This window comes from Triticum urartu, chromosome 7A (assembly GCF_056163025.1).
Source record: "Triticum urartu cultivar PI428250 chromosome 7A, HENAU_Tu73, whole genome shotgun sequence".
Classification (NCBI taxonomy): domain Eukaryota; kingdom Viridiplantae; phylum Streptophyta; class Magnoliopsida; order Poales; family Poaceae; genus Triticum; species Triticum urartu.
The window spans coordinates 423886475-423958563 of record NC_141879.1 but is presented as its reverse complement, the minus strand read 5'-3'; the positions used below and the strand labels follow the sequence as shown (position 1 = coordinate 423958563).

General features: G+C 47.8%; 1 protein-coding gene across 1 annotated transcript; it reads left to right on the top strand.

The window, feature by feature from the left end:
* The first annotated feature begins 41483 nt into the window (after positions 1-41483).
* On the top strand, positions 41484-44381 carry LOC147959822 (uncharacterized). The gene is made up of 2 exons (XM_087532935.1): positions 41484-43725; positions 43843-44381. Exons 1-2 carry the CDS (start codon positions 41484-41486, stop codon positions 44379-44381), a joined length of 2781 nt encoding a protein of 926 aa, XP_087389061.1.
* Positions 44382-72089: the final 27708 nt, after the last annotated feature.

The following is a 72089-nucleotide window of genomic DNA, read 5'->3' as shown; positions in this document are numbered from 1 at the left end:
AACACCATCATGTACAAGGCAGTGTACATGACATACGAAGTGTCCCCGAGTCAGCATAAGCAAAGACTCTTTAAGACACAATGAGACCACTGTAAAAACCAACCATGGATAGGCGAACCACTAGATGTCGAACCCCAATCTCATATCATGCATCTATCGGAAAGATATCCTAGAAGCTACTTGAATTCCCACTTATAAACTCCTGAAACTTTCTGGTTATGCAATCAGGTGTTGGGGATACAGGGGAAGCATAATATCTCACCCAAAACTAACAAATCCTACATCCAACTGTATCCATCCTTCAACACGTAACCAAGAAACCTTCGGAAATCATTTACCTCAACCTTCGAAAAGCATCCGTTATACGAGTTATGGAAATACTCCCGAACTCCCGCCCCAGTACTGGGTGGCGTCGAGGTTATCTCACCAACAACTGCATAAAAGAGATTTTCGATGTCGGCGAAACTCAGGTATTCCAGAACTGCAATGATAAAATTGTGACGACAACACCTCGGAGCTCAACTCCCCGGGACACTGCCACAACCCCTAAATGTCAGGAGGCACCAAGAACAATGTTCTCGTCACAAGACTATCGGAACGTTTCCAAGATACCTGCGTGATCCTAAATTTTTTTTTGTGAAATTTGAGAAGAGAAGAGTCAAAACTCTACGCCAGGAGGCCTCACCAGAGTGAAGAACGGACCGAGGAGTAAAAAGAATCCTACTCTCCGATATATATAAACCTAAAAGACTCAAAAAAAAATTTCTAGACTCAACAACGCCAGCGATTCGATCAAGCAGGGGGCTCCTAAGTCGGCGAAGGCTCTGATTACCAACTTGTAACACCCACGATGCGGCTATATCTCCCACGTGTCGGAGCACGACTTAGAGGCATAGCCGCATAGTAGGCATGTCGCAAGAGGGGTAATCTTTACACATCCCATGTACTGAATAAGAAAGGGATAAAGAGTTGGCTTACAATCACCACTTCACACAATACATAAATATAGCATTACATCAACCAGAATACAAACAGGGTCTGACTACGGTACCAAAATAAAAGAAGACAACCCCGAATGCTAGATCCCCGATCGCCCCGACTGGGCTCCACTACTGAACGAAAGGAAACGAAACAACACGACGAACATGATCTTCATCGAGCTCCCACTTGAGTTCAACTGCGTCATCTGCACTGGTATCATCGGCACCTGCAAGCTGGTTTTGGAAGTAATCTGTGAGTCACGGGGACTCAACAATCTCACACCCTCGCGATCAAGACTATTTAAGCTTATGGGTAGGAAAAGGGTAATGAGGAGTAGCTGCGGCAAGCACTAGCATATATGGTGGCTAACTTACGCAAATGAGAGAGAGGAGAGAAGCAAAGCACGGTCGTAAACTAGAAGTGATCAAGAAGCGATCCTGAAACTACTTACGTACAAGCATTACACAAGAACCGTGTTCACTTCCCGGACACCGCCGGAAAGAGACCATCACGGCTACACACGCGGTTGATGCATTTTAATTTAAGTTAAATGTCAAGTTCTCTACAACCGAATATTAACAAATTCCCATCTGCCCATAACCGTGAGCACGGCTTTCGGAAGTTCAAAACCCTGCAGGGGTGTCCCAACTTAGCCCATCACAAGCTCTCACGGTCAATGAAGGATATTACTTCTCCCAGGAAGACCCGATCAGACTCGGAATCCCGGTTACAAGACATCTCGACAATGGTAAAACAAGACCAGCAAGACCACCCGTTGTGCCGACAAATCCCGATAGGAGCTGCACATATCTCGTTCTCAGGGCACACCGGATAAGCTAAGAGTACAGGAGCTGACGTAACCCAAGTTGCCAAGGGATGGCCCTGCACGGTGCTCTAGTTTGGACCAACACTCAGAGGAGCACTGGCCCGGGGGTTTAAATGGAGATGACCCTTGAGTCTGCAGAACCCAAGGGAAAAAGGCTTAGGTGGCAAATGGTAAAACCAAGATTGGGCCTTGCTGGAGGAGTTTTATTCAAAGCGAACTGTCAAGGGGTTCCCATTATAACCCAACCGCGTAAGGAACGCAAAATCAAGGAACATAACACCGGTATGACGGAAACTAGGGCGGCAAGAGTGTAACAAAACACCAGGCATAAGGCTGAGCCTTCCACCCTTTACCAAGTATATAGATGCATTAAGTAAATAAGAGATATTGTTATATCCCAACAATAACCATGTTCCAACAAGGAACAAACTCCATCTTCACCTGCAACTAGCAACGCTATAAGAGGGGCTGAGCAAAGCTGTAACATAGCCAAACAATGGTTTGCTAGGACAAGGTGGGTTAGAGGCTTGACATGGCAATATGGGAGGCATGATAAAGCATGTGGTAGGTATCGCGGCATATGCATAGCAATAGAGCGAGCAACTGGCAAGCAAAGATAGAAGTGATTTCGAGGGTATGGTCATCTTGCCTGCAAAGTTCTCCGAGTTGACGTAAGCTTGATCCTCGTAAGCGTACTCAACAGGTTCCTCGAAAACGTACTCGTCTCTTGGCTCTACCCAAGGCAAGAACACAAGCAAAGGAAAACACAATCAACCACGGTGCAATGCGCAAGAAACATGATGCAAAACATGGCTTGATATGCGGGATGTGATATGCAATGCAAATGCATACTCCGGAAGGGAAAGATTGAACCAGGCCTCAAATTGGCAAACCAAGCGTGCCGCTGGAAAGATGAGTTGATTTCGGTCGAAATCGATATAAAGATCACCGAAATCGGATGCACGGTTTCCAAATGGCAAGCAAAAACAATAATGGCACTATTATGCGATTAACAACATGATGCCATCTAAAATGCAACAAGAAACTAAGATACTGCACTCCAACATAGCAACAAGGCACATGGCAGTGATCTACTCAAGATGCTTGACAAAATATGAACACTGAGCTACGGCTAAATTACACAAGAGCAGGTTCAAACAAGCATGGCAAAAGTGCAAAAGATATTAGCATCACAGACTCAGTGAAAATACTAACATGTCAGGAATTAACATCAGGAAGCAATGTTTAGAGCAAGATAACAACATGCTACAGGAACAGAACATAGCAATACAACGCATGGGACGAATCTACTCTAAGCTTATAACAAAAGTCCCTTACTGACCATAAGCCAAAAATGATCAGAAGATATGATGGTACCTATGTAAACATAGCAAGTTTCGTTAACAGATTCAGACTTAGCAGAAAACTGGACATGGCATAAACAGAATTATGAAGGCATGTTTGCGAGCTCGATGCAGTCAACACAAGGCATTGCATGACAAGCTAAGCATACTACCAGCAAGAAGACATGATCAAGAAGCTAACCATGGCAAGAATAATCTCATAGCATGCATGGATCAACTACAACAACCTTGGCAAAATTGATTAACACGTAAACAATCTGCCAGGAACATTTTATAGCAAAAGTAGAGCAAGATTGAGTCACGCTAGGATACTCCATAACTGCAAACAAGGACATGGATGGATAGAGCATAACAATATCTCAAAATCATCCTTACTGAACATACTCAAAAGAAGCATGGATCACTCTGTAGCAACATGAATACATGGCATAAAAATAACAGCACAGCAAAGACTTAGTGAAATCATATGTCCCTGAAAACAGCAATATCACGAGAGCTACTTTGCATGCTTGTGCTAGTCACCACATTGATCACAAAAATACATGGCATACACCCCTGTAAAGATGGCGTGGCTTATAACAAAACACATGTAGAGATCATGCTCATATGAAGCACACAATAATCATGGCAAAAATGACAAATGCTCATAAACTGATAAGAATCAGGAACTAACATTATGAAGCACTCTTGCAAAAACAATTAGGGCATCAATATGGACCCAAACAAGCATGGTTCAATGGAACAAAATGAAGAGGACATCACAATGAACATTACGATATCTCATATGCGCAAAACGGAGCTACAGATGAAGAGTTATGAAGCGATGAACATGGCCTATAAATAACACAGGAAAGGACTTAGAGAAAAAGGGGAAGTCAACCTTCCGGATCTAGATCTGGCGCGGAGACCGAGGATCGCCGGAGTTGCGTCCTCATGGTGTCCGGGGTCTCCGGAGACGAGGAAGGAGAGGCCGGAGCTCGGCGAGCTTCCCGCGAAGAAGCAAGGCGACGCGGCGGCGAGCGGTTCGAGGGCGCGGCAGAGGCGGCGGCGACCGGAGCGGCAGGGTGCGGCACGCGCGCCGGCGAGGGGCGGAGTCAAGGTGGGGCAGTGGCGCGGCGAGCTCGAGTCAGCGGCGGGGCGAAGGCGGTGGGGCGCACGGGCGAGCGACACGGGAGGCGCGGGCAGTTCGGGCGGCCGGCTGCCGCCCCGCGGGCCGGCGGCGGGCGCGGAGGAGAGAGAGGGCGGCGGCGCGCTGATGTGGCGGCGGGGGATTGGGCGCGGGGCGGCGGAGGCTGAGGTGGCGGCTTCGGATAGGCCGACGGGACGTGTCCGGCGGACATGTCCGGCGCGGTTGGACATGTCCGGCGGCGCGAGAAGGAAGACGGCTAGGGTTAGACTGCGTGAAATTTCGGGGAGGCACACATATATATAGGTAGAGGGAGCTAGGAGAGTCCAAATGGTGTGCGGTTTTCGGCCACGAGATCGTGATCGAAGACCGAGAGGATGGAGGGGGTTTGGATGGGTTTTGGGCCACTTTGGAGGGGTGTTGGGCTGCAACACACACGAGGCCTTTACGGTTCCTCGGTTAACCGTTGGAGTATCAAACAGACTCCAAATGGCATGAAACTTGACAGGCGGTCTACCGGTGGTATACCAAGACCGCTTGCAAATCTCGGTCCAATCCGAGAACATTTAACATCTGCACACGAAGAGAGACAAACGGGGGCACTGGAGGACGTAGGAGTGCCGGAATGCAAAACGGACAACGGGGAAGATGCTCGGATGCATGAGACGAACACGTATGCAAATGCGATGCACCTGATGACATGATATGAAATGCATGACACGCAAGCAAATGACAAGGCAACAACAGCGAATAACTGGAAGACACCTGGCGCAACGGTCTCGGGGCGTTACAGTAGAGTCAATCCAGCCATCCCAATCAGAGGCTGGAAGGGGTTTGATCCAGATTAGAGTGCTGCTCCATGCAGCGGGAGAGCAGAACACAACAGTTTCCCAGTCATGCAATAGGATCCATAGCAGATATGTGGTTGTGGACACTGTCCAGTCGGCTCATAGCCCAAGATTGCCTCCGCAGCGTGAGGGGCGTGGACACCGTCAAGACTAGTTCATGGGTCAGAATTATGAGCAATATATCATCAGGGCGGCCGTGAGGACCGCCATCGAGTGTCAATGCCCCTCCGTGAGGGGGGTCGTATGCACCACGGTGACCCAACGACAGGCGTCCGTATGGTGATGAGCGAAGGCATCCAGTCGACCCTAGAGAACCTGGATTTGATGCAAGATTAATTTTGATACAAGGTTTGGTCGACCGGAACAGAGCTCACAGAGAAGGACAAGACAGAGATCGACCAATGAGTAGTCGAGTGTATGTATCAGGGCCTGAGTGTTTCAGCAGTGCCATTAGAGCCATAGAGATCCCTCCCAACTGAAGATTGGTGACTGGGGTAAGTAAGTTTACCAGTGAATCCAAACCTGACACTTGGTTAGAGGATTACTGAGTGGCTGTGCAGATTGGCGGCGGTAATGATGAGGTAGCCATGAAACACCTTCCTTTGGTGTTGGAAGGGTCAGCCAGAGCTTGGTTGAATCAGTTGGCTCCTGGCAGCATATTCAGTTGGGAAGAGATGGCCTGAGTGTTTGTTAGAACATTTGAAGGCACTTGCAAGCGGCCTGCAGGGCTGACAGAGTTGCAGCATTGTGTTAAGAAGCCAAATGAGACATTGAGGGATTATATTCAGAGGTGGACCACTTTGCATTACACAGTGGAAAACGTGTCACCACACCAAGCAGTCTGCGCCTTCAAGGAGGGTGTTCGGTACTGAGAGCTGAACCTGAAATTTGGTCGGACAAGAGATATGACTCTGACCTGAATGATGAAAATAGCCACTCGGTACACTAACGGTGAAGAAGAAGACCGACTCCGCAGTGGCAAGAGAAAACCAGTCGCCCAAGATGGTGGAGGAGCTAATTCCAATCAGAAATAGAAGCGCAAGGCCGAACCCACCGCTCGTGGTGAAGCCGCAACAGTGACTCAGGGAAAATTCAAGGGAAAATCTAAAGGGCCATGGGTCCCTAAAAAAGTGAAAGATTCAGCAGGAAATGATGTGTTAGATCTGCCATGTCATATACACACCAAAGTGGATGAAGAGGGAAATCTGATTTATCCCAAGCATACCACTCGACAATGTCGACTCCTTATCCAGCAATTCCGAGAAGGCCAGTCCAAGGAGAAAGAGAAAGAGTCTGATAAGGACGAAGACAAAGAGGAATACGATGGTTTCCCCAACGTCAATGCCACTTTGGTGATTTTCGCTGATGTTGAGAGCAAAAATCGATTGAAAGTCATTAACAAAGAAGTGAACATGGTTGCTCCGGCAATGCCAACATATTTGAAGTGGTCAAAGACTCCCATTACATTTGACCAGTCAGATCACCTGGCACGTGTGGCTACCCCAGGGCGGCAAGCGTTGGTGGTCGACCCGGTCGTCGGAGGCACCCGATTGACCAAGGTCCTCATGGATGGTGGCAGTGGTTTGAACATTCTATATGCTGAGACTCTCCGAGAGATGGGCATCCCGATGTCCAAGCTTAGTGAAAGCAATATGCGCTTCCACGGGGCCATTCCTGGGAAAAAAAGCTAATTCACTCGGCCAGATCACTCTTGACGTGGTTTTCGGTGATTCGAAGAACTATCGCAAGGAAAAGTTGACATTTGAAGTTGTGGATTTTCACAGTGCTTATCATGCTATTTTGGGCAGACCTATGTATGCTCGCTTCATGGCTCGACCATGTTATGTAGACCTCAAGATGAAGATGCCTGGGCCCAAAGGCGTGATTACAATCACTGGTAATCGGCAGAAAGCAAAGGAATGTTTCCAAAAAGGCTCAAAGATTGCCGATGAACAGATGGCAGCAATAGAAATGCAAGAGTACCAGAAGAACGCAGATCCGAGTGATCTGTTGCGTGCCAAGAAGTCCGCTTCAGAATCTTCATTTTAGTCGTTCGGTGAAACGAAACAAGTTCATGTTCACCCGACCGATCCTAATGCTACTCCGACTCATATCTCAACAACACTCGACATCAAATAGGAAGAAGCACTCATCCAGTTCCTCCGTGAGAACTGGGACATCTTTGCATGGAAACCTTCTGACATGCCAGGTGTACCCAGGGGACTGGCTGAGCACCGTTTGCGAGTCGACTCGAAAGCAAAACCTGTCAAAGAGCATCTCTGTCGGTCCGCCGTGGAGAAGAGGAAAGCAATTGGTGAGGAGGTGGCTCGGCTTCTGGCAGCTGCGTTCATCCGTGAGATATACCACTCCGAGTGTCTTGCCAATGCTGTCATGGTCCCCAAAAAGGCCGATTCACTTTGCATGTGCATCGGCTTCAATCATATCAATCGGGCCTGCCCGAAAGATCATTTCCCTCTGCCTTGCGTCGATCAACTTGTCGACTCGACCGCGGGATGTGAGCGTTTGTCCTTTCTGGATGCTTATTCCGGGTACCATCAGATCCGACTGTATGGTCCTGATGAAATAAAAACAGCTTTTATCACCCCATTCGGGTGCTTTTGCTATGTTACCATGCCTTTGGTCTCAAGAATGCTGGTGCCACATTCATGCACATGATTCAGAAGTGTCTGCTCACTCAAATTAGTCGGAATGTGGAAGCATACATGGATGACATCGTGGTCAAGTCATGTAAAGGTTCCGACCTACCGACTGACCTCGCCGAAACCTTTGCCAATCTTACGAGGTATGATATTAAGCTTAATCCATCAAAGTACACATTTGGAGTCCCAGGAGGAAAGTTACTTGGTTTACTCGTTTCTGAACGAGGGATCGATGCAAACCCAGAAAAAGTTGGTACAATTCTCCGAATGAAACACCTTGTGCATGTGCATGATGTCCAGAAGCTTACCGGTTGCCTGGCCGCGTTGAGAAGATTCATTTCTCGTCTCGGTGAAAAGGCATTGCCTCTTTACCGACTGATGAAGTAGTCTGACAAGTTTGAGTGAACTCTTGAAGCTGACGCAGCGTTTGCAGAGCTCAAAACCCTGCTTTCCACCCAGCCGGTGCTTGCTGCTCAAATCAGAAAAGAGCCTTTACTGCTTTATATCGCAGCCACTAGACAAGTTGTCAGTACGGTGCTCACGGTCGAGCGGGAAGAAGAAGGCAAAGCCTTCAAAGTTCAGCGCCTAGTGTATTATATTTCTGAAGTCTTAACCCCATCCAAGCAGAGATACCCTCATTATCAGAAGTTGTTCTATGGAATTTATTTGACGACAAAGAATGTTACACATTACTTCTCAGATCACTCGGTTTCAGTTGTCAGTGATGCTCCATTATCAGAAATTCTGAACAACGAAGATGCAACTGGTCGAGTGGCGAAGTGGGCGATTGAACTCCTTCCACTAGATATCAAGTTTGAGGCAAAGAAAGCAATCAAGTCCGAAGCAATAGTAGATTTCCTCGCCGAGTGGAGTGAGCAACAACAACCGACTCAAATTCATTCGGAACATTGGACTATGTTCTTTGATGGGTCCAAGATGCTGAACGTTTCTGGTGCTGGGGTGGTCCTGGTATCCCCACGAGGTGACAAACTCAGTTATGTTCTCCAAATTCACTTTGATTCCTCCAACAATGAGGCTGAATATGCGGCACTTCCGTACGGGTTGCGTATGGCCATTTCACTCGGTGTCCGCCGCCTGATGGTTTAGGTGACTCAGATTTGGTGGTCAATCAAGTGATGAAGGAATGGGATACCAGGAGCCCAGCTATGACTGGCTATTGCAATGTAGTGAGGAAGTTGGAAAAGAAGTTCGAGGGGTTAGAACTCCACCACATACCCTGAGTCAAGAATCAAGCAGCTGATGATCTGGTGAAGATAGGCTCCAAGCGCGAATCTATTCCCAGCAATGTGTTTTTGGAACATCTCCACACTCCGTCAGTTCAATAGGACCCTTTCACGGAAGAGCCCCCGCAACCGAAAAGTTCCACTGACTCGACTGAGGTTGAAATTCCAGCCGTGGTCGACCTGATCATGGAGGTTTTGGTTATCACCCCAAATTGGATGGTGCCATATGTTGCATACATTCTCAGAAAAGAACTTCCAGAGGATGAGGATGAGGCTCGTCAGATCGTTCGTCGATCCAAAGACTTCACTGTGATAGGTGGTCGACTATATAGAGAGAGTGTGACCAGAGTTGCTCAACGATGCATTACCCTAGAGGAAGGTCGAATGATTCTCAATGATATCCACTCGGGGACCTCTGGTCACCATGCGTCCTCTCGGACAATCGTGGCCAAAGCATACCGAGCAGGTTTTTACTGGCCACGTGCAAATGAAATGGCAAAAGAAATAGTCGACAAGTGTGAGGGCTGCCAGTTCTACTCCAACATGTCTCACAAGCCCACTTCAGCCTTGAAGACCATTCCACTCGTCTGGCCATTTGCTGTTTGGGGGTTGGATATGGTTGGACCCCTGAGGACTGGTAGAAGTGGTTTCACTCATTTGCTTGTAGCAGTCGACAAGTTCACTAAGTGGATCGAGGCCAAGCCTATTAAGAATCTCGATTCAGGCATTGCCATCAGTTTCATCAGAGAGCTGACGTTCAGATATGGAATCCCTCACAGTATTATCATGGATAATGGCTCCAACTTTGATTCTGATGAGTTCAGAGCATTCTACGCCTCCCAGGGTACTCGGGTCGACTATGCATCTATCGCGCATCCGCAGTCAAATGGACAGGCAGAGAGAGCAAATGGTTTGATCCTCCAAGGGCTGAAACCCTGGTTGATGCGTGACCTCAAGCATGTAGCAGGCACTTGGGTAGATGAGTTGCCTTCTGTCCTTTGGGGGCTGAGAACAACACCAAACCGGTTGACTGGTCGGACTCCCTTCTTCATGGTCTATGGGGCTGAAGCCGTGCTGCCAAGTGACTTGCTTCACAACGCGCCCCGAGTGGAACTTTTCTCAGAATCTGAAGCAGAGCAAGCTCGAAAGATGCTGTTGACCTCCTAGAAGAAGAGAGAGATGGCTTTGATCCGATCGACCATTTATCAGCAAGACCTCCATCGATTCCATGCCAGAAACGTGAGAGGTCGAGCATTTCAGGAAGGAGACCTAGTGCTCCGAGTGGATCAGCAATGGCCTCACAAGCTTGCTCCTGCTTGGGAAGGTCCCTTCATCATCACCAAGGTGCTCCACAATGGAGCTTATCACCTTTATAATGTGGAACACAAGAAAGACAAGCCACGCGCTTGGAACGCGGATCTGCTCTGCCCTTTTAACACTTAAGCACTCGAGTCGGCGAGTTGTAATAAGAATAATTCATTTTGCTTATCAAAAACAAGATTTTTCTGGTGCCTTAATGATTGTTATCCTGTCAAGTTGTGTGTTCAAATCCCCCAGTGGGTGGCTTAGCCGCGAATCTGATTCGCCTAAGTTTAAAAAATCATACCGAGTGGAGATCAATCCTCCCACTCGGAGGCTTAGCTATAGTCACGTACTCGCCTAAGTTTAAAAATCCTACCGACTGGAGATCAATCCTCCCACTCGGGGGCTTAGTTGCAATCCCGTACTCACCTAAGTTTAAAAAATCCTACCAAGTGGAGAGAAATCCTCCCACTCGGGGGCTTAGTTGAAGTCCGGTACTCGCCTAAGTTTAAAAAATCCTACCGAGTGGAGAGTAATCCTCCCACTCGGGGGCTTAGCTGCAGTCCCGTACTCGCCTAAGCTTAAAAAATCCTACCGAGTGGAGAGGAATCCTCCCACTCGGGGGCTTAGCTGCAGTCCCATACTCGCCTAATTTTAAAAAATCCTACCGAGTGGAGAGCAATCCTTCCAATTGGAGGCTTAGCTGCAGTCCTGTGCTCGCCTAAGTTTAAAAAAAACCTACCGTGTGGAGAGCAATCCTCCCACTTGAAGGCTTAGCTGCAGTCCCGTACATGCCTAAGTTTAAAAAATCCTACCGAGTGGAGAGCAATCCTCCCACTCGGGGGCTTAGCTGCTGTCCCGTACTTGCCTAAGTTTAAAAAATCATACCGAGTGGACAGCAATCCTCCCACTCGGGGGCTTAGCTGTAGTCCCGTACTCGCCTAAGTTTACAAAATCCTACCGAGTGGAGAGCAATACTCCCACTCGGGGGCTTAGCTGCAGTCCCGTACTCGCCTAAGTTCAAAAAATCCTACCGAGTGGAGAGCAATCCTCCCACTCCGGGGATTAGCTGTAGTCTCGTACTCGCCTAAGTTAAAAACTACCCTGATTTGCAAGGATGACGAGGTGCAGGTCGTGCAAACCACCTAGTGCTCTTGCCCATGACCCACTCGACGGAGCTGCGACACAAGTATAACGTCCGCTCCATTTCGATCTGCAAGGACGACGAAGTGCAGGTCGTGGATGACACCAAGTGCCCTTGTCCATGATTCACTCGACAGAGCTGCATCACAGAGTTAGTGACAATTCCGACTGAAGAATCAAGTTCCATTCAGAGTCAAGATATTCAAAAACAGCAAAGGTGAAGACAAATATATTCAAAGAGAAACAAAGTTCAGATAAAAGTGCTCAAGCATCCGGCCCAAAGGAGTTTTAACGGTTACAAAATCACTCAGCATTCCGAGGCCAATTGAATTAAGACTTAAAGTTTGTTCACTCCTCTGGAGGAGGACTGGCTGGCTCAACAAACTCGTCCAAGTCGATTCCGTATGCAATGCGAGTGACCGCTTCAATGAAGGCCTCCATGAAGGACTAAAACTGGCGATGTTTGGTGTTGGCGAATTTGAGCCCCACCAGCTTCTCTTCCTTGGCCTCCTTATAGTGGACACGGACGAGGCACAGAGCCACATCAGCACCACATCGGGCAGAAGACTTCTTCCGTTCTTGCACTTGGCCAGGAATCTCATTAAGTCGAGCCATCAGAGACTCGAGGTCATTCTGGAAGCTCTCCTTCGGCCAGAGCGCCATGTCGACTCGGGAAACCGCCACCTTCAGTCGAGCCAGATAATCCATGACACTGGCGAGACGAGATTCCAGTTAGAGCACGTTCATGGCGGCTTCGTCCTGAATGGGAGATTTGATGGGATCCAAGTTCGTCTCGATTCGTCCAGTCTCTTCTTCAAAGTTCTGGCAAAACTCTGCACAGCAAAATGATGAGTCAAAGAACCGACTGGGAAACCAACAACAAGTTAAGGAAAACCAGTCGACCAGGAGGAAATACCTTCAAGCATGAGGAATAACTTCTTGGCGAGTCCCCCCAGATAACCCTCCAGGTCATTTCTCTTCTGAGAGAGGTCTTCAATCTTGTTGTTCAAGGCTACTTTTTCCTTCTTCAGATGGTTCACTTCTTTGTTAGCTTCAGCAAGAGCAGTCTTCAGCTTGGCATTGTCTTCCTCTAATGCCCCGACTGAAGCCAGCTTCTTGTCGGCAAGTGTTGTTTTCTCCCGAGCCTCCTTCTGTGCTGCAGCAAGATCAAGGTCCTTCTGTGCCAGTGCCCGCCTCATTTTCTCTATAAAAAAATATAAAAAAACAGCACTCGGTTCAGAAATAAGAACGAGGAGATGACTTGAGAGACAGCCCAATCTCACAGTCGACAAGTTTTACCTTTCATACCAGCTGTTTCGTCTTTGGCCTTCTGCAAGTTCTGCTTGGCCAACTCCAAGTCAAGATTGAGCTGGATCTGCTTCCTCTCGAATTCAGCAAATTGGGATATGAGCTCATAGGATTTCTGAAGTCAGTAAATAAGATATATCAGTGGACAAAATCAAAGATTATTTTCTTCCGAGTGTTGAAAAGAATTCTAAGACTACTACAGAATCAAACATTCAAGAGTAGTCTCGGGGACTACACCCAGTGGGTGCACTTGGCGTGCCCCCACTAGTACTCGACTTGGTCAGTCCAGTCACTCAAAAAAATAGGTCTCAGACCACCGTCGGCTGGCTGCAGTCGACCGCAGTCTCGGGGACTGCACCAAGTGGGTGCACTTGGCGTGCCCCCACTGGTTTAAGAATTCACTCGACAGGATCCGTTCAAGACCGAGTCGATTTTTTATCAACAAAGGTTTAAGACCCCCGCCGAATCAAACATTCGATGATGGTCTTGGGGACTACACCCAGTGGGTGCACTCTGCATGCCCCCACTGATTTGAAATTTCACTCGACATTGACTCAAGTGAAGAAGATTCTGAAATAAAAGAATGCACCCAGTGGGTGAACAGATGCGCATGAAGTTTGAAAGTGTGAAAACGATCATCCACAGGCATCTTACGAATGAGAAAACAACAGTTCTCAAGCATCAAGTTAGAGGGTCAGTCGGAAATCAACTAACCTGGACGTTGGCTTGGAGAGTTGCACCGGCGTCATAGGCAGCTTGGCTGGTCTCATGCACCGTCTTCATCCGCTCCATCATCAGGCCTGCTTGATGTATAGCTTCCTTAGCAGTGCTTGCCTGATCCTACGGAACGTGATGGGTGACGAACAGTGGAGAAGGTGGAACAGTCGCAACAACTTGAGTGTCTGAAGCATGAGGTTGAACAGATGAAGCAGGGTCTTGGGTAGTCGACGCTGATGGGCGTTCAGTCGACACAGGATCAACAAAACTGACGGAGGCCCGATTGAGACCTCCAGTCCACTGGACCACTAGTTCAAGCATTGATGTCATTTGAGTTATCTTTCCGGTCGGCGCTTTCCTTCCCGAGCTCCTACCTCTCCTTCCCATAGGCCTCAGTGGCACTTCTTCATCATCGTCTGGAAGTTCAATCACATGTTGTGGTGCTGCAAAACTTTTGACCGCAATTTATTAGTCGACCTGCAAATCAATTGGCAAAGTGGAGGCAAGGTAGCAGTGTCACACCTGCTCTGGAGGTGGCCACATCTTCCATTTCTACATCATCCTCATTCCTGTAAATGTCCACTGAGGTCCCAGAAGTAGCAGCACTGCAAGTTCCTGAATTCACTCGGTCAAGCCAGGAAGCGAGTCGGCATCTGCTTAAAAAGTCCTTGTATCAAGGGAGAAAACAAAACACTTACCCGGAGGCGACAGGGACGTCGATCTTGATCTTGGGAGGAGTCTTCCGAGGCTTAGGGGACACAATCTTGGGCTGCTTCGGTGCCTTCTCAGTCGGAACAGGGGAGGAAGTCCGAGTGTGCTTCGAGGTCTGTGCAACTGCCTTGCCACGTATACTCGCAGGGTCGTGAGTCTGCGTGGAGCGTATTTTAGTGCGAGGCAGAGAGTCGACCTCTTAACCGTCGCTTGAATCCTCACTCTCCTCCTCATCCTCGTCATCGGATCTCCAATCACCTCTTTCACCCCACTCACCGCTCCCTCCTGGTCCTGCTCTCCATTGGGCATTGAGTACGTGTCAATGTAAACCTGCAAGGCAAAGGATAACATAGACATCAGTCGGACTCGAAGACAGTTACGAATCAGAATGAAGAAGCACTCGACAATAAAAGACAGACCTTTTCAGGTTCATGACCAGCGCAGAATGGTTGAATTCTCCTGGACCCTCGGGGGTTATCTTTGTTCCCGGTGATTCCTTGAAACCACATCTCCACCATCTCTTCGTTGACCTCCTCCGGGTGGATCCGAGTGGTGTCCTCAATGCCCGAGTACATCCACATAAGATGATCGCGAGCCTGGAGAGGCTGGATGCGTCGACTGAGAAACACTTCCAGCAGGTCCATACCAGTCACGCCGTCCCGAACTAATTGGACCACTCGCTCCATTAGCATGCTCACCTCTGCCTTTTCTGCTCGAGTTACTTTCAAAGAAGTGGGTTGTTGGACTCTTTCCATGGAGAAGGGAGGGAGACCAGTCGACTGACCAGGAGACAGTTGGTCCTTGCAGTAGAACCAGGTCGACTGCCACCCTCTAACCTACTTGGGAAGGATCATAGCTGGAAAAGCACTCTTGCTTCTCATCTGGATGCCTAGGCCTCCGCACATCTAGATCACATGAGTCTTCTCATCATTCGGGTTAGCTTTTTTCACCGACTGAGAGCGACTGGTGAAGATATGCTTGAAGAGACCCCAATGCGGTCGACAGCCCAAGAAGTTTTCGCACATAGAAATGAACGCAGCAAGATAGGTTATGGTGTTGGGGGAAAAGTGATGAAGTTGGGCACCGAAGAAGTTCAGAAAACCCCGAAAGAAAGGATAGGGAGGCAGAGAGAATCCACGGTCGATGTGGGTCGCAAGGAGGACACACTCACCCTCCTGCGACTGCGGCTCGGTCTCGTTGCCGGGGAGCCTCCAAGATCCGTGGGCAATCAAACCTCTAGAGGCCAGATCCTCTACATCCTCCAGCTAGATAGTGGAGTGGATCCAGTCGCCCTGGATCCAGCCGGGCGGCAAACCAGACCTCCAGGAAGATCCCCCCGACTCGTCTTCTTGCCTTTCGGCTTCCCCGCTGCCGTCGCCTTCTTAGCATGCTCCCGAGCCACTGATCTTGTCCTTCCCCATTGCCGCGGGCAGCTCACAAGGGGTGCGGTGGTGTCGAGAGTGGCGGAGGACAAGGTGTGGAAATAGAGGAAGGAGAACGAGAATGGGGAACTGTGGGGACCCCGACTTATAAGTCGTGATCACCGAATGCACGTGTACAGTGATCCCAGAGATCAATGCTCACCGAACACACAGAAGCTGAATAACAAGAGTCTTACATCCATACATACTGCCTTACATAAATTATGACCGTTATGGTCGAGTCTCGAGTATAACTTCGCAGCGGAAATCTTCGTCGGTAACTTGGACCCATGCCATCTGCCTTAACCCTAGAGGCATTCTGACTGGGAAGCGTCCTAGCTCGCATGTTCGTCACCGAAGTATTCTTCATCATATCATGTTCTTTCATGCCTGGCCAATAAAATAACCAGTGGCAAGCCAATGAGTACTTTGAATGTACTCGCAAGCAACCCATGTTTTGGCTCAAGATACAACAATGCATGACATAGGTAAATTTTTGCAGAAAGCTAATTTTGTTGTGTTATGACATGTTCAATAACTGGTAAATCATGCCTCGTATGAATTCAAGTAACCATAGGGACTGGTTACAAATACCAACATAAAGGGAGTGGGCTCCATCCCAACTCATCCATGTCAAGTCCTTGGACTTGACCCAAGTAGTTCTTCCCACTTATCCAAACACACACACTTGTTTGTAAACATGTGGACGTAGCCCAAGAGCGGTTACCCAACTATCCTTGACCCTGGACACGGCTATTAGAATAGTTTTACACTCTGCAGAGGTTGCACACTTTACCCACAAGATCCGGGGAACTTCCGTGTCATCCACGACCCGCGGTACCTCAAGTACTCGAGGTAAGCACCCGATCACTATCTTTCCCTAGACGACACTAACATAGAGTCCACTCGATTGGTAGTAACCCTCGTGCCCAACATTTCACATCTTAAAATTGAGGAGCCTCGCTCCCATATTCATCACATACCACAAGCACGGGGTACCAACGGTGTGTCCGGTGCCCTGTGAAAAAGTCATGGCCGCCCTACCTAGCACGACCCCGTCCCGAGAGAGCGCAACAACAACTCTCCCATCACTAGTAATGCGGGCTCCAAGCTAGTATCGGCCTAGGTAATCAATAATGCCCTTTCCCATATAACGGTAGAGTGGTTGCGCATGTAAGGTTGGAATAACGGTCACAACTTAAACCAATACGTTTTGAAAACAACACACACACTTGCCTCGGTACACCACTTCATCATCAAGTGGTTACCAAACTCATTATCTTCCTTGGGCATAAGTGGCACCCGGGGGGGTTTTCGAAAAGTCTTTTGAAAATACTTTGTCTCCATCACCATGCATATTCCCGTCCCTTTTTGCGTAGCAACTACTTTAGCATCCTATCTACTCCCACCGGCATAACCCTCATAGGAAGGTAGGGTCATGCACAATGCAAGTATCAACAAGGAAGTAATGAAGGCAACCCACCAAAGTGGTTACCATCTCATCATGATACCGATGCAACAATAATAAAGTGCTATATGACATGCATAAAAAGGGTTTCATAGACATGGTCAAAGGGCTGCTTGCCTGGTTCATCAGATTCTTCAAATCTTCTGGTCCATCTCCAAGTATCTCGTCTACTTCGTCAACTAACGTTGGAAACAATCATAGTAAGCAACACAACAAGGCAGAAAATAAAAGTGCTCTAAAAATATTAATTTGACTTTTCTAGGACATCTCTGGTTATATGAGAAATAACCAGAGTGGTTTCATTGGGATTGGGTCAGTGGATATTCCTAAACATTTCAATATGATGGAATCAAGGGATTTGTGGATTTGCAAGAAGTGGACAGAAATATATTTTTGAAAAATGAGCAAAGGCACCCATTTAACAAACCATGATTTTAGAAGTATCTAGGAGTTGGTTTCACTGGATTTGGAGTTCAAATGATTTTCCTATGAATTTGCAAAGTTGACAAAGATGAAGAATTGGCTCATTATTTTGTATGGTACAGAAAGTATTGAGAAAAATGTTCATAAACTAAGTTATGAACTTAGAAACATCTAGGAATTTGAATCATGGCATTTGGATCAATTTTGAGCTCTCTGTGATTTTCTAAAGTTTATCACAGAAATGGAAAAAGGGGATGTCATAAATATTTGTGAAGGAAATGTTTCTGGAAAAATGTGCTAATTGCGCCATATGATAGATCATGATTTATGGAGTCACTAGAAATTTGAATCACCTAATTTGGACTTGAAATGAATTGATTATGGATTTTACAACATTTCTGGAAAAGAAAAGGAAGAAAAGGAATCAACCTTATAAAGCGCATAGGGCGAAGCCCAGCTAAACAGCGCCTACTGGGCTGCCTAGTGGCTCAGCTGCGTGAGGGAGGTGGTGACGCCGAAGGCGCATTGCGGGAGTGCGCCACCCAGCGGGGCAAGCGGATTCGCGTGGAGCTGTGTCTACTTAACCCGACTGGTGGGCCTGCTCGGTCGCCTTTGTCATTGACAGGAGGGCCCCCTGCCAGCTGGTGGGGTGGTCGTCCCCTACCTCGCGCCTGAGGCAGAGAAGCGACAGGGGAGGCGAGGCCGAGCACACGCCGGCGTTGATCCCCGGCGACTCCGGCCGTCCCCGGTGGCGTCCGGTGCACCGACGGACTCGGGATGCCGAGGCGCTTCCATCTAGGGGCCTCGCGTGGGCTGGGAGGATCTGGGGCGACCCTGGCGACGGCGGGCGGCGTCTGGAGTGGATGGGCCCGACGCCGTGGGCACAAGGGCAGGGGGGGAAGGAGTGGGAGGGCTCCGCTGGCATGCGATGCTTCTCCTGGTGGTCAAAGGAGAGGAGGGGAGGCTCTGGTTCGCCGGAGCCGGGCGGAGGTAGGCGGCGACCATGGCGGCCATGGAGAGGGAAAGAGAGCATGGGAGGGAGAGGGATGTTGTCGGGGAGGTTCGTGGGGGAGAGGGAGAGCGAGGAGAGGCCAGAGAAGAGGTTGGGAGTAGCTTATATGGGCGTGGCCGCGGTGCACCGTGGGCAGTGTGCACGGACCTGCTCGGGTGAGCCTGTAGAGGGGAGAGGAGAGAGGTTCTGGAGGGGGCCGGCAGCGTGCCGTGTCCCGGACGCCGAGGCCACCTTGGGAGACATCACCCCGACGCCCAAGGCTGTCGTATGCCCTTGGCATGGGTGAGCTATAGTGCGGGTGAGTACTGTAGCGTGCACCAGAGCGCGAGCTCTGCATGCACTGGCATTGTCTGTGTGCCATGAGCATGTCCTTCTGTGTCTGGGGGTTTTGAGGTTGAGTAAACAATGTAGGAGTGGCATTGGATGCCCTGGATGGCCAGTAGGAGAAGAGAGAGGTTGAGGGAGGGAGAGAAAGAGGATGTACAGAGAGAAAGTGAGGGTTTCACCCCCAAATAATTGAGCTGTTGAAGGCGGGAAATTACTGGAGGTAGAAGGTGACTAGATTAAGCTCTAGTAAAAAGTTGAGCTCATGGAGAATAGTGGAAGGGGTCAAAACAGTGGTTTTTGTAAAATGTCAGAAGGTGTTTGATGGTGTTTTTGGCAATCAAAAGATTTACATTTGACATGATATTTAACAGGATAAAATGGTATATAGGATTTATGTTCGTCACCAAGTTTGAGTCCATTTCAATGAGGTTGCCAATGTAACTTTGGCAAACCCTAGAAATCAGCATAAATGTACTTGCTTAGATCTAGCTAAGCTAAACTCTTCTCCTTGGTGCACCAATTGGTCTAGTGTCATAATTTGAGTATTTGAACATGTCCACAAAAATCAGATCAAAAGGAGACACTTGGCAATGTAAAGTTGTTAAAACTTGGATCTGGACAGAGAGGGTTTTGGGGCACTTTGATCATGGTATCCTTCTCTCCAACTTGTGCCATTTGGTCTAGATGCATTATTACACCATTTGAGCATGTGCACCAAGTTTGAGAGCATTTGGACATGTTTGGCAATGCAAGGTTGTTCAAACTTGAAACAGGACAGAAATGGTTTTGAGAGGGTTTGGTGGGGCTATATTGTTCTCCATGACATGAGACTTTGTAGGATCCTCAAGTAGGTCATTTTGGATATTATAGAATTATCCTGTATTTAATGGAGAATATTTTCTTTGTAAACATTTCAAAAGCTTGAAATGTCCAGAAATAGTTTTTGAGGGATTTGACCAATAATTTGAACATGACCATGTGTTGAAACTCTTATATATGGACAATATATGTCCACTGAGCTTCCCTAAATTTTCTCAAATATTTTTGAAACATTAAAATAATTTTAACCTATTAAAGACCATTTCTGGCCTTAAGAAAAAGCCTTTAAATAAAATAGGAAATAACTTTTAAAATTATATTTTTGTGGTTTATGGGAGCCATATACCTAATAGGTTTCAAATATACTTTTTGAAAGATTTTTCACACCCTTAATTAAGTACTTGTAGTTCAAGTCTCAATTCAGGGGTTTTTGGAAAACCTAATTTAGAAAATTCTTTTTGGCCAAAATATTTTTGCAAGAAATTGTTTTATGTCCTACACACATGGAATGATCATTGAGCAAGGTTTTGGATCAAGGAGAAGGAGTATAAGAGTTGGAGGATTTATTTGATTTTTAGAGCACTTCCAACCAACACACAAAAATCAAATCAAGCAAAGACCTAAACACTCAAAAGTTTTTGACAAACCACATTTTATCACGATTGATTAGCTTAAGTATTATGGCATGAAAATCAGGGTGTGACAGGAACGCTGTGCAAACGCATCGGCCGTGGAGTCTTTTATTTGCCCGTTTCCGAGTGACTGACATGCGGGCCCAAGGAATCCTATCAAATCCTGCAACAGCCGCGCGCTCGGTACATGGCGAAAAAGGCGGCACGGGGATCGAGGCACCCTTGCCTAATCCGTCCCGATTACTGTGGCGCACTACGCTCCACACGCTTCTCAAAATTTTGAATCCCGTGAGATCCGGAGACGGCACCACAGCCAATCACGCCAAAGATTTCATTTCACTTCAACACTCGAGACATCCCAGAATGAGTTCACTCGACAAATTCTGAATGGATCAAGGCGACTGAAAATAAGGTTGAAGTTTTAAAGTGGTTCGCCATCCCAAGCAAAGTTCTCCTGAAGCATTAAAAATTGAGTCAGAAATATCTCCAACCTTTTCTTCCTTCAGACCTCAGTCCATTCGAGGGCTAATGACGATGACATGTACCTAGGGTAGGGTAATAGGCCTGACCTAGACACCCTCCCCAAGGATACTACTCAAAGATCAACAACATCCAAGGCACATTAATGCCCACGGACTGGAATCTCCTCAGAGTGCAATACACTCGACCAACAACTCCACTCGGATAACCCAATTCCATTCAACCAATATATCACCATTCGACCGTACAAGAAACCACTCGGAAGACAGAAGACTGAAAGTCACTCAGGATGGAAACGGTCAGGCATTCACTCCGTAGTGTTAATGATCACTTATATGACTTTATTGCTAGCGTTACCAGTAACGTCTCACCTTTATGTACATCGAACCCTGTATAACTGAGGGTGGGAGGGGGTCTAGTGCACTCTATATAAGCCACCCCCCTTCTTAGGTACAAGGGTTTGCACCCCTGTAATATCACACATAATCCATTCGACCACCTCAGGGCACCGAGACGTAGAGCTATTACTTCCACCGCGAAGGGCCTGAACTCGTAAATCTTGCATGCACAACCTCATTGTAGCTAGGATCTTGCCTCCTCTTACGTACCCCCTCATCTACTGTCAGACTTAGAACCACGACACCATCTGCATGGAGTTTCTTCATGCGCTTTACACCAATATGACCTAAACGGCAGTGCCACAAGTATGTTGCAGTATCATTATCAACTTTGCAGCTTTTGGCATCATTATTATGAATATGTGTATTACTACGATCAAGATTCAGTAAACCATTTACATTGGGTGTATGACCATAGAAGGTTTTATTCATGTAAACAGAACAACAATTATTCTCTGATTTAAATGAATAACCGCATTGCAATAAACATGGTCCAATCATATTCATGCTCAACACAAACACCAAATAACATTTATTTAGGTTCAACACTAATCCCAAAGGTAGAGGGAATATGCGATGGTGATCTCATCAACATTGGAATCTCACAGATCATCACTTCGCCCTCAACTAGTCTCTGTTCATTTTGTAACTCCTGTTTCGAGTTACTAATCTTAGCAACTGAACCGGTATCAAATACCCAGGGGCTACTATGAACACTAGTATAGTACACATCAATAACATGTATATCAAATATACCTTTGTTCACTTTTCCATCCTTCTTATCCGCCAAATATTTGGGGTAGTTCTGCTTCTAGTGACCATTTACTTTGCAGTAGAAGCACTCAGTTTCAGGCATGGTTCCAGCTTTGGGCTACTTACCGAGAGTGACAACTTGCTTTCCATTCTTCTTGAAGTTCCCTTTCTTTCCCTTGCCCTTTTTCTTGAAACTAGTGGTCTTGTTAACCATCAACACTTGATGCTCTTTCTCGATTTCTACCTTCGCCAATTTCAGCATCGCGAAGAGCTCGGGAATCTCTTTCGTCATCCCTTGCGTATTATAGTTCATCATGAAGTTCTAGTAACTTGGTGATAGTGACTAGAGAACTCTATCAATCACTATATTATCTGTAAGATTAACTCCCACTTGATTCAAGCGATTGTAGTACCCAGACATTCTGAGCACATGCTCACTGGCTGAGCTATTCTCCTCCATCTTGTAGGCAAAGTACTTGTCAGAGGTCTCATACCTCTCGACATGGGATGAGTCTGAAATACTATTTTCAACTCTTGGAACATCTCATATGTTCTGTGGCATTCAAAACATTTTTGAAGTCCTGGTTCTAAGCCGTAAAGCATGGCGCACTAAACTATCAAGAACTCATCATACCGAGCTTGTCAAATATTCACAACGTTTGCATCTGCTCTTGCAATAGGTCTGTCACCTAGCGATGCATTAAGGACATAATTCTTCCATGCAGCAATGAGGATAATCCTTAGATCACAGACCCAATCCACATCATTGCTACTATCATCTTTCAACTTTTCTCTAGGAACATATCAAAAATATATAGGAGCTATATCACGAGCTATTGATCTACAACATAGATATGCAAAAACTATCAGGACTAAGTTCATGATAAATTAAGTTCAATTAATCATATTACTTAAGAATTCCCACTTAGATAGACATCCCTCAAATCATCTAAATGATACGTGATCCAAATCAACTAAACCATGTCCGATCATCACATGAGATGGAGTAGTCATCAATGGTGAACATCTCTATGTTGATCACATCTACTATATGATTCACGTTCGACCTTTCGGTCTCCAGTGTTCCGAGGCCATGTTCGTACATAGCAGGCTCGTCAAGTTTAACCCGAGTATTCCGCATGTGCAAAACTGTCTTGCACCCGTTGTATGTGAACGTAGAGTTAGTCTATCACACCCGATCATCACGTGGTGTCTCAACACGACGAACTGTTGCAACGTTGCATAATTAGGGAGAACACTTATACCTTGAAATTTAGTTAAGGGATCAGCTTATAATGCTACCGCCGTACTAAGCAAAATAAGATGCATAAAAGATAAACATCACATGCAATCAAAATATGTGACATAATATGGCCATCATCATCTTGTACTTTTGATATCCATCTCCAAAGCATCGTCATGATCTCCATCGTCACTGGCTCGACACCTTGATCTCCATCATAGCGTGGTGGTCGTCTCACCAACTATTGTTTCTACAACTATCGCTAACGCATAGAGATAAAGTTTGCTTCTACAACCATTGTAGAGTCATGAGCAATTACATGGAATTTGCATTTCATACAATAAAGAGACAACGATAATCCTCCTGTCGGTTGCCAGTAACTTTTTACAAAACATGATCATCTCATACAATAACATATATCACATCATGTCTTGACCATATCACATCACAACATGCCCTGCAAAAACAAGTTAGACGTCCTCTACTTTGTTGTTGCCAGTTTTACATGGCTGCTACGGGCTTCTAGCAAGAACCGCTCTTACCTACGCATCAAAACCACAACGGTGATTTATCAAGTTTGTTGTTTTAACCTACAATAAGGACCGGCCGCAGTCAAATTTGATTCAACTAAAGTAGGAGAAACAGACACCCGCCAGCCACCTTTATGCAAAACTAGTTGCATGTCTGTCGGTGGAACCGCTCTCATGAACGTGGTCATGTAAGGTTGGTCTGGGCCGCTTCACCCAACAATACCGCCGAATCAAAATAAGACATTGGTGGTAAGCAGTATGATGACCACCGCCCACAACTCTTTGTGTTCTACTCATGCATATCATCTATGCATAGACCTGACTAAGATACCACTGTTGTGAAACATAGCATGCAATTTCAAAAAAATCCTTTGCTCACGCAAGATCTACCTATGAGATGCATAGCAAGGAGAGGGCAAGAGTGTGTCTACGTACCCTCGTAGATCAAAAGCGGAAGCATTGGACAACGCGGTTGATGTAGTCGAACTTCTTCTCATTCCGACCGATCAAGTACCGGACGTACGACACCTCGGAGTCCTGCACACGTTCAGCTCGATGACGTCCCTCGAACTCTCGATCCCTCAAAGTGTCAAGGAAGTAGATGAGTTCCATCAGCACGACGGTGTGGTGACAGTGATGGTGAAGTGATCCACGCAGGGCTTCGCCTAAGCACCGCGAGAATATGACCGAGGGTGTAATATGTCGAGGGGGGCGCCACACACGGCTAACAGATGTTGTTCTGTGTTCTAGGCGCCCCCTCCACTCATATATATAGGTGGGAGGGGATGAGAGGCAGCCATGGGGCACCCGAAGTAGGATCTGAATCCTACTTGGGGTTTCCCAAGTGGTGTGCCCTTCCTTATTTTATGGAGGGGGAAGGAAAGAGGGGGGGAGAGAGAAGGAAGTGGGAATCCTATTCCACACTTGCCTTTCCTCCTTCCCCTTTCCTTCTCCACCTTTGGCCGGCCCATATGGGGGGTGCACGAGCCCCTTGTGGCTTGTGCATTTCCCCTCTTGGCCCATAAGGCCCATATCTTTCGTCGGGGGTGTCCTGAACCCCTTCCGGTGATCCGATATGTACCTGGCACCCTCCGGAACACTTCCGGTGTCCCAATACCATCGTCCTATACATAAATCTTTACCTCTCGACCATTTGAAGACTCCTTGTCATGTCCATGATCTCATCTAGAAATCCGAACAACATTCGGTCACCAAATCACAAAACTCATATAATACTAAATCGTCATCGAGCGTTAAGCGTGCGGACCCTACGGGTTCGAGAACTATGTAGACATGACCGAGACACCTCTCTGGTCAATAACCAATAGCGGAACTAGATGCTCATATTGGCTCCTACATATTCTACGGATATCTTTATCGGTCGAACCGTTATGACAACATACGTTATTCCCTTTGTCGTCGTTATGTTACTTACCCAAGATTCAATCGTCGGTATCTACATACCTAGTTCAATCTCATTACTGGCAAGTCTCTTTACTCATTCCGTAATGCGTCATCTTGTAACTAACTCATTAGTCACTTTGGTTGCAAGGCTTCTGATGATGTGCATTACCGAGAGGATCCAGAGATACCTCTCCGATACTGAGAGTGACAAATCCTAATCTCGATCTATGCCAACCCAACAAACACCTTTGGAGATACCTATAGAGCATCTTTATAATCACCCAGTTACATTGTGACGTCTGATAGCAGACAAGGCATTCCTCTGGAATTCGGGAGTTGCATAATCTCATAGTCAAAGGAATATGTATATGACATGAAGAAAGCAATAGCAATAAAACTGAACGATCAATATGCTAAGCTAACAGATGGGTCTTGTCCATCACATCATTCTCCTAATGACAACACATGTCTATGGTTAGGAAACTTAACCATCTTTGATTAACGAGCTAGTCTTGTAGAGGCTTACTAGGGACATGGTGTTTTGTCTATATATCCACACATGTATCAAAATTCCGGTTAATAAAATTCTAGCTTGAATAATAAACATTGATCATGATATAAGGAAATACAAAATAACAACTTTATTATTGCCTATAGGGCATATTTTTTCAGAAAGAGCCTCCTAAAAATCGGTTTAGCCTGCAAGGCAAGAGTCCTTCTCGGACTCTAGGACCAGACGCCATAGTCCTCGGCGTCCGGCCCAGACGCCATGGGCCTCGGCGTCTGGCCCAGGGCCAGACACTAGGGTCCCTGGCGTGTGGTTCCTGACCTCCGCAAAACTTCCTTTTGCACCAACGTAAAGCCCTGTGGGCCTTACCCCTTGGACTAACCATATCATCCTATATATCAATCTTTACCTCTGGACCATTCCAGAGCTCCTCGTCATGTCCGTGACCTCATTCAGGACTCCAAACAACATCCGATCACCAACATACATAACTCATATAATACTATATCGTCAACGAACGTTAAGCATGCGGACCCTATGGGTTCGAGAATGATGTAGACATGACCAAGACGGTTCTCCGGTCAATAGCCAATAGCGAGATCTGGATGCCCATATTGGTTCCTACATATTCTACAAAGATCTTTATCAGTCAAACTTTATGAAAACATACGTAGTTCCCTTTGTCTGTCAGTATGTTACTTGCTCGAGATTCGATCATCGGTATCTCCAGACCTAGTTCAATCTTGTTACCGGCAAGTCTCTTTACTCGTTCTGTAATACAACATCCTGTAACTAACTCCTTAGTCACTTTGCTTGCAAGCTTCTTGTGATGCTGTATTACCGAGAGGGCCTAGAGATACCTCTCCTTCATACGGAGTGACAAATCCCAGTCTCGATCCATTCCAACTCAACAAACACCTTCGGAGGTACCTATATAGCACCTTTATGATCACCCGGTTACGTTGTGACATTTGATGGCACACAAGGCATTCTGCCGGAGTCCAGGAGTTGCATGATCTCATGGTCAAAGGAACATGTATTTGACATTAAGAAAGCAGTAGCAATAAACTGAACGATCATATGCTATGCTAACAGTTGGGTCTTGTCCATCACATCATTCTCCTAATGATGTAATCCCGTTATCAAATGACAATTCATGTCTATGTTTAGGAAACCTTAACCATATTTTGATCAATGAGCTAGTCTTGTAGAGGCTCACTAGGGACATGGTATTTGTTTATGTATCCACACATGTATTTAAGTTTTCAACCAATTCAATTCTAGCATGAAATAATAAACCTTTATCATGAATAAGGAAATATAATAATAACAACTTTATTGTTGCCTCCAGGGCATGTTTCCATCAATCACAACACAACTCTAGACAAAAATTCAAACATAAAGCTTTATATTACAAGCCAGGGGCATGAAGGCTCGAATAGATAGTTCAGCAGAAGCAACAACATCTGAGTACATGCATAAGATAAACAAGTTTGCCTTAAGAAGGCTATGAAAACAACAACATCTAGATCGAAAAGGTGCATGCCTCCTGCCTAGGGCCTCCTAACTACTCCTGGTCATCCGTGGTCTCCATGTTGTAGTAGGCTCTATTGGGATAGTAGTAGTTTGGTGGGATCAGCTGGCTCCTGGGCTCCATCATCTGATCGAAACAATCGGGTAAAGGGGTAAAAGGTAGCAAAGCAACCATGAGTACTCATCCAAAGTACTCGCAAGACTTACATATGATCTATGCTAAGTACCCATCAGTATCAAAGGGAAGGGGCTGTATCTGTGGACTATACATATATTATAGTAACAGGTATATTTTAAATAATGCCTAGAGATCCTTCCCCGACTCCCCGCGAGAAAGCGACCCCGGAGCGATCATATCCATTTAGTGTCTCCAGTATCGAGTTCTAGTTGTAATAGACCGGGATAGAAATCCGAGCATCTGTTACTGTGGACACGACTATTCGAATAGATATATTTCCCTACAGGGGTGCACTAACTTACCCAACACGCTCGATTAACTCCGGCCAGACACACTTTTCCGGATCATGCCCGGCCTCAGCTGATCAGCACGCCATAGTCCAACCTAGGCTCAACAAAGAGGACATCATGCCGGTCTACATCCTAAATTTGAAGGGGCCATGGGCCAATCGTCCTTTGCAATCCTATGCATTGCGAGGACGGATGGGGTCAGTCCGGGCTACCTCTTTATGCAAATCAGGTGCTTACGCGGACCACAAGGGCACGTGCTGCTCAACTGCTGACGTCTATGAGCTTTAGGAAGAATCACGCCGAGTGCCCATACTTATTCCCACATGGTGGTTAGTGCGAAAAGGCCAGAGGTCTACTCAGATCACATATCCAGACCGTTAGTGCATTGGGAGTGCACAGAGATGATCAGTGATCCTGTCGCCCCGTATCAAGGACTTACGGCAAGGGTCAGGTCCATCTCTCTCTAGGGTGGTCTTCCTACCCGGCCGTGCCTCGTAATTATCTCGCGGGTACCCTCCAGGTCAACCCGACTTCAGTAACTCTCGCGGGTATCCCTCGGGGTCAACCCAACTTCAACAAGTGACTGAGGTAAAGTCAAGGTATCCGTGTGTCCATAACATCAAGGGTGAAATCCAAGGAATCACCCTCAATAGATTCCCACTTGATGTAACCATCAAGGTGAACTTGCAAGAATCACCCTCGATAGGTTCACACTTGAGGGGTTGCGCGACAGAGGCATGATCGGAGGTGGTGAAAGAGGAAACACCCTCGTAACCCACAACTGACTAGCTATGCTATAGAGATATCATCAGGAGTGGTAGGAGGTATCACCTTCGTCACTTGGTAGTAGCTCTGCAGAGTCATACAACTAGGGGGTCTGCGGTGATGTGTTGGTCTCTGCACATCGATCACGTTGATCGAGTCATCGGTATTAAAGTAGGGCAATAAGGACACGGATGAGGGGTCACTAATGGATCACTAACCAACCTATACTAAGCATATAGAATATCAGGTAAAGTAACAACAACAGGTTACAAAAGTAGGCTATGCATTAGAATAGGAGCTATCGAACAACATTTGCAAATTCTAATGCAAGGATGAGAGAGAAAGAATGGGCGATATAGGAATGATCAAGGGGATTTTGCTTGCGTGGAAGCTCTGTAGAGAGATACTGACCGTCGATGGTGAAGTAGTCGATCACCGGATCAACAATGGTCACTGGGTCTACCGGAAAAGAAGTAACTTAGGGTGCACATAATAAATAACAGAGCAATCCAATGCATCACGAAGCATGACATGATGATATGCTATGCTAGGCGTGACCTAATGCAGTACTAGGTGTTGTAGACAAAGCGGGAAAATATACGGGAATATTTTCCCGTATTTAGGCATTTGTCGGTCAGACGATCCGGAGGGGAAGGTTCCTTGTTTGCAGTGTTGGGGGCATGTGACAGGTATGTGGACGGCGTATTCGGATTCATATTATTTTCTGAACAACTTTCATATATAAATTATTTTCAACTAAGATACATTTATTTTCTATTAATCTTCAAAGTTTTAAACAATTTCTGTTTTTTGGATTTAACTTAATTTGAAAAAATGAATAGAAAAGGCTGGGTGCACCTTGTGCAGTGCACCCAGCAGCGCACAGAGGGGATGACAGTGGGCCCCGGGGATGCTCAGTTAGGACGTCAATGTTGACCAGTTAACTAGGTCAGCGGGGGCCCACTGGCAGCGACCATGAGTGGGGGGGGGGCATGCCGCGCAACGTCAGCGACGCGAGCGTGCGAGGAAGGAGGCTCGCGGGCGCAACTGTAGCGGGCGCAAGCGGCTGGAGCCAGGAGCAGGGAGCAACGACCAACAACGAGCAGCGCGCAGACGCAGGCGCGGGGTGTGCGCAGGCAGCAGGGACAACAATGTGTGAGTAGCAGCAGCATTAGCAGTGGAGCATGACAACAAGTTGCAGCGAGCATGGGGGACGCCCATGACGTGGAGCATGCAGGGGGTGGCCAAGGCAGCATCCGTGGAAAGGGGGGTAGTAGCGATGCAGCGGGCGGCATATCTAGGCGGCCAAGCGCATGCGCACGCTCACGACGGCGAGGGCAGGGTCATGCAGCGGGCGGCCTAGGCGCAGCCACGGGTGAAGGGGCCTAGCCAGAGCATGGTCAGGGCATGGGAGCATGGGGCAGGAGCGCAAGGCGCGAGCGTGGCCGTGGGGTGGTGAGCGCATCGACAGTGATGATGTCCGGCAGCGGGCATGGGCGGTGATCGGCGCCAAGGCCTTGTGGGATGCGAGGAACTAGGAAAGATGGGAGGAGGAGCTAAAGCGCACCTCGAACATGCCGGTGTGCTCGGATGAGTCGAGTTGTTGGGACCCCGATCCTAAGTCACACCGATCTAGCATGTAACACATTAGATTACTTTGCGGCCTCACGCATAGTATTGCCATGGCTGCAGCCTTACCTAGGCTGGGACCGTTTGCGCCTTTTGGCTCATGTATATGATTGTGTTGCTAGCATCCATATGACAGAGAACCCAAGCCGACATGACTAGTCATAAACCCAAGGTGGCACAAACTTACAGGGACAAGCATACATAACCCAGCAATGAACGTGTCGGTCATCAACGTATGAACCCAAGTCGTAGCAAGCTATGATGACCCACAAGTATATGGGATCAATTGTAGCTCTTTTCGATAAGTATGAGTGTCAAACCCAACAAGGAGCAGAAGGAAATGACAAGTAGTTTCTAGTAAGGTGATGTCTGCAAGTGTTGAAATTGTAAGCAGCAGGGTAGTTTGATAGCAAGATAATTTGTAACGAGCAAGTAATGATAGTAGTAACAAAAGTGCAGCAAAGTAGCCCAATCCTTTTTAGGCAAAGGACATGCCAAAATGGTCTCTTATAATAAGCAAAGCGTTCTTGAGGGTACATGGGAATTTCATCTAGTCACTTTCATCATGTTGGTTCGATTCGTGTTCGCTAAATTGATAATTTGATATGTGGGTGGACCAGTGCTTAGGTGTTGTTCTTACTTGAACAAACCTCCTACTTATGATTAACCCTCCCGCAAGCATCCGCAACTACGAGAAAAGTACTAAGAATAAATTCTAACCATAACATTAAACTTTGGGATCCAATCGGTCCCTTATGGAATAGCGCATAAATTGGGGTTTACGCTTCTATCACTCTCGCAACCCATCATCTAATTGCTACTCCACAATGCATTCCCTTAGGCCCAAATATGGTGAAGTGTCATTTAGTCGATGTTCACATGACACCACTAAGGGAATCACAACATACATACTATCAAAATATCGAACACATATCAAATTCACATAATTACTTGCAACATGATTTCTCCCGTGACCTCAAGAACAAAGGTAACTACTCACAAACGATAGACATGCTAATGATCAGAGGGGTATTAAATACCATATTGGATCTGAACATATAATCTTCCACCAAATAAACCATATAGTAATCAACTACAAGATGTAATCAGCACTACTAGTCACCCACAAGTACCAACCTATAGTTCCGGTAACTAGACTGAACACAAGAGATGAACTAGGGTTTGAGAGGAGATGGTGCTGTTGAAGATTTTGATGGAGATTTCCCTCCCCAAGATGGAAGAGTTGTTGGTGATGATGACGATGATGATTTCCCCCTCCGGGAGGGAAGTTCCCCCGGCGGAATCGCTCCGCCGGAGGGCAAAAGTGCTCCTGCCAAAGTTCCACCTCGAGGCGGCGGCGCTTCGTCTCGAAAGTGCCCCCCTTATTTTTTCTAGGTTAAAATGACTTATATACCAAAAGATGGGCACCGGAGGTGGGCCGAGTAGGACACAACCGCGAGGGCGCGCCAGGGGGCCCCTGGCACGCCCAGGTGGGTTGTGCCCACCTGGTGGCCCCCTCTGGTAGTTATTAGATCCAATAATTCTTATATATTCCATAAAAAATCCTTGTGAAGTTTCATCTGGTTTGCAGTTGTGCAGAATAGGTAGCCTGACGTAGCTTTTCCAGGTCTAGATTTCCAGCTGCCAGAATTCTCCCCCCTTGGTGTGTACCTTGCATATTATGAGAGAAAAGGCATTAGAATTACTCCAAAAAGCATTATTATGGATAAAAACATTATAAATAATAGTAAGAAAACATGATGCAAAATGGACGTATCAACTCCCACAAGCTTAGACCTCGCTTGTCCTCAAGCGAAAAAACCAAATCGAAAAACATGTCCACATGCTTTGAGAGAGAGGTGTCGATAAAAATAGAATACAGACATAGAAGCATCATGTTGATTATTATAACAGCAACAAAATTAAACATATGACTTTTATCATAGAACTTAGATCATATACTTCTCATGAATAAGTAATAGTTCTTCACACAATCTAAGTATAAAGCAAAAACTCTATTAGAAACCAACAAACTATGTTCTCAGTGAACTTTGCAACTACAATTCATCATCTTTTCAGGAAGAGCCACATGTCAGAGCCTTTAGGCAAGTCCACATACTCAACCATCATATAGTCTTCTATGATTGCTAACACTCACCTCGTACCCATGAGCAAAACGTTTCAACCGGACACATAGAAAGATAGGGGCTTATGATTTTGCCTCCCAACATAGTCACCTCAAGGGTGATGTCAACAATAATAACTCATGCCACCCATATTTAACTGGACATATGTGCCTAGATCTTTCCTCACCACATGATGCTGGCCAAAGGAGAAAAATAAAAGGAATAGAGAGAAAAACTTTCACTCTTTGCATAAAAGTAAAAGATAGGCCCTTCGTAGAGGGAAGCAAAGGTTTCCATGCGCTTATTTGTTTGTATGCTCAATACCTTAGTGCAAAAGAATGTCACGTTACATTGCCCCTTATGATCGCGACCTTTATTATGCAGTCTGTCGCTTTTATTCTTCACCATCACAAGTTTGTGCAACGCTCAATTTTCTCTTACACTAAATTATCTCACACTTTTAGAAGCAATTTTTATTGCCTTTTTGCACCGATGACAACTTACTTGAGGGATCTTGCTCAATCCCTAGGTAGGTATGGTGGACTCTTGAAAATAGATTCGGGTTTAAGGGTTTTGGATGCACAAGTAGTATCTCTACTTAGTGCAGAATTTTTGGCTAGCAAAGATAGGGGGCAAGCACCACATGTTAAAGGGTCTATGACAATATGATTTCTGTGTGAATATGAACAAACATAAATTATTAAGTTGTCTTCCTTATCCAACGTTAACAATTTTGGCATATAATATTTTGATGAGGGCTCACAATCACAAAAGATTTCCAGGATAGTATATTTATATGTGAACCTTCTCTTCCCTTATGTCAGGGTTCAGGAACGACACCTATGGCATCCCTCTGGGAGTCCCTTCTATGGTTGGCGGGGCGTGGGGCTGCGCAAAGAGCGGGTCTAGAAGATCAACGCGAGGGGATTTTTACCCAGGTTCAGGCCGCAAGCGATGCGTAAAACCCTAGTCCTGCTTTTTGTGCATTTAGTGTTCTTGAGATCTTGAACTAGCTGCGGTGTATGGCTAGTCCAAAATGTCTGAATCCTTCCTCAGTACGCCTTGGGCCTCCTTTTATATGTCAAAAGGGGTTGCCACAGTGGCACACATGAGGTGGAAAGTATGTACAGTGTACAAGTCTATCGCCTGGCACCATAGGACAAACGCATTTAATGTGCTGCTGACGTTCCCTCTTGCTTTATTGGGGACGACAAAGAAGCTCGTCCCGTCCGTCGCCGCCTCGCCTCGCTCTGATGCGCGTCCAAGCTGATGAGGCATGCGGTTCCTCGCTGGCTGGCTGCTGAGCTGGTGCGGTGGTAGGGTCTTCACGAAGATCTGCATGCCACCACGCAGGTGCTTGGCTAGTTGGCCTAAAAGCTGCATGCTGCCACGCAGGCGCTCGCCTAGTTGGCGGGCTGGCCGCTACGTCGGAAATGGCGCGAGGCAGCGAAACTCCGGCAAGTGTGAGCGTGGCCTCGGTCCCGCAGACGCTCCCAGCAAGGGCCTTGCCGGGATCCCGTGGGCGTCCCCGGCAAGGGTCTTGCCGGGGGGGGGGGGGGCTTGCGAGCGTCCTCGGCAAGGGTCTTGCCGGGGGTCTTCGATCGTCCCCGGCAAGAGCTTGCCGGGAGTCTTCGTCTTCTGGTTCTCATCTAGGCTTGCAGGACTTTCGTTTTCTCAAAGATCTGCATGCCACCATGCAAGCGCTCCCGATCCTTGGCCTTGACGTTGTCGATGGCATCATAACTCTCAGGCACAAGGGTGGCGGTCTTGCTGGTGTTGGGCAAGTTGTCCCGGCAAGGATCTTGCCGGGGCCATGTAGGCTGTCCCATCTTGCCGCTTTGCTCTTTGCGCCTCTGGCTTGAGTGCTGGCTCGGCAACCTTGTATCTTTCCTTCTTCTGCCCCGCCAAGCCCGGCCGCAGGTGTGGCTACGACTACCCGTGCACAAGTAAAGGGGTACAGAAAGGCCCCTACTTTTGTACATCGATAGGAGCCCCCGGGCCTGGGCCACACATAAGCGCAGAGCGTTGTTGGGCCAGGCGTAGAACGGTGCGTGGGCATGTGAGGCAGAGTGTTAACTGCGGTAACTCCTTCGCCAGTTGCGCTTCCCCATGACCCTCATTGAGTGCGTGATGTGGGGGTCATGCGTGGGGCGGTCATAGTGCGCTTGTGCCACCTCGTGGAGAATAGTAAAGAGGCGGCCCGCGTCTTCCCCATAAAAAATAGGAAACCGCAGGGGCGCTGCTCATTTACCCTCTGCGCCCTTTCCAATCTTGGAACCGCCATTCCCCTCTTCTTCTCCAAGCACAAATGGAAGCTTTCGCCTCTGCTCGCCACCGCCGCCGCGCCCCCATTGCTCTTGATCCCTTACCTCTGCTCAGCCACCATGGCGCCCAAGATAGGCAAGGGCAAGGGAGTGGCCAAGGACGCCGGGGAGAAATTGGCGCCGGAGAGCGAGTTGGTGGGGCTGCGGACGGAATGCGCCCTATTCACCTCGACAGTCGACGCGCTCACCCTCAAGGAGAAGTTCATGCCTCTATGGGGGACAGAGACGTCGGGGCACCCTGCCACGCGTATCATCCCCACCTCCTTTGCCAAGGCCAGTCCAAATCAGTACCCCTTATTTGTCGATCACTTCTCCTGCGGGCTCTGCTCCTTTCTCCGATTTCTTCAACGACATCATGCAAACCTTCGGCTTCCATCTTCTAGATTTTACGCCGAACGCTGTGGCGTGCATAGCCTTCTTTGCCCACCTTTGTGAGGTCTTTCTCGGAGTGCATCCCAACACGGCACTCTTCCGCCACTACTTCACCCCTCGCATCCAGCCAGGGGCGCCATCACTGGCTGCATCACCTGGATCCCGAGGACCCAGAGCAGGGGAACGTACCTGGAGGGCGCCCAGAAGGAGAGGTGGGAAGAGTGGCGGGGCCGGTGGTGCTGGATTGTGGAGGAGGATCCGCAGGAGTTCTGCTGGGTCCATCAAAAGCCACCGGTCCGCAGGAAGGACTAGGGCGATGTCGATGCGACGACAAGAAGCTCACGGTCGCCACCACCAGGATCCATCGCCTCACCTCGGCCGGGCTTACTCTCGAGATGATCGGGGCCGATTTCATCCATCACCGGATTGCCCCGCTGCATAATAAGGGGAGGCCGGCCTGGGATTTCAGGATCACGACCGACATCATGAGGCTCCACGCCGGTCTGAATCACAACTTCACGGTGCTGCAGCATGCCCACCTCTGCCAGAGGCTTTTTCAGCTCAAGGTCGACGAGGGCGGCAGGTCCGATAGGACCAATAAGGCCAAGAAGACCGACAAGGCTGGCAAGGCCGGTAGTCTCTGTCCGGGTTGCCGTCAGAGGTGGTCCCGCTGAGTAACAACTCTTGTTAGACCACCATCATCGCCATGATGCCGGTCCTCAACGCGCACGGCCTCGACCCAACTTGGGCCGAGCCAGAAGCAGAGCTGGTGCAGGAATTCTTCGACATCTTGTTAGTGAGGTAAGTTCGTGATGAGCCGCAGCTCATCCGCGACACCACCGAGGAGGAGCTAGCGTACATCGCCGCCCGGGCGGAGGAGGCAGCGCTTGCCGAGGAGGCCGACAGCCTTGGCACCATGGAAGATGAGGTCGATGTGGCCGTAGAGGAGAGAAAGTTTGCCGAGTGGACGGGAGCTGCCGGGGGGTCCAGCGGCGCCAGCGCTGGGGTCCCCCTCATTGAAGACGTGGTCGAGGAGACGACCGAAGAGGAGACCAAGGCGGATGACCCCCCAGTCCCGAAGAGAAAATGTGTCCTGCGGCGAGCCGGCCCGACTCAGCAGGACCACGCAGCGGCAACAGGCCCAGGCGCATCCCGCCTGCGAGACAAGGGTTGCGACAGCGAAGAAGGCCCTGGCCGCCACTTCTTCCTCATCCAAGCGGCGCAGGACGCCTTCGCCTTCCCCTCCCTCCGCGGATGCTGCCCCGGAGGCCGACTTTGACCTTGGGTCCTTCAGCCCAAAGAGGAAGAGGAGGCCAACAGAGGAGGACGAGTAAGAATCTCGCCCTTTGTCGTATTTCGGGTTCCGGCAAAATCCTTAAGGTTCGAACTCTGTGGTGCGCATAATGATCTCTCCCTCCCCCTAGCTCACTCACTCACCATGATCTCAAGGCTCAACTCGTTGAACCCGAAGAACAAGGGACATAAGAGTTTATACTAGTTTGGGCCACCGATGTGGTGTAATACCCTACTCCAGTGTGGTGTGGAGGATTGCTTGTAGGTTGAGGATGAACAAGTAAGAACTACCTCCTGAGGAGAGGTGTTCTTGAGATCGGTGAGCTTGTGTGGTTTAGGATGATCTGAACGATCCCTCCTCCTATGGTGGTGGCTTGTCCTATTTATAGAGGCCTTGGTCCTCTTCCCAAATATTAGGTGGGAAGGGATCCCACAACGGCCAATTTGAAGGGGGACAACTAGTACAAGCTGTCCTGGCAAAAGGTGGTCTTCGCCTCCCAAAGGCTCTGGTGGTGACGCCATCGTGGGCTCCATGGTGACCTCCGTCCTGCCATCCTGCTGGTCTTGGTCTTTTTGCATCAATATGAAAACCTTTGCCTGATGCCTCGGGACTCCTCGCCTGCGCCTGCTCCTTTACCACCAAAGAGGCAACTGGTGCTCTGCGCCCGCCTGGCGCCTGCCTGGCCTTGGTCGTCATGGCTCACGTCACAGGAACCTCACGAGGTGCCCCTCACCTTGATCTCTCTGCTCCTCGCGAGCCAGCCTAGCGAGGCTTCCCCTGAGGAGGTCTTGTGTCATCCGCCACGCAAGGCTTGGCCCCTCTCGAGGGTCTTGAGCGCTTGCTGGTGAAGATGGGCCATACCGAGCTGCTAGAGGAGCCACGCCATGGGCCGCAGGCAGGAAAGACTGGGGACCCCCATTCCCAGAACGCCGATAGTAGCCCTCAGGCCCAAGGCGCGCTCGGACTTGGCTTCGAGGCGAAGCCATGGGGCAAGTGCAGAGCACCGCGGGCCCCAATAGCCTGCGGCCTTGATTGACGTGTGGCGACTGGCGGGACATGGGCGTCTCCACTTCCCCACGCTGCCTCGGCAACTACCCAACTTGACGAGTCCCTGGTGCATGCAGAAAAGCCATCATTACCTGCGATCATGGGGGTCGTCGGTTGGCCTTCTCCCGCTATAAATGGGGAGGGGGCGGAGTGCCCATCGCCCATCTCTTCCTCCATTCCGCTTGCTTCTTCTTCCTTGCTTCACTGCTTCGCTGCGTCGTCCATGGCGCCGATACGGAGGTTTTCCGCCACCGAGAAGGGAAAGGCCCCCCGTGAAGAGCTTGGGCCTCTCCCGCCGAAGAAGAGGCTTGCCCGCCCTCACGACGTCGTCTTAAGGCCGGAGGTGTCGAGGCCTTGGCACGAACGGCCTCCCCCCGGCTATTCGCTGCCCTTATACGCCCAGGTAGCAGACTCCGGAGGAGGAGGCATGGACCGACGCCCCTCGCGCCACGGCTGCAATGCCCGTGCAGTGGTGGCGCACGCCGCTGCCCCGCGAACCCACGCTGAGGGCTCCTCGCATGGACTTGTGGTGTGGACGGTGATGCCACCGTGTACATGGATCCGGTTCCCGCCGTTCTTCTCCGCTGAAATGCCGCCAAGGGGTCCCCTCGAGCTATGGCTGCAGCACGCTCAGTGCGTTGCCCCGGCGACGGGGGCGGAGGTTGAGGTCGTCTCCCCGGGAAAGATCTTCATGACCCACGGATGGGGTGAGGTCGCCCGGGTTTGCCATGCGGAGGGCGCCCTCACCATCCACTTCGAATATGATGGCGCCTCGACGATGTTCTTCAAGGTCTTTGACGAGGAAGGCCGCCGCCTGGAGTGCTACCCTGGAGGGGGTCATCAGCCCGCAGTTCCTCCAGTAGCAGCGACGGCGCTTGGGAGTCCAGCGACTCTCCCGAGCCTTACGAGACTCCAGAGACGAGCGACGACAGCTATGTGCCCCCGAGCTCTCGTCGTGCCCGGAGCGCGGCTGCGGCATCTGCCCGCCGCCGTCGATGATCTGGATGGGGTTGGCATCGGCCTCCCGTGGCCCAATGTCGATGACGGCGTTGGTGGCGTTGACTCTTGTAGATAGAGCTCCTAGGAACCTTATTCTTTTAATCCATGCGTGGAATCGAGATGAACCCAATGGGGGCGTGTAAAGGATATGCAGTGCCCTTTGGTTAATATTGTCCTTATTATGAAGATGTACGACTGCATGCCCTGCTTTGGCTCAGTCTCCCCTTTCCAACCTCACGGTAGCTTGGTGCTCTACACTGATAGGCTCCAGTCCCCAGGCAGGCTGCAGTCGTCGCTGGTATGCCAGGTTGCGATGCCGTGGTCAAGGCCAGGAGGTGAGCGGCCCAAGGTCCAGTAGGAGCTCCTGAGGCGCGATGCTCAAGAGGTCCCCTTTAGCATGCAAGCAGCTTCCTGATGGTAGGAAAGGAAGGCGGCATTGCCGAAGCAAGGCTGTGAGAGATGGGAATCCTATGCCGCAGCGCTTGGCTGACAAGAGTGTGAAACTTATCTTAGCGGTCCAGAGTCGATTCCTTGTGCTGTGCCAGGCTCATGAGTCAATGGCCATAGTGTAGCGGGGTTAGGTCCATGAGAGCTTTCCCTTCTTTACGATGCTCTTCCGTGTTGTCGGCGTATTGGGAACCAGGGTACCCAGACTTTCTTGTCTGCGGCCCATGTCGCGTTCCTGGTACGGCCCGGTAGGGTCCAGTTGATCGACCACCTGCTCAAGACCCTCGCGAGGGGCCAGCCCTCGCGGGGAGAACGACCAAGACCTCCTCAGGGAGCGGCCTCATCTAGGCTGCTCTGGAGGGGCGACCAAGACCTCTCCCTAGAGTGGCCTCGGCTAGGCTGCTTCGGGAGGGCGGAGATCTCAAGGGAAGGGCTCCTTCAGGAGGAGGCAATGACGCAAGCCATGACGAACCGTGCCAGCGGGCACCAGCGCGCGCCAGCGGGCGCAGTTTCCGTATCGGTGCAAAGGAGACCGCACAGGCGCAGGTTCCTGAGGGGCGAGACAAAGGTTTCCCCTTTGGTGCAACAAGACCGAAGACTGCAAGGACGACAGGAAGGATGTCATTGCCGAGCCCACCACCGCGTCACCGCCTGCCCTCTTTGGAGGCGAAGACCACCTTTTGTCAGGATAGGAGCATCCTTGTGTTCCCGCTAAAATGGCTATTGTGGGATTCCCTTCCCGCCTAAACATTTCGGGGGAAGAGGACTCTGGCTGCCTATATAAGTAGCTGGGGTTCCATCATAGAGGGGGATCAACCCATTGAGACTTAGACTAGAAAAGGAGCAAGAACATCCACCTCCTCACCCTTCTTGAGCTTGCCTCTTGAGCTCAGGAAACCACTGTACTTGTTCATACTCGAGCCCTCGCGAGGCCAATCCACTAAAGAAGGACATAGGGTTTTACACCGCAAGGTGGCCTGAACCTGGGTAAACTCTTGTGTGATCTACTTGTTTGCTTGCTTGCATTCCATTCCCACCACCAGGAGAAGAGCGAGGCGCTAGGTAGACGTGTAGTGGGAGAGATCTTCGTCATGCCCCTGTGTTCGAATCTTAAGGGTTTTTGTGGAGCCCGAAATCTGACATTTAGCGCGCCAGGTAGGGGGCATGTCGAAATCTTGCCTCTCCGATGACCTCGCCTCCCCTCTTCTGCCCTGCGTCGCCATGGTGACACCTGCCGGCGGCATCCGCGTGGAGGCTGGAGCCGTTCCCATCGCCCGGGTGGCGTTGGCGGACCGCATCGCTCACGGGCGCTTCGTCCTCCACGTCGACGACCCCATCACTGGCCCGGCCACTAGGGAGCGGCCCTCTACGCCACTCCTGCTTCCCCTGGCCTCGCTGGCGGCGCTTCTAACGGCCCAGGAGATGCTCCGACACCGGCCGCCTGCGGCGGGGCTTGACGCTTGGGTGGCTCGCCTCGGCGAGCTGCTGGATGCTGCCGGCGGAGCACCACCGTCCCGCGGGGTCGCCTACATCATCGGAGGATCCCAGGCGCCGGCATCGGCCCGTCATGCCAAATCACACCTTCGAAGGCTGGGGGCTGCCGCTTGGCCGTAGGAGGCCCCGCAGGGGCTAGACGCGCAGGGGCACGTCATCATCTTCAGCCCCGGCGACTGCACCAGAGCTACAACCGGCACTTGCTTCCTCCCCATGGTATGTACCCCACCATCCGCGGGGTGGCCGTCACAAGGACCCTCGTCGACGGTGGCGCCGGGCTCAACATCCTCTCTGCAGAGGCCTTTGGTCGTCTGCCGGTGGCCTACGGGCAGCTCCTCCCTACCAAACCCTTCTCGGGGGTCGCGGGCTCGGCCGTCCCGCTCGGGCAGGTCCGCCTCCCCGTCACCTTCGGGACACACGCCAATTACTGGACCGAGCTCATCGACTTTGACGCCGCGCCTGTCCACCTGCCCTACAACGCCATCCTCGGCTTCCCCGGCCCTGGCCAAGTTCATGGCGGTGACTCACCCGGGCTACAACATCGTCAAGATGCCCGAGAGCAGTGGCACCATCACCATCAAAGGAGACACCAAGGACACCCTTCAGGTCCTCGAGCACGCTTATTGAGCCACTGCCGCGGCTCGCCCAAGCGCAGAGGAGGCTCCGGAGGCCGCCGAGGCCGCTCCAGCCCAAAAGAAACAGAATTTCTCTCAGGATCGTGTTGAGACCAAGCAGGTACCCGTCAATGAGGGAGACGCGAGCTCCACTTTCACCATCAGCGCGGGCCTGCTTCCAAAGCAAGAGGAGGCGTTGGTGGCCTTCCTTAGGGCGAACAAGGACGTGTTCGCATGGAAGGCGACCGACCTGGTCAGGGTGCCTAGGCACGTCATTGAACACCACCTTACGGTGTGCCCGAACGCATGACCTATCAAGCAAAAGGCGTGGCGGCAGGCTCCGGAAAAGCAGGCCTTCATCGTCCAAGAGACCCGGAAGCTGGAAGAAGCAGGCGTTATCCGGGAGGTGCGCCACCCTGAATGGTTGGCCAACCCCGTCATCATCCCGAAGAAAGGGGGCAAAGAGCGCATGTGCGTTGACTTCACGAGCTTCAACAAGTTCTGCCCTCAGGACCCATTCCCTCTCCCTCGCATCGACCAGATCGTGGACTCGACGGCCGAGTGCGACCTGCTTTGCTTCCTCGACACCTTCTCAGGCTACCACCAGATCAAAATGGCAGTACAAGACGTAGAGAAGACGTCGTTCCTGACCCCATGCGGTACCTATTGCTACATCTACATGCCCTTCGGGCTGAGGAACGCAGACGCCACCTTCCACGGCTGATGCACATCACCCTCGGCCCTCAGCTCGGGAGGAACGCAGAGACCTACGTCGATGCCATCGTGGTCAAGTTCAAGGAGGCCAAGACCCTTGTCGGGGACTTGGAGGAAATGTTCGCCAACCTGCGCAAGGTGAACTTATGCCTCAACCCGGAAAAATGTGTGTTTGGGGTCCCCTCGGGCAATCTGCTAGGATTCCTGGTCTCGCACCAGGGCATTGAAGCCAACCCAGAGAAGGTAAAATACATCGAGAGAATGAAGCCGCCCACAACCCTGAAGCAAATGCAGAAACTTGCGGGGTGTGTGATGTCCTTGGGGCGTTTCATCTCGAAGCTCGGCGAGCGCACCCTCCCCTTCTTCAAGCTCATGAAGAGGAAGGGGCCTTTTGAGTGGACTCCGGAGGCCGACGCTGCCTTCCAAGATCTCAAGAAGTACCTCACCAGCCCGCCGGTTATGGCGGCGCCAAGGCCTCAGGAGCCCTTGATCCTTTATCTCGCCACTAGGCCTCACTCCGCCAGCGCGGCGTTGGTAGTGGCACGAGAGGAAAGGGTCAGGGGCCAGAGCTCGTGGAACGACCCGATGCCCTCCGGAACTCCGCTGCCCCATGACACGACCTCCGGAGCTGACACGGCCGCAATGTCTGGCGACCCCGCCAGCCTGTGTAGAGTTCCTGAGCCATCAGAAGCACCTGAGGGTCCCGCATCACCAACCCTCATGGAGCATCCCGTGTACTTCGTCAGCACCGTGCTCCGCGACGCTCGTTCGCGCTACCCCATGCCCCAGAAGCTGCTGCTGGCACTCCTTGTTGCTTCCAGGAAGTTGCGCCACTATTTTCAAGGCCATCCCATCAAGGTCGTCTCAGCCTACCCCCTGGAGAAGGTACTCCGGGGCCCGAACGTCGTCGGGAGGGTTGCTGAGTGGAGCATCGAGCTGCAGGCGTTCCAGCTGGAGTTCAGCACCACGCGGGTCATCAAGGGGACAACGCTGGCTGATTTCGTGGCAGAGTGGACCGACGCTCCGGACCAGGGGGCTGGCGAGGACCGCTCGCTGGCCCCGGGCGATGAAACTCCGGATGGATGGGTGGTATATTTTGACGGTGCCCTCTCGTGCCTCGGAGCGGGGGCCGCCGTGCTGGTATCACCCACTCAGGATAAGCTCCGCTACGCTGTGCAACTTTGCTTCCAGCGTGGCGAAAAGGTCTCCAACAACATCGCGGAGTACGAGGGCCTAATAGCTGGGCTCAAGGCCGCGGCCGCACTAGGGGTGAAGCGTCTCACCATCAAAGGCGACTCGCAGCTCCTCGTCAACTTCTCTAACAAAGAGTACAAGCCCAAGGACGAACACATGGAAGCGTATCTGGAGGAGCTGCGCAAGATGGAGAAGCGGTTCCTAGGACTGGAGCTAGAACACGTGCCGAGGGGCACGAATAAGGAAGTAGACGACATCGCCAAGCGGGCCTCCCGACGAGAGCCGCAGGAACCAGGTCTCTTCGAGGAGCGCTTGCTCAGGCCATCGGCGGCACCACCTACTCCGGAGCCGGCATTCACGCATGAGGGGTTGCCAGCGGCTCCCGAAGTCGGCGCACCACCCTGCGGACCGCCCTCCGGAGCCCGCCTGCTGCTCGCCGCTGAACTTGAGGAAGACTGCTGGACTGAGGAACTCAAGGCATACCTACTGAGCGGCACCTTGCCGAAGAAGGAGGAAGGCGTGAAATGTGTGGTTTGGCAGGCCTCGGCCTACTGCATCCAAGACGGTGAGGTCTATAGGAGGCGCCCTAATGGCGTCTCGCTAAAATGCATCTCGAGGAGGCAAGGGCAAGAGCTGGTGGCCGACATCCACGGGGGGGGGGGGGGGGGGGGGGATTGCGGCCATCATTCATCGTCCCGCACCCTCGTGGGCAAGGTCTTTCGAAGCGGCTTCTACTGGCCCACAGTGTTGGACGACGCCACGGAGCTCGTGCGAGCCTGCAAGGCATGCCAGTTCCATGCCAAGCAAATCCATCAGCCAGCGCAAGATCTTCAGACCATCCCGCTCTCCTGGCCCTTCATGGTCTGGGGGCTGGACATCCTGGGACCGTTCCCCCGAGCGGCAGGGGGCTACCGTTTCCTCTATGTCGCCGTCGACAAGTTCACCAAGTGGGCCGAGGTGGAGCCGGTGTGCACGATTCCCGCAGGATCGGCCGTCAAGTTCATCAAGGGCCTCGTGACCCGCTTCGGCATCCCCAACCGCATCATCACGGATAATGGTTTGCAGTTCACGAGCAATCTCTTCAGATCATATTGTCCTAACCTTGGAACGCAGATCTGCTACGCCTCAGTGGCCCACCCCAGGAGCAATGGGAAGGCCGAACGCGCCAACGCAGAGGTCCTGCACGGCCTCAAGACACGCAGCTTCAAGAAAAAGCTCGAGGCCTGCGGCAGGGGCTGGATCGATGAGCTCCAATCCGTGCTGTGGTCAATCCGCACCACCGCAGCCAAACCTACGGGAGAAACCCCGTTTTTTCTCGTTTATGGAGCGGAGGCGGTCCTCCCTCACGAGGTCAAGTGTCGCTCCCCACGGGTCTTGGCTTTCGATGAGGAACACCAGGACGCCGCCTGGCGGATGGACCTCGTGCTCGGCGAGGAGGGCCGTCGCCGAGCTGCGCCCAGGGCAGCGCGATATCAGCAGGCGCTGCGGCGGTATCATTGCCGCAGCGTCCACTCTAGAACATTGGAAGTTGGTGACTTGGCCCTGAGGCGGGTCCTCTCCACGGAAGGGCTACACAAGCTCTCGCCTATGTGGGAGGGCCCGTTCAGAATCGCCCGTGTCTCTAGGCCTGGCGCTGTGCGCCTGGAGACGCAAGATGGGATACTCATCCAGAATTCCTGGAACATTCAGCACCTCAGGAGGTTCTATCCATAATCAAGGCTTCGTGCTCGTGAAGACAATCAAGGCTCCGTGCCCGTGAAGGTCTCCGCTCGTGACACTCTCACGTAATAATGAGTTGGGGTTGTACACGCCTCGGAGTCTCCTGTGCGTTGCCTATGGGCCCTCAGATCGGGCTCCCACCAACGTCCCAGTGGCAGTCCTTAGCTCCGCACTGGGAAGAAGACGTAGCTAGGGGTCGGACGCAACCTTTTTCCTTTTTTTCGCCTTGGTGTTTAGCTGTCAGCCTTTTCTACTTCCTTGGCTGTCAGCCCTTCCTCTACCCCATGCTATGAAGTTTTCCGAGTTTATTGTGGTTTGCTCTGGTTTTGCTCATTTTTCTCGTGCTATTCTCAAGTTCAGTTCTTCGGGCCGGGCTGCGCCACTTGCCCTCCCTCGCGCGCCTCGCGCGTGGGGGTTGGAATACGGCCGGTCTCAGCTCTCGGTCACCGTGACCTCACGAACTCACCTTGCCAAGCCTGCTCAGGCTCTGGCGTTAGGCTCTTCAGCCCTCATGACTTACTTCGCCAAGCCTGCTCGGGCCTTGGCATATCAGTACTCGCTCCGCGCTCTCAAGTGAGCTCAAGGGCACGAGCCCTCCTCAACTCACCAAAGCTCACCTACGCTCGGGGACTCCGAGCCCTGTGGTCCTAATAACTCGCCTGGGGGCTCATGACATCAGGAGGCCACCCGCCTCCGGACTTCGTCTCATGACAAGCGCAGTACACAAGCTAAGTAATTTCATCTAGAATGAAAATAATAGCAGACTTCCATTTCATGCATACATGTCATTGTTCATTACACGCCCACCCGAGGCAGCTTCAACTAAATACAGGAAGGAAATGAAGAAAATCTAAAACAAGAGCCAGGCGGGTTCGGAGCTCGTGGATCGGCGTAGTCAGCACCTCAACCAAGTCGGAGCCCTACTCCTCGTGCTTCACCGAAGAGCGGCGACGCGAGGGCCCCTCCTACTCGGCAAGCCGGGCGCGGCGGAGCGGCCGCCCAGGGTAGCCGCCACTGCTGGAGGAGCTACTGCTGCCACAGAGAGGGGACCCACGGGGCCCGCCGAGGCCGAGCTCGTCTCCAGAGGAAGAGCTGCCCCTCAGGACGCCGTCGCCACCCTCCTCGTCGTCGTCCACCTCTGGGCAACACCCAAGGCGCCTTCCTCCCTCTGAGAAGGCCTTGACGAGCAGCGACGACACCCCGTCGTACTTGAAGTGAGGGTGCACTTTCCCTGCAGCCAGCGCGCACGGGCGAAGGATTGCCAGCCACGACCAAGGAACACGTCGCCTGAAGCAAGGACCTCGACCCCCACCCAGAAGGCTCCGCTACAGCACCCGTCGGCCTGCAGCCAAACACCGTCGGTCCCTTCTTCCGGCAGTTTGGCACAGAACCAGCGAGGAAGCCGGAGCCACATGCTGTCGGGTTTCTCCACCCACATCACAAATTCGGAGGCCGCATCGGAGGAGTGGAGTTGCCGGCGCGGGGGACGGTTGGGGCCGGTCTCCCCCTGCGCCACCGCGTCCACGGCCGCCCCCACCAAGAGGAGAGGCTCCACGCCTCTCGCCGGCGACCCCGTCGGAGGCCAAGAAGCCGCGCCCGCTTCCCCGAGGAACCGTCACGGCCGTGGCGGCATGCTTGCGGGGACGCCCGCGGCCCCTCTTCAGCGGCAGCGAGACCAGCTCCTTCACACCCTTGCCCCTCTCTGCGGTGGAGGACTTCCTCAGCGGTGCCATGGAAATCTTGGGGCGAAGGAGATCAAGGGAAGGAGAGAGGATGGTGGCACTGGCTTGAAGATGGCCCGGGGGCTTCCTCCCCGAGCCTCATTTATAGGGTGAGGAAGGCCAACCATCGCTTGGTCATGGCCATGATGGCCGCATCACCCGCGCCGAGGAGTCGTCTAATCACACGGTTACCAAGGTTGCGTAGGGAGTGGAGTCGCCACATCCCATCCAACCGTCACGCGCCAGCCTGGCCCGCAACCTTTGGGGCTCGCGACGCTTCGTCCTCGACTAGGCTTCGCCCAGAAGCCAACTCCGCACATGCCTTGGTCCCGGGGGCTACTGTCGGCGTACTGGGAACTAGGGTACCCAGACTTGCCTGTCTGCGGCCCACGTCGCGTTCCTAGTACGGCCCGGTAGGGCCCAGTTGATCGACCACCTTCTCAAGACCCTCGCGAGGGGGCGATCCCTCGCGAGGAGAACGACCAAGGCCTCCTCAGGGAGCGGCCTCACCTAGGCTGCTCCAGAGGGGCGACCAAGACCTCTCCCTAGAGTGGCCTCGGCTAGGCTGCATCGGGAGGCCGGAGATCTCAAGGGAAGGGCTGCTTCAGGAGGAGGCAGTGATGCAAGCCATGACGAACCGTGCCAGCGGGCGCAGTTTCCATATCGGTGCAAAGGAGATCGCACAGGCGCAGGTTCCCGAGGGGCGAGACAAAGGTTTCCCCTTTGGTGCAACAAGACCGAAGACCGCAAGGACGGCAGAAAGGATGTCATCGCCGAGCCCACCACCGCGTCACCGCCTGCCCTCTTTGTAGGCGAAGACCACCTTTTGTCAGGATAGGAGCGTCCTTGTGTTCCCGCTCAAATGGCCGTTATGGGATTCCCTTCCCGCCTAAACATTTCGGGGGAAGAGGACCCTGGCCGCCTATATAAGTAGCTAGGGTTCCATCATAGAGGGGGATCGACCCATTGAGACTTAGACTAGAAAAGGAGGAAGAACATCCACCTCCTCACCCTTCTTGAGCTCGTCTCCTGAGATCAGGAAACCACTGTACTTGTTCATACTCGAGCCCTCACGAGGCCAATCCACTAAAGTAGGACGTAGGGTTTTACACCGCAAGGTGGCCTGAACCTGGGTAAACTCTTGTGTGCTCTACTTGTTTGCTTGCTTTCTTGCATTCCATTCCCACCACCAGGAGAAGAGCGAGGCGCTAGGTAGACGTGTAGTGGGAGAGATCTTTGTCACGCCCCTGTGTTCGAATCTTAAGGGTTTTTGCGGAGCCCGAAATCTGATACATGTGCTCTATGTCCTCATGACCCGACCCTCGAGCGAGCTCAGTAGCCGCTGGTATGCCAGGTCACGATGTTGTGGTTAAGGCCAGGGGGTGAGGGCTCCTGAGGCGCGATGCTCAGGTGCCCCCCTTTTAACGCGCAAGTGAATTGCATGGGAAAAGAAGGAGCCCACGGTACCGCCCGCTGTCATCTTCGGGAGGTTCCTGCAGGTTAGTCAGAGAGAGAGCACAACCCATGGTCGCGCTGTTACCCAGCTGCTGATTGCTCCACGAGAAGGTGAAGGCACCGAGGATCTGATGAGGTGACATGTACGGAGCGGGCCGCAAGCCAGAGCTCGATCTCTTAGATTTATCAGCGTTGCAGGAACGGACCCGAGCACAAGCACGGTGCCAGTATGTGGAGTTTTCGCCATGGGGTAAACAGGAGATTGGTCAGCAACGCGGGATGCCGCGAGATGTAATCAAACAAGCGATAGTCGTAAGAGAACCACACAAGGAGATAAGATAGTTCAGATAGATGTAAAAAAGATACATGACAGTAGGACGGACCCGAGCGGCTTGGGGATGATGCAACCCGAGGGGCGCGCCCAGCAGAGGAAGCTAAAGATGCAAAAAGATACATGATGCAGGGGCAAGCCCGTGTGACCTGGGAATGATGCAACCCGAGGGGTGCTCCCAGCTGATTAAACCGGAAAATGTCACCTGGTACCGTTGTTGAAGGAGTCTCAAAGTAGATGAAGGTGCACGCTGAAGGAGTCGCTCCTCATGAGCCTCCAGGGCCCTGAGCCTCAGGAGGCTCTGGGGGCTCGGGTGGTTTCTTGAGGACGGTCGCCATCTCCGCCCGGATTGTGTGATGCCTGGCCTCCTGAGCCGCCAGGATGCTCCGTAGATGATGCTAGTACGCGACAGCCATGCTCGGCAAGCTAAACGGTATGCGAACGTAGCTGTGAGGTGGGCCCTCACACCGGCCAGCGTGCAAAGACCAGAAGCACTCCTGAGATGCGGCCCTATTGAGCCCTGGAATGTCGAGCAGACGCGCAGCCCACCGTCCTCACCAGGATGGGGAGCTTCGCCGGTTGGTGGGCGGCGGTCGCCGCGCATGGTCCTTGCTTCTTGAAGCTCATAGCTGGCCTTGATGATGAACTCCTGAGCACCGGGCGCTCCTTGCCCAGTGCCCTCTTGAGGGAAATGTGCAACAAAGCACACCTCCACGTGGTGCCCGAGCGCCTCCCTCGTGATGCTGGCTAGGTCTGAGGCCCTCCAGAAGAGAACCCCCGAGCCTTGCCTGGGGAGGGCACGCCTTCCTATGCGAGGGAGGGAAGCGCCCCAGGTGCCGGCACTGATCCTGAGGCGGTGCTGCTGGATACGCTGCTCTCGTGATGCCCTGTACGGAGTAGTTGCTTCTTCTTCTTGGGGATGGCCTCAGGAGGATACAGGGTGCCCTCGCTGTCGGGGTCTTCGATCGCTGCGGTTTGGAAGGCGCACTCCAGGGAGCACACTGCATCTCTTTCTTCGCAGGGTACTATGATTATTCCGCCACTTCCTGGCATCTTGCGGACGTTGTAGCCATGGTGGGTCACTGCCATGAACTTGGCCGATGTTGGATACCCAAGGATGGCGTTGTACGGCAGACTGATGTGGGCAACGTCGAAGTTGATGAGCTTGGTGTGGTAGTTGTTGTGCTAGCCAAAGGTGACAGGTAGGCGGGCCCGCTCTATCGGGGTGGTGGAGCCGTCGGTCACTCCTGAGAAGGGTTTGGTAGGCTGCAGCTGGTCATATGGCACTTGAAGGCTGTCGAATGTCTCGATGGGCAGGACATTGAGCCCCGCGCCGCCGTTGATGAGGGTCTTGGTGACTTGGACGTTGCTGATGACAGGTGAACAGAGCAATGGGAGGACGCCGGCGGTTGCCATGCACTTGAGCTGGTCCGCCGAGCTGAAGGTGACAGCGTACTTGGACCACCTGAGCGGGCGCGTGGCCTCGAGCATGGGGAGGGCCGCATTCACCTCATGAGCAAACTGCTTGAAGATTGAAAGGATCGAGAAGAGCTGTCTAGAGGGTGGAGGGTGATTAGACACTAAGTGCTAAAAGTTGCAGTTTTTAATTTCTTTAAGTTGAAGTGGATTTTTTGCACAAGTTTAAGAATCACAATACATATCAAGCAAGCATGCAAAGAGTATATGAGCAGCGGAAAGTAAAGCATGCAACTTGCAAGAATGTAAAGAGAGGGGATTGGAGTGTGCAAACGCAATTTGGAGACATGGAGATTTTTGAGAAGTGGTTCCGATAGGTGGTGCTATCGTACATCCACGTTGATGGAGACTTCAACCCACGAAGGGTAACGGTTGCGCAAGTCCACGGAGGGCTCCACCCACGAAGGGTCCACAAAGAAGCAACCTTGTCTATCCCAACATGTCCGTCACCCACGAAGGACTTGCCTCACTAGCGGTAGATCTTCACGAAGTAGGCGATCTCCTTGCCCTTACAAACTCCTTGGTTCAACTCCACAATCTTGTCAGAGGCTCCCAAGTGACACCTAGCCAATATAGGAGACACCACTCTCCAAGAAGTAACAAATGGTGTGTTGATGATGAACTCCTTGCTCTTGTGCTTCAAATGATAGTCTCCCCAACACTCAACTCTCTCTCACAGGATATGGATTTGGTGGAAAGAAGATTTGAGTGGAAAGCAGCTTGGGGAAGGCTAGAGATCAAGATTCATATGGTAAGAATGGAATATCTTGGCCTCAACACAAGTGTAGGTAGTTCTCTATCAGAAAAAGTAGGTTGGAAGTGTAGGTTTGTTCTGATGGCTCTCTCCACGAATGAAGAGGTGGTGGAGGGGTATATATAGCCTCCACACAAAATCTAACCATTACACAACTTGCCAATCTCGATGGGACCGAATTGTTAAACTCGGTCGGACCGATTCAGCAAAGCTAGTGACCGTTAGGGTTTTTGGTGGGACCGACTGGATCAACTCGGTGGGACCGATGTGCTAGGGATAGGGTAAATCCAAAACTCGGTTTGACCGATTACTCAAACTCGGTGGGACCGATTTGGGTAATAAGCGAAACAAAGAGTTGGCCAAGCAAACTCAGTGGGGCCAATCGCATATCTCAGTGGGACCGAAAATATTGCAATAGGTAATAGAGAGTTTGCAAGCCCATCTCGGTGAGGCCGAGATCCCATCGGTGAGACTGAACTGATTAGGTTTTCTGGCAGTGGCTATGTCAACTGAACTCGGTGGCTCCGGATAGAAAGAATCGGTGGGGCCGAGTTAGATATTTGGTGTGGGACATATTTGGAAGTGAGAAAGTGGTTGATGGCTTTGGAGCATATCACTAAGCACTTTGAGCAAGCAAGCCATTAAGAAACACCTCATCCCTTCTTAATAGTATTGGATTTTCCTATAGACTCAATGTGATCTTGGATCACTAAAATAGAAAATGTAGAGTCTTGACCTTGGAGCTTGAGCCAATCCTTTGTCCTTAGCATTTTGAAGGGGTTCCACATCCTCTAGTCCATGCCACTTCATTGTTGAACTTATCTGAAACATACTAGGTAAACGTGTTAGTCCAACAGGAGATATGTTGACATTAATTACCAAAACCACCTAGGGAGCACTTGTGCTTTCAATCTCACCCTTTTTGGTAATTGATGACAACATACATCAAAGCTTTAGATAAAGATATAGAGAATAGTAAGTAAAGCTTTGGAAAGACATGTAACATGCATAGGCTCCCCCTACATGTATGCAATCATGTGAATATGGAATATAGAAGCATGTGAATGCATAAACATGATAGAGTAAGCAATGTGTTACATGTATCTTGGCTATATGCATCAGAGCAAATGATGTGAATATGAGAAATGTACCGTCATGCTCACGAGTCCTTGTTGCGAACAGTATGTACATCAGCTAGAATTTCTCATATGCATGACTGTGATGCATATACTTACCTTGTGGTCTTGAGTTGGCTTAGGATGGAATGAACCTGCGTAAACAAGGTTAGATAACACAGATACACCTACTGGCCAGAGCAAACAAAAGAAACCACAAGAGTACCAAGACTGGGATGATATGTAGAGTGAGTACTAAGTACCACAAAGGATATAGACATGTCCCTAAAGGTAATAAATCAAGGATTTCCTCCCCTTAGATGTCTTGCTCCACCTGAATCTAGCATGGGATACTGGGAGAAGATAGGGAACAGAAAATCAGAGCAAAATCAGAGCTCAAAGGAAATAAATAGAGCTAATGCAAACGAGCAAATATGAACATGTATTTCCCCTTTTGAAGACATGTGACTTCTCTCCTCTTGAACACCAAGCATCTGGGATCCTTGATGACTACTCTTTCTTCCCTTGAGTATTCTCTCCCCCTATAGATATGATTAAGCTTTTATGTGATCTCACTCTCCCCCTTTGACATGAATTTCCAAGAAGGGTTCTTCTAGATTTTGTCATGATGGGTTTGGTCCTTGAGTCACTGAACAAAGCAGCAAGTTGAATGGGATGCTGGTCGAGGACAAGATTCATTGAGTGGAGCTGGATCAAAAGAATGCAGAAACAAGTGACAAGATGTCTTTCCCGTAGTGAAATCGGTGACACCGAGTTGTATGGTTCGGTTGTACCGAGAGCATTCGGTTGGACCGAAAGTATCAAACCGGTGAGATCGAGTTCAACGCAGAGAAAACACTTGTCACCTCAGCTCACTAGACAAGTAAGATCTCACAAGGATTTGCAAGGAATTAACTGAAAGATTTGCAATGAATTTGATGCAAGGAATGTAGAACAGAAAATAAAAGAGAAGAAACAAAAAAAGTCTAGATGAAGTTGGAAACAAATATGCATGAGACAAATGCAAGAGCACAAAAGGGAACACAAGAGAACTTCATCTAGAATTGGTCGGCGACAAAGTCACCTATGTTAGAGTATATTGACTTAGGACTCAAGTGAGATCACTTGATCATAGGTCATACTCATCGTTTAAGCTCAAAATGGGGTTACCATTTTTCTTTTAGTCTTTTTGATGTATTCACATCTTGTCGAGTTGCTTTGACTCATGACTTGGAGTAAAGCTTCTCTAAGATGGAATAACATACCTTGGGTGGTGGCATTGATCATGATCATGTAGTTGAACTTGTGTGGGTTGCTCAAGGTTGATGTAGCTCATCAAGAGTTGGGAGCACCACTTGGAGTTTGAGTTCATCTACCTACATGGGTTAGTTCTTGCAAGGAAGAGCACTTGTATATCCAAAATGACAATCATGAAACAACATAGAATTTGTCAAAGGATATATTTGAATGGTTGCGTGCTTCCTTGCCTTCATCCACTATTGTGTAGAGACTTGGTGATATAGAAATTTCTCAAGATGTGAGTGAGTTGCAATCTCATAGATTTAGATTCATCCAAGTACCTACACGGGTTAGATAACATGCAAGGTGCAAATATATCCAAGACATGGGATAGTCAACATAAGAGAAATATCAAGGATTAGTCATAGGCTCATGCCTTGCATGTATCAAATGGAGTTCCTTCTCCAAGTTTGAAGCATCAATGATGTTCAATTCACCTCTTAACCTGCAAAACACTTTCTCATCAAGTGGTTTCATGAATATGTCAGCTAACTGCTTTTCGGTGCGAACATGCTTAAGATTAATGTCCCCTTTGGCAACATGATCTCGAATGAAATGATGACGAACTTCAATATGCTTAGTTCGAGAATGTTGCACAGGATTGTGAGCAATCTTAATAGCACTTTCATTGTCACAAAGCAATGGAACATGTTTCACATATATCCCATAATCTTTAAGAGTTTGGGTCATCCAAAGTAATTGAGCACAACATGATCCAGCGGCAATGTATTCCGCTTTGGCGGTGGATAAGGATACCGAGTTTTGTTTCTTGGAAGACCAAGACACAAGAGATCTACCAAGAAATTGACAAGTACCCGAAGTGGACTTTCTATCAACCTTGTCACCGGCATAGTCCGAGTCGGAGTAGCCAACAAGATCAAAGGAGGCCCTCTTTGGATACCAAATGCCAAAATTTGGTGTATGGATTAATTATCTCACTATCCTTTTCACAACCTTAAGATGACATTCTTTAGGAGCAGCTTGATATAGTGCACACATGCACACACTTAGCATAATATCGGGGCGTGAAGCACATAGATACAACAATGAACCAATCATAGAGTGATAAACCTTTTGATCAACCGGTTCACCATCTTTGGTTAAATCAAGATGTCCACTAGTAGGCATGGGTGTAGTCATACCTTTGCATTCTTGCATATTGAACTTCTTGAATAATTCCTTGGTGTACTTCGTTTGAGAGACAAAGGTACCTTCCTTAGTTTGCTTGATTTGCAAACCAAGAAAGAATTTGAGTTCACTCATCATTGACATCTCAAACTTCTCCGACATTAGCTTTCCAAACTTTTCACTAAAATGAGGGTTAGTTGATCCAAATATAATATCATCGACATAAATTTGGCACACCAATAGTTCTCCATTAACCCTTTTAGTAAAAAGAGTAGAATCTATTTTTCCAATTTCAAAGCCTTTTTCAATAAGGAACTTGGTCAAGCATTTATACCATGCTCTAGGAGCTTTTTAAGACCATAAAGAGCTTTGTGAAGTTTGTAAACATGATTAGGTTTCTTAGGATTGACAAATCCGGGAGGTTGCTTAACATAAACTTCCTCCTCTATTTCACCATTTAGAAAAGCACTTTTAATGTCCATTTGGTACAAGGTGATATCATGATGATTGGCATAGGCAAGTAAGATGCGAATGGACTCAAGTGTAGCAACGGGGGCATATGTCTCACCATAGTCCATACCTTCGACTTGAGTGTAGCCTTGGGCGACGAGACATGCTTTGTTGCGAACTACTTGCCCATCTTCATCTTGCTTGTTGTGAAACACCCATTTGGTACCGATGATGTTGTGGTTTTTGTCGGGCTTCTCAACTAATGTCCAAACTTGATTTCTCTCAAAGTTGTGTAGCTCTTCATGCATGGCATTTATCCAATCCGGATCTTCCAAAGCTTCTTCAACCTTCATAGGTTCAATGCTAGAGATGAATGAATAGTGTTCACAAAAGTTAGATAAACGAGTTTTTGAGCGAGTGATTCTCCCGGATTGGATATCATTGTAGATTTGCTCGACGGGATGGTCTTTAGCAATTCTTGCTCGAACTCGTGAAAGCTTTTGCTTGGATCTTGGTTGAACATCTTCTTCATCTTATTCTTCTTCTTGGCCTTCTTCGTTGTTGACGTTGTCGTTCTCTTGTCGTGGTGGAGAAGGAGGTTGTTGGCATTCATCTTGGTGCACTTCCTCGTTTTCTACATCTTGGTGTGTCCCACTTGTGTATGCTTCCGTATCAACTCTTGGTTCACCTTGTCGTGAGGTAGAAGCTTCCACTTGGATGGACGAGGTACTCTCCTTCACCTCCGTTGGAGGAATCTTGCCAATAGACAAGTCTTGGATTGCTTCCGAAGGATCTTTGTCTCCTACATCAATTGGCAATTGCTCTACTTGCGAGCCGTTAGATTCATCAAACTTCACATCTACCGTCTCTTCAACCTTTCGGGTGAAGTTATTGTAGACACGGTATGTGTGAGAGTTTGAGCCATAACCAAGTAGGAAACCTTCATGAGACTTAGGAGCAAATTTAGAACGACGATGCTTATCAAGAATGTAGCACTTTGAGCCGAATACTCGAAAGTATCCAACTTGTGGTTTGTTACCGGTGAGGAGCTCGTATGCCGTCTTGCCGAGTAGCTTGTGAAGATACAAGCGATTTGTTGCATGACAAGCTATCTCAACCGCTTCCGCCCAAAAGTGCTTTGGCGTCTTGTACTCATCAAGCATCGTTCTCGCCATTTTGATGAGTGTCCGGTTCTTCCTCTCAACAACTCCATTTTGTTGAGGTGTGTACGTAGCCGAGAACGCATGTGAAATCCCTTCTTCGTTAAGAAAGGTGTCCACATTTGCGTTCTTGAACTCCGTTCCGTTGTCGCTGCGAACCTTCTTGATCTTCACTTCAAATTGATTTTGGGCCTTCCTAGCGAAGCTTTTGAAGATCTTTTGGACCTGCGATTTATCATCGAGAAAGAACACCCACGTAAATCTTGAAAAATCATCAACTATAACTAGACCAAAAGAATTTCCACCGAGACTTTTGTAAGCGTTAGGACCAAAAAGATCCATGTGAAGTAGTTCGAGTGGCCTCCTTGTGGTCATGATGTTCTTCACGGGATTCCTTCCTCCAACCTGTTTACCTGCTTGACAAGCGCTGCAAAGTCTATCCTATCAAATATGACATCGTTAACGCCAAGGATATGATTTCCTTTAATAAGCTTGTCAAGGTTTCGCATACCAACATGACCTAATCCTCGATGCCATAACCAACCTTTAGAAGATTTAGCAATTAAGCAAGTTCTAGGTTGAGCCTTTTTAGTGAAATCAACAATGTAAAGATCACCTCTACGTATACCGGTAAAGGCCATTTTATTGTTGTCTCTTCGAAACACCTGACAATCTACTTCAGTAAATAGGACATTGAAACCGAAATCAGCAAGTCTAGATACTGAAAGTAAATTGTACCCAAGAGATTCAACGAGCATGGCATTTTGTATGGAGCTATCGTGTGAGATGGCCACCTTACCGAGGCCAACCACCTTACCCTTTGAGTTATCACCAAAGGTGACATACTTTCGAGGGCCGTCGTTTTCAGCAAGCTCACGGAACATATCTTTATCTCCGGTCATATGATCAGTATATCCACTATCAAGAACCCATTCCTTTCCTCCAGCCATGTAGCCGCGAAGATTTGCCATAAGACCAAAGTGTCTCACTGCATCATTAAGATCATAGTCACTGTCATCATCATCCTCATCATAGTATCCATGTTCAACATCATCTTGTGATTGATCAATTCCTAGAGAGGGTAATTCATTAGATAAATGATCATTTCTATGGTTATGTTTATGAATTCTAATAGCTTTGGAAATGATATTGCTAATGATTCCAACATCTCCTTTGGCACTTGTAAGATTAGTAAGCTCAAATAAGCAGTCACCAAATTTGGGATCATTGGAACTCATCTTAATCAAGGCAATAGACTTATGGAGAATTTCATCTAGATCTTTCAAGGAATAATTTGGAAAGCGTTCCTCAAGAAATCTCCATATAGTGTAGGCACAATCAAGAGTAGGCAAACATTCAATCAAGTTTCTAGGCAAGCCTCTGATGATAAGATTAACAGTTCTAAGGTTGCAGATCATGTCAATAGACTCATCAAGGGTAGGATGCAAAGGATCAACATGAGGTGCACAAGGGCTAGTAATGTACTTGTTCAAATGATATTCATTGACAATCTCAAGCATTTCATTTTTCCACTCATGAAAATATTCTCCATCAAAAATAGGCACTCTACGTCTAAGACTCCCCAAAGTAGACTCATCCATCTTCCTCCAATGGTGTTTGAACCAAGGCAATGGAGACCAAAGCTCTGGTACCAATTGAAAGGATCGAGAAGAGGTGTCTAGAGGGGGGTGACTAGACACTAAGTGCTAAAAGTTGCAGTTTTTAATTTCTTTAAGTTGAAGAGGAGTTTTTGCACAAGTCTAACAATCACAATACATATCAAGAAAGCATGCAAAGAGTATATGAGCAGAGGAAAGTGAAGCATGCAACTTGAAAGAATGTAAAGAGATGGGATTGGAGTGTGCAAACGCAATTTGGAGACACGGAGATTTTTGAGATGTGGTTTCGATAGGTGGTGCTATCGTACATCCACGTTGACGGAGACTTCAACCCACGAAGGGTAACGGTTGCACGAGTCCACGGAGGGATCCACCCATGAAGGGTCCATGAAGAAGCAACCTTGTCTATCCCACCATGGCTGTCGCCCACGAAGGACTTGCCTCACTAGCGGTAGATCTTCATGAAGTAGGCGATCTCCTTGCCCTTACAAACTCCTTGGTTCAACTCCACAATCTTGTCGGAGGCTCCCAAGTGACACCTAGCCAATCTAGGAGACACCACTCTCCAAGAAGTAACAAATGGTGTGTTGATGATGAACTCCTTGCTCTTGTGCTTCAAATGATAGTCTCCCCAACACTTAACTCTCTCTCACAGGATATGGATTTGGTGGAAAGAAGATTTGAGTGGAAAACAACTTGGGGAAGGCTAGAGATCAAGATTCATATGGTAAGAATGGAATATCTTGGCCTCAACACAAGTGTAGGAAGTTCTCTCTCAGAAAAAGTAGGTTGGAAGTGTAGCTTTGTTCTGATGGCTCTCTCCACGAAAGAAGAGGTGGTGGAGGGGTATATATAGCCTCCACACAAAATCTAACCATTACACAACTTGCCAATCTCGGTGGGACCGAATTGCTAAACTCGGTCGGACCGATTCAGCAAAGCTAGTGACTGTTAGGGTTTTCGGCGGGACTGACTGGATCAACTCAGTGGGACCGATGTGCTATGGTTAGGGTAAATACAAAACTCGGTTTGACCGAGTACTCAAACTCGGCGGGAGCGATTTGGGTAATAAGCAAAACAGAGAGTTGGGCAAGCAAACTCGGTGGGGCCGATCACATATCTCGTTGGGACTGAAAATATTGCAATAGGTAATAGAGAGTTTGCAAGCCCATCTCAGTGAGACCGAGATCCCATCGGTGAGATCGAACTGATTAGGGTTTCTGGCAGTGGCTATGTCAACTGAACTCGGTGGCTCTGGATAGAAAGAATCGGTGGGGCCGAGTTTGATATTTGGTGTGGGACATATTTGGAAGTGAGAAAGTGGTTGAGGGCTTTGGAGCATATCACTAAGCACTTTGAGCAAGCAAGCCATTAGGCAACACCTCATCCCTTCTTAATAGTATTGGCTTTTCCTATAGACTCAATGTGATCTTGGATCACTAAAATAGAAAATGTAGAGTCTTGAGCTTTGAGCTTGAGCCAATCCTTTGTCCTTAGCATTTTGAAGGGGTTCCACATCCTCTAGTCCATGCCACTTCATTGTTGAACTTATCTGAAACATACTAGGTAAAAGTGTTAGTCCAACAGGAGATATGTTGACATTAATTACCAAAACCACCTAGGGAGCACTTGTGCTTTCAAAGATGCGCTGGGAAGCTCGGGCCTGAGCACCACCCATGATGCAGGCGATAGCGCGCGGCTCCTGGAAGCCCCCAGCCCCCTCTTCCTGATGGTGGTTGTCATTCCTTCTTGGTGGTGGCGGCAGCGGAGGGAGGCCAGGATTGCCCTGAGGACGGTCCTCGTGAGGCTGGTCTGTCCGGGCACCCTCACGAGGCTGTTCCTGCCAGTGGTCCTCACGAGGCCGGTCGCGCCACTGCTGGCGGGGGCCGCAGTTGTCCTAGTGTCCTCCACTTCATCCTCCTCCCCGGCCGTAGCCCCGGTCATTGCGCTCGGGGCGTCCACCGAAGCGTCCATCTCGGATGGCCCTGTGCTCTTGACAGTCGTTGGTGTTGTGGATGTGTACATTGTGGAAGGAACAGAACAGACGGCTACTCTTGGACTACTCAGGGTGGTCCCAGCCGCGCTTCGTGTCTGGTCCCAGCTGTGCTTTGTGTCCTTGGCTTTTCTTCTCTTCTATGTCGGTAGCAGGGAGCTCGAGGAGGGAGAGGTGCCCTTCCTCAGCTCTTGTGCACTTGGCCGCCATGTTGAACATCTCCAGAGCCGTGCATAGCTCCTCATGGATGGCGAGCTCCTTGATAACCCACAAGTATAGGGGATCTATCGTAGTCCTTTCAATAAGTAAGAGTGTCGAACCCGACGAGGAGCAGAAGGAAATGATAAGCGGTTTTCAGCAAGGTATTCTCTGCAAGCACTGAAATTATAGGTAACAGATAGTTTTGTGATAAGATAATTGGTAACGAGCAACAAGTAACAAAATTAAGTAAAGTGTAGCAAGGTGGCCCAATCCTTTTTGTAGCAAAGTACAAGCCTGGACAAGTTCTTATATAGAGAAAAGCGCTCCTGGGGACACATGGGAATATCGTCAAGCTAGTTTTCATCACGTTCATATGATTCACGTTCGGTACTTTGATAATCTGATATGTGGGTCGACTGGTGCTTGGGTGCTGTCCTTACTTGGACAAGCATCCCACTTATGATTGACCTCTATTGCAAGCATCCGCAACTACAACAAAAGTATTAAGGTAAACCTAACCATAGCATGAAACATATGGATCCAAATCAGCCCCTTACGATGCAACTCATAAACTAGGGTTTAAGCTTCTATCACTCTAGCAACCCATCATCTACTTATTACTTCCCAATGCCTTCCTCTAGGCCAAAATAATGGTGAAGTGTTATGTAGTCGACATTCACATAACACCACTAGAGGAGAGACAACATACATCTCATCAAAATATTGAACGAATACCAAATTCACATGACTACTAATAGCAAGACTTCTCCCATGCCCTCAGGAACAAACGTAACTACTCACAAAGCATATTCATGTTCATAATCAGAGGGGTATTAATATGCATATAGGATCTGAACATATGATCTTCCACCAAATAAACCAACTAGCATCAACTACAATGAGTAATCAACACTACTAGCAAACCACAGGTACCAATCCCAGACTTGGAGACAAGAAATGGATACAAGAGATGAACTAGGGTTTGAGAGGAGATGGTGCTGGTGAAGATGTTGATGGAGATTGACCCCCTTCCGATGAGAGGATCGTTGGTGATTACGATGGCAATGATTTCCCCCTCCCGGAGGGAAGTTTCCCCGGCAGAACAGCTCCATCGGAGCCCTAGATTGATTCCGCCAAGGTTCCGCCTCATGGTGGCGGAGTCTCGTCCGGAAAGATGGCTTATGATTTTTTCCTCATCGAAAGACTCCATATAGCAGAAGATGGTCATCGGAGGGCCACCAGGGGGCCCATGAGGTAGGGGGGCACGCCCCCACCCTCGTGGGAAGGGTGAGGCCCCCCTCCGGAACTTCTTGCGCTCAGTATTTTTTATATATTCTGAAAATGACTTCCATGAAGTTTCAGGACTTTTGGAGCTGTGCAGCATAGGTCACTAATATTTTCTCCTTTTCCAGCCCAGAATCCCAGCTGCCGGCATTCTCCCTCTTTATGTAAACCTTGTAAAATAAGAGAGAATAGGCATAAGTATTGTGACATAATGTGTAATAACAACCCATAATGCAATAAATATCGATATAAAAGCATGATGCAAAATGGACGTATCAACTCCCCCAAGCTTAGACTTTGCTTGTCCTCAAGCAAAAGCCGAAATCTAAAAATATGTCCACATGTTTAGAGATAGAGGTGTCGATAAAAATAAAATACGGACATGAGGGCATCATGATCATTCTTAGAACAACAACTTATATAATTCTTGTCATATGATCTCTTATGCTAGAGTAACAATTCAATCACGATTTCAAGTATGAATCATAAACTTCATTGAAAACTAACAAACTATAATCTTAGTCATTGGAGCAATTGCAATTTATCATAACATAGGAAAGAGTCAATATAAGAGCTTTTTAGCAAGTCCACATACTCAACTATCATATAGTCTTTCACAATTGCTGACACTCACACAATACTTATGGGTATGGAGTTTTAATCGGACACAAAAAAAGATAGGGGCTTATAATTTTGCCTCTCAACGTTTTACCTCAAGGGTAATGTCAACAATAATGGTTTACGAAAACTCACATCCAATTAGCCATATATACCAGGATCTTTCCAACATATTGTGCTTGCCAAAAGATAAAATGTAAAAAGGAGGGGTGAAGATCACCATGACTGTTTTTATCGGTAGGAGATAGAAGTAAATGATAGGCCCTTCGTAGAGGGAATCAGAGGTTGTCATGTGCTTTTATGGTTGGATGCACAAAATCTTAATGAGAAAGAACATCACTTTATATTGCCACTTGTGATATGGACCTTTATTATGCAGTCCGTCGCTTTTATTTCTTCCATATCACATGATCGTATAAAGCTTATTTTCTCCCACACTAATAAGTCATACATATTTAGAGAGCAATTTTTATTGCTTGCACCGATGACAACTTACTTGGAGGATCTTACTCAATCCATAGGTAGGTATGGTGGACTCTCATGGCAAAACTAGTTTAAGGGTGTTTGGAAGCACAAGTAGTATCTTTACTTAGTGCAAAGAATTTGGCTAGCATGAGGGGGAAAGGCAAGATCAATCATGTTGGATGATACAAGATAATATAATTTATCTCAGATGCAAGAAAACATGACCCATTATGTTGTCTTCCTTGTCCAACGTCAACTCTTTTAGCATGTCATATTTTAATGAGTGCTCACAATCATAAAAGATGTCCAAGATAGTATATTTATATGTGAAGACCTTTCTTTCTTCATTACTTCCTATTAATTGCAACGATGACCAAAACTATGTTTGTCAACTCTCAACAACTTTTACTCATCATAATTTTTATATGTGAGCTCATTACTCTCCATAAGATCCATAAGATCTCTTTTATTTCCTTTTTATTCTTTCTCTTTTCTTTTATTCCCTCAAGATCATAGCAAAATAATCAAGCCCTGGACTCAACACTAATATTTATTATATATAGCTCACGGACTCGATTACATAGAAGGATCATAAAGCAAAACCCACAACTAGATCATACTAAGAACCTTTATTCTACTAGCTCAAAATATTATCAAAAGGATCAAACTAAGAAAAACGGTAAATATAAAAGTGATGGTGATACGATACCTGGGCACCTCCCCCAAGCTTGGAAGTTGCCAAGGGGAGTGCCCATACCCATGTGATTATGTCTCCTTTGTTGGTGAAGAAGGTGGAGTTGTTGATGATGTAGGCCTGTCGTCCTTCTTCCAAGGCATAGGCTCGCCATCATAGAAGGATGACCGAGTCTCCTGGATCCTCAAATCTGCAGCCAAACTCATCCTTTTGAATCTATATTCATACTCACTGTTTTGGTTCTGCATGTCATATATTTGGGCTTGGAGGTGCTCGATCTTCTCGTGAAGCTTGAAGATGGTCTCCCCAATGTTCTTGGCATCCATCTTGTGGTTGTTGGTGAACTCCGCGATCATTATATGGTTGGTGCCGAGTCCGCGTCCCACCATCTCCTGGCACATAAAACTTGTTGCTCCATTGCCTCAAGCCTTGTCTCCATGCTTCCGGTCCTCCTTGGTCCCTCAGCATCACGGATGTGCAGAACCCCCTCACGCATCTCAATGGTTTGAGGGTGTTGGAGCACTTCCGCAAGGTAGGGGTTGATGACCTTCTCGAAAAACTTGTCCTTAGGGGCAGTTGAAGACGTCATGACAACCTAGATCTATCAGAAAATTAGCTCGAAACAAGGACGAGAGATATTTGCATGATACAGGAGTCAAAACCTTCGGGAGATTATATAAAGAATTTTTACTGACCAAAATACGTATAGTGCAAGAAAACGGAGTTCGGAGAGCACACAAGGCGCCCACGAGGTAGGGGGGGAGCGCCCAGGGGGGTAGGGCGCGCCCTCCACCCTCGTGGAGCCCTCGTGTCCTTCCCGGACTGCTTCTTATTTTTCTATTTTTCTAAATATTCCAAAACGGAAGAAAATTGCCATTAGAACTGTTTTGGAGTCGGTTTACTTACCGTACCACATACCTATTCCTTTTCGGAGTCTGAAACGTTCCGGAAAGTGTCCCTTGTGTATTCCTCTGGGGTTACGGTTTCAATAAAATTAGTTTCAACATTTATAGGATTACCTGAGATATAATGTTCAATCCTTTGACCGTTCACCACCTTCGGATTTGTGCCTTCGAAGTTGTTGATTTTTATGGCACCAGAACGATAGACCTCCTCGATAACGTAAGGACCTTCCCATTTAGAGAGAAGTTTTCCTGCAAAAAATCTTAAACGAGAGTTGTATAGCAATACATAATCACCTACATTAAACTCACGCTTTTGTATTCTTTTGTCATGCCATCTTTTAACTTTTTCTTTAAATAATTTGGCATTCTCATAGGCTTGGGTTCTCCATTCATCAAGTGAGCTAATGTCAAATAACCTTTTCTCACCGGCAAGTTTGAAATCATAGTTGAGATCTTTAATAGCCCAATAAGCCTTATGTTCTAGTTCAAGAGGTAAGTGACATGCTTTTCCATAAAATATGCTTTATACGGAGACATACCCATAGGATTTTTATATGCAGTTCTATAGGCCCATAATGCATCATCAAGTTTCTTGGACCAATTCTTTCTAGATTTATTAACAGTCTTTTGCAAAATTAATTTGAGCTCTCTATTACTCAATTCTACTTGACCAGTGGACTGTGGGAGATAAGGAGATGCAATTCTATGATTAACATCATATTTAGCAAGCATTTTACGGAAAGCACCATGAATAAAATGTGAACCACCATCAGTCATTAAATATCGAGGAACTCCAAAACTTGGAAAAAATAACTTCTTTAAGCATCTTAATAGAGGTGTTATGATCAGCACTACTAGTTGGAATAGCTTCTACCCACTTAGTAACGTAATCAACAACTAAAATATGTGTATATCCATTGGAGGTAGGAAAAGGTCCCATATAATCAAAGCCCCATACATCAAATGGTTCAATAACAAGTGAATAATTCATAGGTATTTCTTGATGTCTACTAATATTACCAATTCTTTGACATTCATCACAAGATACAAAAAACTTACGGGCATCCTTGAAGAGAGTAGGCCAATAAAACCGGATTGCAATACCTTATGTGCAGTTTTATCTCCAGCGTGGTGTCCTCCATAAGGTTCGGAGTGACACTTGCGTAGGATCTGTTCATGTTCATGCTCAGGTACACAACGTCTAATAACACCATCTACTCCTTCTTTATAAAGATGTGGGTCATCCCAAAAGTAATGTCTCAAATCATAGAAGAACTTTTTCTTTTGTTGGTATGTGAAACTAGGTGGTATAAATTTAGCAACAATATAATTAGCATAATCAGCATACCATGGAGTAGTACGAGAAGCATTTATTACATTTAATTGTTCATCAGGAAAGCTATCAGCAATGGGTAGTGGGTCATCAAGAACATTCTCTAGCCTAAACAAATTGTCTGCAATGGGGTTCTCAGCTCCCTTTCTATCAATAATATGCAAATCAAATTCTTGTAGCAAGAGAACCCATCTAATAAGTCTAGGTTTAGCATCTTTCTTTTCCATAAGATATTTAATAGCAACATGATCCATGTGAATAGTTACTTTAGAATCAACAATATAAGGTCTGAACTTATCACAAGCAAATACAACTTCTAAGAATTCTTTTTCAGTAGTAGCATAATTTCTCTGGGCATTGTCTAGAGTTTTACTAGCATATTGAATAACATTTAATTTCTTATCAACTCGTTGCCCTAGAACAACACCTACAACATAATCACTAGCATCACACATAATTTCAAAGGGTAAATTCCAATCAGGTGGCTGAACAATAGGTGCAGAGGTCAATCCTTTCTTAAGTATTTCAAATGCTACTATGCAATCATCATAAAAAACAAATGGTATATCTTTTGTAATAAATTAGTCAGAAGCCGAGAAATTTTTGAGAAGTCCTTAATGAACCTTCTATAAAACCGGCATGACCAAGGAAACTTCTTATACCTTTGATGTCCTTGGGACATGGCTTCTTTTCAATAGCATCAACCTTAGCTTTATCAACTTCAATACCTCTTTCAGAAACTTTATGCCCCAAGATAATACCTTCATTAACCATAAAGTGGCATTTCTCCCAATTCAAGACAAGGTTAGTTTCTTCACATCCCTGCAAAACTCGATCAAGGTTGCTTAAGCAATCATAAAAAGAGGATCCATAGACGGAGAAATTGTCCATGAATACCTCACATATCTTTTCACAAAAGTCAGAGAATATAGCCATCATGCATCTTTGGAAGGTAGGAGGTGCATTACATAAACCAAAAGGCATACGTCTATAAGCAAAAGTACCGAACGGGCAAGTAAAAGTGGTCTTAGATTGATCATCAGCTGACACAAGTATTTGAGAGAAACCAGAATAACCATCTAGAAAGAAAAAATGTGTATGTTTGGATAATCTTTCTAGCATTTGATCAATAAAAGGTAAGGGGTAATGATCTTTTTTAGTAGCCTTATTTAATTTGCGAAAATCTATTACCATCCTATAACCTATAATAATTCTTTGCGGAATCAATTAATATTTATCATTAGGAACTACAGTAATACCTCCCTTTTTAGGGACACAATGGACATGACTTACCCACTGACTATCAGCAACGGGATAAATTATACCTGCCTCAAGGAGCTTTAGTATTTCCTTTCTTACCACTTCTTTCATCTTAGGATTCAGCCGTCGTTGGTGATCACGAATTGGTTTGGAATCTTTCTCCAAATTTATTTTGTGTTGACATAGTGTGGGACTAATGCCCTTAAGATCATTGAGAGTATATTCAATAGCAGCACAGTGCTTCTTCAGAGTTTTCAATAATCTCTCTTCTTCATGCTCTGAAAGGTTAGCACTAATAATAACAGGATATATCTTTTTCTCATCAAGATAAGCATATTTAATAGTATCGATACGTCTCCGTCGTATCTACTTTTCCAAACACTCTTGCCCTTGTTTTAGACTCTAACTTGTATGATTTGAATGGAACTAACCCAGACTGACGCTGTTTTCAGCAGAATTGCCATGGTGTTGTTTTATGTGCAGAAAACAAATATTCTCAGAATGACCTGAAACTCCACGAAACATCTTAGAAAAAACAATAAAAAATCCTTGCCAAAGATGAAGATCAAGGGGCCCACACCCTTCTCACGAGGGGGGGGGGCGCCCCCCCGAGGGCGCGCCCCCTACCTCGTGGGCCCCCTGGAAACCCTCCGACGCCAACTCCAACTCTATATATTTGCTTTCGGAGAGAAAAAAATTAGAGAGAAGAAATCATCGCATTTTACGATACGGAGCTGCCGCCAAGCCCTAAAACCTCTCGGGAGGGCTGATCTGGAGTCCGTTCAGGGCTCCGGAGAGGGGGATTCGTCGCCGTCGTCATCATCAACCATCCTCCATCACCAATTTCATGATGCTCACCGCCGTGCGTGAGTAATTCCATCATAGGCTTGCTGGACGGTGATGGGTTCGATGAGATTTATCATGTAATCGAGTTAGTTTTGTTAGGGTTTGATCCCTAGTATCCATTATGTTCTGAGATTGATGTTGCTATGACTTTGCTATGCTTAATGCTTGTACTAGGGCCCGAGTGCCATGATTTCAGATCTGAACCTATTATGTTTTCATGAATATATGTGAGTTCTTGATCCTATCTTGCAAGTGTATAGTCACCTACTATGTGTTATGATCCGGCAACCCTGAAGTGACAATAATCGGGACCACTCCCGGTGATGACCATAGTTTGAGGAGTTCATGTATTCAATATGTGCTAATGCTTTGTTTTGGTTCTCTATTAAAAGGAGGCCTTAATATCCCTTAGTTTCCAATAGGACCCCGCTGCCACGGGAGGGTAGGACAAAAGATGTCATGCAAGTTCTTTTCCATAAGCACGTATGACTATATACAGAATACATGCCTACATTACATTGATGAATTGGAGCTAGTTCTGTGTCACTCTATGTTATGACTGTTACATGATGAACCGCATCCGGCATAATTATCCATCACTGATCCGGTGCCTACGAGTTTTCCATATACTGGTTCTCGCTTATTTACTTTTCCGCTGCTACTGTTACAATCACTACAAAATACCAAAAACATTACTTTTGCTGTCTTTACTTTTGTTGCTGCTACCACCACTATCATATTACTTTGCTACTAAACACTTTGCTGCAGATAGTAAGTTTCCAGGTGTGGTTGAATTGACAACTCAGCTGCTAATACTTGAGAATATTCTTTGGCTCCCCTTGTGTCGAATCAATAAATTTGGGTTGAATACTCTACCCTCGAAAGCTGTTGCGATCCCCTATACTTGTGTGTTATCAAGACTAATTTCTGGCGCCATTGCCGGGGAGCATAGCTCTATTCTTTGAGTCACTTGGGATTTATATGTGCTGGACACTATGAAGAACTTGAGAGATCCAAAAACCAAGATCTATCCCTCAACTACGAGGGGAGGTAAGGAACTGCCATCTAGCTCTGCACTTGATTCACCTTCTGTTATGAGTAAATTTGCGACACCTACACCTGCTCCTGCTATTCGTTCTGATATGTTGCAAGTTATTGATGATGCCACTTCTGCTATGCATGATACTTATGATGAAACTGCTTCTATGCCTGATACTACTGTGCCCCTTGGTGAATTTCTTGATGAACAAATTGCCAGGGCTAGAGAAAAAGAAATTATTGAATCTAAATACGATGATGATAGTGATGATGAAAATATGCCTGTTATCCCTAAGGGCTATCTTTTTGATATGGAATCTTCTACTTCTATTTTAGCTTGCCGAGATAGATATGAGCTTAAGAGGTTATTAATTAAATGGAACAAAGAATCACTTAGAGATAAAATGAAACCCGACCCTGCTTTTGCTACTTCACCTATATGTGTTCCTGATAAGGATTATGAATTCTCTGTTGATCTTGATATAATTACTTTGGTTGAATCCGATCCGTTTTATGGCTATGAATCTGAAACTGTTGTGGCACATCTTGCTAAATTAAATGATATAGCTGCCCTGTTTACTAATGATGAGAGATCGCGTTACTTTTATATACTCAAAATATTTCCGTTCTCATTAAAGGGTGATGCTAAGATCTGGTTTAATTCTCTTGATCCTGGTTGTGTGCGTAGGCCCACAGGATATGATTTATTACTTCTCTACTAAATATTTCCCTGCTCATAAGAAACAAGCTGCTTTGAGGGAAATATACAACTTCGTGCAAATTAAAGAAGAGAGTCTCCCACAAGCTTGGGGGAGGCTTCTCAAGTTACTTAATGCTTTGCCTGATCATCCTCTTAAGAAACCTGAAATACTAGATATCTTTTATAATGGACTAACCGATGCTTCCAGAGATTACCTGGATAGTTGTGCTGATTCTCTTTTTAGGGAAAGAACACCGGATGAAGCTGAAATTCTATTGAATAATATGTTGAAAAATGAAAATAATTGGGCACCTCCTGAGCCACCTCCTGAGCCAGCTCCTGCTCCAATTACCGAGCCTATTCCTAAATCAAGTCCGAAGAAGAGAGGTGTTCTATTCCTCAGTCCCGAAGATATGCAAGAGGCAAAGAAATCTATGAAAGAAAAAGGTATTAAAGCTGAAGACATTAAGAATGTACCTCCTATTGAAGAAATACATGGTCTTAATTCACCGCCTGTTGAAGAAACATATGATCTCAATTCTTTATTTACTAAAGAACCTCCTGATCCCGATATCCCGACACAGGTAGTAAAGGTAAATTCTCTCTATAGATATGATAAAGCTGAAGTTCCTCCTACTAAAATTGCTAGTCAGTGCTTGGATGAGTTTGATAACTTTATGTTTAAGCAAGACAACTTCAATGCTTATTTTGGTAGACAATTAAAAGAAAATGCTTATATGATTAGACACTTGGGTGATTATATGGCTAATATTAAAGGTGAACTTAAACTTGTTAGCAAACATGCTTCTATGGTTACCACTCAAGTAGAACAAGTACTTAAGGCTAAAAAAGAAGTGCTAAATGAAATGAATAGTAAGAAAAATGATTATGCTGTTAGAGTGGCTACTAGAACTGGTAGAATGACTCAGCAACCTTTGTATCCTGAAGGCCACCCTAAGAGAATCGAGCAAGATTCTCAAAGAAATAATATTGATGTTCCTAGTTCTTCTAAAAAGAAGAAGAAAAATGATAGAATTGTGCAAACTTCTAGTGAACCTATTGCTGAACCACCTGATAATCCAAATGATATATCTATGTCTGATGCTGAAACACAATCTGGTAATGAACATGAACCTAGTAAAAATATTAATGATGATGTTCATGATGATGCTCAACCTAGTAATGATAATGATGTAGAAATTGAACCTGCTGTTGATCTTGATAACCCACAATCAAAGAATCAACGTTATGATAAAAGAGACTTTGTTGCTAGGAAACATGGTAAAGAAAGGGAACCTTGGGTTCAGAAATCCATGCCCTTTCCTCCGAAACCATCCAAGAAAAAGGATGATGAGGATTTTGAGCGCTTTGCTGAAATGATTAGGCCTATCTTTTTGCGTATGTGATTAACTGATGTGCTCAAAACAAATCCTTATGCTAAATATATGAAGGATATCATTACTAATAAAAGAAAGACACCGGAAGCTAAAATTTCCACCATGCTTGCTAATTATACTTTTAAGGGTGGAATACCAAAGAAACTTGGAGATCCCGGAGTACCTACTATACCTTGCTCCATTAAAAGAAATTATATTAAAACTGCTTTATGTGATCTTGGAGCCGGTGTTAGTGTTATGCCTCTCTCTTTATATCGTAGACTTGACTTGAATAAGTTGACACCTACTGAAATATCTTTGCAAATGGCTGATAAATCAACTGCTATACCTGTCGGTATTTGTGAGGATGTGCCTGTTGTGGTTGCAAACGTTACCATTTTAACGGACTTTGTTATTCTTGATATTCCCGAGGATGATAGTATGTCTATTATTCTTGGAAGACCTTTTCTTAATATTGCAGGGGCTGTTATTGATTACAACAAAGGCAATGTCACTTTTCATGTTAATGGTAATGAGCATACGGTACACTTTCCGAGGGAACCACCTCAAGTTCATAGTATCAACTCTATTGGAAAAATCCCATCAATTATATTTGGAGGTTTTGAATTTCCTCTTCCTATTGTCAAGAAGAAATATGATATTCTTATTATATGGGATGTGCATATCCCCGTTGAGGTAACTTAGTGTTATTCGAAATTTCTCCAGTTTCATGATTATCGGAACGAGTTTGTTAACAAGACTTGATCAACCTTGTTAGTGGATTCTTTTTTATGAGCATGAGATGGATGAAACTAGAAGCACAACCTTCTGTACCCTTTCTATACTTTGTGTTAATTAGTAAAAATAAAGTAAAAATAGTATTTTTCTGTCTATTTCCTGACATACGTGCAATATAAAAATATCCCAAAAATAAAAGTCCTCAGAATGACATGCCAATTTAATATGATTTTTTCGGGAATATTTGAGGATTTACTGTGCAAAAATTACCACGGGAGGAGCTGCCACCTGGCCACGAAGGTGGTGGGCCCCCCCTAGGGCATGCCCCCTGCCTCGTGGGCCCACGGTGGCCCTCCTCCACTTATCCCAGCACCCATCTTCTTCCTCTATCTCACACAAACCCGAAAAACCAACTCAAGCACGAGTTCCAGCCACTTTTGCTATGATTTTCGATCTCCTAGCTCAAAGCACCTCTCGCAAAACTGCTTGGGGAGATTGTTCCTTGGTATGTGACTCCTCCATTGGTCCAATTAGTTTTTGTTCTAGTGCTCTATTCTTTGCAAATTTGTGCTGCATAGGTGACCATGTTCTGGAGCTTGCATGTCAAATTTATATGGTTCCAAGTAGTTCTAATGCTTGATTTAGGCTCTAGGCACTTGTAGGAGTAGTTGCTATCTGTTTTATTGAGGTTGGTTCGCTTTTGTTTGAAGTTACTAAAAATTTCAGAATTTTTCAGAGAAAAACAATATGCTTAGGAAGATGTTCCAAGGTGGTTCCTCTAAGAAGCAAGGGCCCAGGATTGCTATGCGCGATGCTGACGAGGATCCACCAAGAGACGCTCCAGTACGGCCTTGCGAATGGCCATCGGAAAATTTCATGGACCGTGCGGGAATTAAAGAAGAATTCAAAGCATATTTGTGCAATGTCGGTCTTGAGGATTTTGAGGCTAACAAATGCCCCCAGTATCATGATCTCACAAGTTCATTTGTGAGGAGGTTTGAGTATTCATCTTCGCGTAATTCTCCTTCAGTCATGTTTGATCTTTATGACAAATCTTCATGGACCTAGAGGATTTCACTCTTGCATGCAAACTTCCATCATGGGGTAGTGTTAGGGATCCCCCTAAATCTAAATTTAGAAACTTTCTTGCTAGTATAACTGTGGGGGAATCTAGAGATATAACGCAGGCTACCATAGGGAGCATTCACTTTCCTTCTATACATTATTTTGATCTCTTCATCGGTAGATGCATAAATGCTAAGGATGAAGCATGTCACATGTGTGTCCCTGATCTTAGCATTCTTAGGAGTGCTGTGTTAGGGGACCAATCTTATCATATGGGAGCCATTGTAGCTCGTAGGTTGCATCATAATAGACATAATGGAGATTTCTTTGGAGGAAATTATGCAACCCGCTTATCTCATTTTCTTGAGATAGACATTCGTGAGAGTGATGCGGAGTTGCCTCCAGCATATTTAGATTATGACTCTATGGCTTCGCACCAGTTTGTCGAGAGGCCTGAATCACCTCTCTTATATCATTTAATTTTTGATAAACGACGTGTTTTCCGTATTACTCTCCCTGCTCCTGCCTTCTTTGATTCACAAACAAAAGGAAGATATGTTATTACCAGAGAGGAGGCAGAAGAGTACGAGAGGAGAGCGGAGGCAGCTCGACTCCATGCTGCAGCTCAGCAGGCGATAACCGCTGCACATCAGTATGATCCCAACTATTCCTCCTCGT

Coding starts and splice junctions, on each gene's coding strand:
- LOC147959822 (XM_087532935.1), top strand. CDS start 41,484: ATGCACATCACCCTCGGCCCTCAGCTCGGGAGGAACGCAGAGACCTAC. Junction 43,726..43,842: donor CCGCATCATCACGGATAATG/GTTTGCAGTTCA, acceptor GCGCCAACGCAG/AGGTCCTGCACGGCCTCAAG.